The sequence below is a fragment of the Thamnophis elegans genome, chromosome 14 (assembly GCF_009769535.1).
Source record: "Thamnophis elegans isolate rThaEle1 chromosome 14, rThaEle1.pri, whole genome shotgun sequence".
Classification (NCBI taxonomy): domain Eukaryota; kingdom Metazoa; phylum Chordata; class Lepidosauria; order Squamata; family Colubridae; genus Thamnophis; species Thamnophis elegans.
This window is the reverse complement of record NC_045554.1, coordinates 40,944,525-41,005,472: the sequence shown is the minus strand read 5'-3', so window position 1 is coordinate 41,005,472 and position 60,948 is coordinate 40,944,525. Positions and strand designations below refer to the sequence as shown.

Genomic DNA, 60,948 nt, shown 5'->3' with positions numbered 1-60,948 from the left:
TATTCCCACCCCACTCCAAGGGGAAGGATGCTGCAAAATCCTCATTTCCACCCCACTCGGGGGCCAGCCAGAGGTGGCATTTGCCGGTTCTCCAAACAACTCAAAATTAATTTTCCGCTACCGGTTCTCCAGAAACTGTTGAATTTCACCCCTGGCCCAAGGCAAAAGCAAGGGTGTTCCTGGGGAGGGGGGGACGTGACCCCCTTTGCGCCTTCTCCAACGGGGCAGACCGGACCAGGCTTGGCAAGGGGGCTGGTTGGCAGGCGCGTGTCTGGAGTGGGTGTGGGGTATGTGTGGTTGGGGGGGGGGGTTTACCCAGGCTGTGGGAGGAGGGGAGAGAGCTGAGGGGCACATGCGTACAAGACTCTCCCTCCTCCTCCCTCCCTCCCTTCCTTCCTTCTCCCCCTCCCTCCTCCTTCCCGCCCCTCCGCGCCCCTTCGCCCGCTCGCCCAGTCGGGGCTGTGCCGGCTGCGGACCGGGCGCGCAAGGAGGAGGAGGAGGAAGGCGAGGAAGAAGAAGAGGAGGATGGAGCTGCCCGCCTTTCTTCCGTAACTGCCCGCCGGCATGAAGGGGCGGCCGCGGCGGGCGGAGGCAACGGGAGCGAACCGGGGCCGCCGCCGCCGGAGGGGCGAGCAGGGGAAGGAGCAGCGGCGTCGGGAAGAAGAGGAGGAGGAGGAGGAGGATGCGCCCCTCCGGCTGAGCCGCGCCGGCTTCCCATCACCAGACGGTCTCCGCGCCCTGCGCGCCGGGCAGGCGAGGGAAGATGGCTCTGGACCAGCTCTACCCGGTGCTGGAAGGTAGGGCTAGAGAGTGGGGGGGGGGGTCTTCCTTGCCCCTCCATATCAAGCCAGGACTACAACCCCCATCCTCCCCGGCGGGCAAGAAAGGCGAGAGGGAGGGAGCGTGCGGGCGACCCTTCCTCCGGGGTCTGGGCGCGCGTTTCCCCCTCTTCCCCCGGTGGAATCCGGGTTAGGGTCCCCCCCGCCCCTCCGCTCGCAGCCCACCCAGGAGTTGCCAACCCGGTCGGCGGGTTGTGTTTTTGGTTCCCCTTTTCGTCCGCGGGAAGCTTTGCCCCGGGTGCGGGCAGCGCGATCGGAGTCGCGCGTGGCTGGCTAGCTAGATCTCTCTTCCTTCCCCCCCCCCCACGCACGAAGGTCGGCTTCCAATTGCCTGGATTCCGTTTTCGGGGGGTCAGACGAGCCTTCGGGGTGGGGTGGGGGGAGACCCTGCCGGAGGGGGGGGGTCTTGAAAGAGCCCAAAGGGAGAGCTGCCTCAGGATGCGGTGTTGGAGGGGGGAGTTGGGGGGGGGTTTCTTGGGGGGGTGGGGTGTCCCCCAGCCGCGCTTCCTCCAGGGACCATCCAGATGTTGTTTTTGCGCTGGGGGAAATCCGACAATTGGGGAGGGGGGGAGAAAAGCCAGAGGTTAGGGTTTGCTGCTGCCCCATAGGAACCAAGCAGGGGCTGGGGGGGGGGGGGACACACACACCCTTCACCAAAGTCCTTTGTATAGAGAGGAAACGGCACAGGGAGTGGGATTATTTCTATTATTCATTCATTCATTAATCCCACTGAATGCAGCAACCCACACCGGTTAGCATCTTCCTCATTTCAGCCAAAATTCAGGAAAGGATTGCAACCCCTTTTTCTCCTTCTTCCCTCTCTCGAGCCACATTGATCTCTTCGGCTTATCTTACTGGTATTTGGGGGGGGGGGTGTCGAAGGGGCACATCCCTCCTCCTGTGTCCGCCCCCCTCCCCGGCCGCGGCAGCAACCCTATGAAGTGGGTATAGGTAGGTTGAGATGAGAGAAAGGGACTGGCCCCCGAGTCACCCAGCCGGCTTCAGTGCGTAAAATGGGAACTAAAATCCATCATCTCCCGGTTTTCTGGTCAGGGCGCTTTTTCTGCAAATACTGGTGATAACGCACCGAAGAGGCTGAAGTTTCCCTCCTTCTTCTAGATCAAAACTCTTGATTCCTTAAAGCTTCTCCAAGGCTTGTTGGCTCTAGATCCGTGGTCACCAACTGGTGGTCCGTGGACCACTGGTGGTCTGTGAGAAAATTTTGGTGGTCCGGAGAAAAATTGTTTGCATTTGTTTTAAATATTGCACTAAATACTGTTTATCTGTTGTTGTTGTTGTTTTTAAAAAAATCATATTAGTAGTCCGCGGGATTTTAAATTATGAATTTAGTTCGGACCTGAGATCCGAAAGGTTGGTGACACCTGCTCTAGACTACTTGGCCAACGGAGTGGGGGGGGGGATTTAAATCTGGCAGTTTCCATCCAACAATTTGGCATCCTTCTTCCTTACCAAGGAAGGATTCCGGATTTCCTTGAGGTTCTTGAAACTCCCTGGGTACCAGTTGGAGAAAGCAGGCAGGCTTTGTGGTGCAAGAAAGAATCTGGGATTCCCTGATTGGTGTGCAGTTTCCTCCCCCCCTCCAACACACACAGACACACACACACACACACACACACACACACGCACACTGCTTTCCCTTATCCCCACACATGTGGGAAGGGAATCACACTGTGTTCCCAACCCACTTCAATCTCCACTCCCATGCATGCAGTCAGTTCTTCCTTAGGATTTGACAAAAGCCAGAAAAAGGAACTACAACATGTTGTCCTCTGAACTTGGGATTGCTAGTACCTAGGTGTTTTGGTGAGCCATCAAAGATGCTCTCCTGCTTTGCCTTTCTTTGCCTTAGGGGGGTCACTTCTTTGCCTTGGGGAGGGGAGATATGATAGCAGTGTTCCAATATCTGAAGGGTTGCCACAAAGAATAGAATAGAATTAGAATTAGAATTAGAATTGATTTTATTTGTAGGCCGCCCTTTTCCCTGAGGGGACTCAGGGCGGCTCACAGAAACCAGGGAGAGGGGAATACAAAACAATACAATACTAAAACAACAACACATAATAAAATAATACACAACATGCATACAACATTCGGGCGGGGCAATGGTCCTTATCCCCAGGCCTGACGGGCGAGCCAGTTCTTCAAGGCTATGCGGAAGGCCTGGACGGTGGAGAGGGTGCGGATCTCTACGGGGAGCTCGTTCCAAAGGGTCGGGGCCGCTACTGAGAAGGCCCTCCTCCTTGTGGTTGCCAGCCGGCATTGGCTGGCCGATGGGATGCGGAGGAGGCCTAACCTATGAGATCTTATAGGCCGTAGGGAGGTAATTGGCAGAAGGCGGTCTCTCAAGTATCCAGATCCACTGCCATGTAGGGCTTTATGGGTGGTCAATAGCACCTTGAAGCGCATCCGGAGATCGACAGGTAGCCAACGCAGCTCGCGGAGGATAGGTGTAATGCGGGTGAATCGAGGTGCACCCGCGATCACTCGCGCGGCTGCGTTTTGTACTAGCTGAAGTCGCCGGATGCTCTTCAAGGGCAGCCCCATGTAGAGCACATTGCAGTATTCCAGCCTAGAAATCACGAGGGCCCGAGTGACAGTTGTGAGCGCCTCCCGGTTCAGGTAGGGTCGCAACTGGCGCACCAGGCGTACCTGGGCGAATGCCCCCCTGGTCACAGCCGCTATATGATGGTCGAATGACAGCTGTGGATCCAGGAGGACTCCCAGGTTGCGAACCCTCTCTGAGGGGTGTAGAATTTGACCCCCCAGCCTGAGTGTTGGATTAATGGCCGAATTTTTGGGAGGAAAACACAACAGCCACTCGGTCTTTTCTGGGTTGAGCACAAGCTTGTTAATCCTCATCCAGTCCATGACGGCTTCGAGCCCCCGGTCCATTACGTCAACCGCTTCATTGATTTGGCACGGGGCGGACAGATACAATTGAGTATCGTCCGCATATTGATGGTATCTAATCCCGTGCCTACGGATGATCTCTCCCAGCGGTTTCATGTAAATGTTAAATAGTAGGGGGGATAAGACCGAACCCTGCGGCACCCCATATTTTAGGGGCCTTGGGGACGATCTCTGCCCTCCCACTAACACCGACTGCGACCTGTCCGAGAGGTAGGAGGAGAACCACCGTAACACGGTGCCTCCCACTCCCACCTCCCGCAGTCTTCGCAGAAGGATACCATGGTCGATGGTATCGAAAGCCGCTGAGAGGTCAAGGAGGACCAGGATGGAGGGATGTCCTTCATCTCTGGCTCTCCAGAGATCATCCATCAATGCGACCAAGGCGGTTTCAGTGCTGTAACCGGGTCTGAAGCCTGACTGGAAGGGGTCTAGATAGTCTGCTTCCTCCAAGGACCGTTGGAGCTGGAAGGCCACCACCTTCTCAACAACCTTCCCCAAAAAGGGGAGGTTGGAGACCGGGTGGTAGTTATTAAGGACAGCTGGATCTAGGGATGGCTTCTTCAGGAGGGGTCTCACCACCGCCGCCTTCAGTGCGGCGGGGAAGTTCCCCTCCCGAAGGGAGGCGGTTACAACCGCCTGGATCCAGCCTCGTGTCACCTCACTGCTGTTAGAAACCAGCCATGAGGGACACGGATCCAAAGCACAGGTGGAGGAACTCACAGCTCTCATGGCCTTGTCCACATCCCCGGGGGTAACCTCTTGAAACTCAACCCAGAGCTGTTGTACTTGGTCCCCCTGAGTCTCGGCTGGAACTGCAGATGTGGAGTCCAAGTCCGTCCGAAACCGAGCAATTTTGTCCGCTAGAACAGAATATATAGAGTAGAGTAGAGTAGAGTAGAGTAGAGTAGAGTGTAGAGTAGAATAGAATAGAATGTAGACAAGAGTAGAGTAGAATGTAGAATAGAATAGAATAGAATATAGAGTAGAATAGAATGTAGAGTAGAGTAGAGTAAATAGAATAGAATGTAGAGTACAGTAGAGTAGAATGTAGAGTACAATAGAATAGAATAGAATATAGAATAGAATAGAATAGAATAGAATGTAGAGTAGAGTAGAATGTAGAGTAGAATAGAATAGAATGTAGAATAGAATAGAATAGAATAGAATAGAATAGAATAGAATATAGACAAGAGTAGAGTAGAATGTAGAGTAGAATAGAATAGAATAGAATGTAGAATAGAATAGAATGTAGAGTAGAGTAGAGTAGAATAGAATAGAATGTAGAGTAGAATAGAATAAAATGTAGACAAGAATAGAGTAGAATGTGGAGTAGAATAGAATAGAATAGAATGTAGAATAGAATAGAATGTAGAGTAGAATAGAATAAAATGTAGACAAGAGTAGAGTAGAATGTAGAGTAGAATAGAATAGAATAGAATGTAGAATAGAATAGAATGTAGAGTAGAATAGAATAGAATGTAGAGTAGAATAGAATAAAATGTAGACAAGAATAGAGTAGAATGTGGAGTAGAATAGAATAGAATAGAATGTAGAATAGAATAGAATGTAGAGTAGAATAGAATAAAATGTAGACAAGAGTAGAGTAGAATGTAGAGTAGAATAGAATAGAATAGAATGTAGAATAGAATAGAATGTAGAGTAGAGTAGAGTAGAATAGAATAGAATGTAGAATAGAATAGAATAAAATGTAGACAAGAATAGAGTAGAATGTGGAGTAGAATAGAATAGAATAAAATAGACTAGAATATAGAGTAGAATAGAATAGAATAGAATGTAGAATAGAATAGAATGCTCTCAGCCTACATAAAAAGAAAAGATACATTCATCATGAATCAAAAGGTACAGCACTTAATGATAGTCATAGGGTAGAAATAAGCAATCGAATCATACTAGGAAACAATCAAAATAAACCGTAAGCAAAAAAGTTGGTCATACAGTAGTAAGTGGGAAGAGATGGGTGATAGGAAGAAGAGCGGGGGATCAAGTTATTCTCCAAAGCACAACCAGAAGCAACAGATGGAAACTAATCAAGGAGAGAAGCAACCTAGAATTAAGGAGAAATTTCTTGAGAACGATTAATCAGTGGAAGGCTTTCCCCTGGAAGTTATGGGTCTTCCATCACTGGAGGTTTTCAAGAAGCGTCTGAACAGCCTTTGTCCGGAATGATGTAGGGTTTGCTACTCGAGCAGCAAATTAGAGTAGAAGACCTCCAAGGTGCCTTCCAACTCTGTTATTCAAAGCGCCAGAAGGCAGGACAAGAAGCAATGGATGGGAACTAACTAAGAGAAGCTTAAACTCAGGAGAAATTTCCCGACAGTGAGAAGAATTCATCAGCAGAACAAATTGCCTCCAGAAACTCTGATGCTCCAACCCTGGAAGTTTTTAAAGAAGAGATTGGATAAGAGATTTGTCTGAAATGCTGTAAGGTTTCCTGCCTCAGCAGTGGGTTGGACTAGAAGACTTCCAAGGTCCCTTCCAACCCCTGCTACTCCTTTCTGTTCTGCAAATTGGCTCGGATTTGTGTCCCCTGCTCCTTGTGAAAATTGAATGGCCTGGATCTAGTCATGGGGGTGGTGGTGTGGGGTGCTGGGAGTTGTTCTGACGGCTATTAGTGATGAGGATTCATATCTACTCAGGAGGCCTGGGGCTAAAGAGCTTTTGCCCCCCTCCTCGAATGGTATGGTTGTTGTGTGTTTTTAAATTGTGTATTGTTATGTTCGTCTTTTTATCCCCTGTCTGTACCCCCTTCCCGACTTGAATTGTGAGCCGCCCTGAGTCCCCTTCGGGGAAAAGGGCGGCATATAAATGTAATAAATATAATCTAATCTAATCTAAATTGAGCTAAGTAGAATGACGTTTATTTTACAGGAAAGATCCTTATCCCAGTGTACTGTAATATTACACATCCAAATATGGGGTAATCCTTGGCTTACAACCAAAAGGAAACCCAAATTCTCCGTTGCTAAGCAAGGCAGTTGTTAAATGAATTTTACCCTGTTTTATGACCCTTGTTTGGCCACCGTTGGCCACCGAATCGCTCCCATTGTTAAGTGAATTGTGCGGTATTTTAAGCAAATCTGGCTTCCCCCATTGAATTTGCTTGTTGGGAAGGTGGTGATCACATAACCTTGGGACCATGCAACTGTCATAAGTACCTGCCAGTTGCCCAAGCGCCCGAACTCTGATCACGTGACCATCGGAAGGCTGCAAACGGTCAAATAATGTGAAAAAACATTAGAAGTCACTTTTTTTCAGTCATTTCGGTCACTAATGGATTGTTGTAAATTGAGGACTACCTTTAAAAGAGCTGCAGTAATGATATTCCAGATAGCATGTAGCAACCTTCTCCTCCCCCGCCTCCAATTTTTCTTTCCCCTTTCAATCACAGAAAAATTGTAGCTCTATCATGCCTCTCTCTTTCTCAATAGTCTTAATGTAGACAGTCGATTCTGTCACATCAAATAGCTTTTTTTCAAAACCCGGTCTTGATATACAGCCATTCTTTTATTTTGCATTTAATATCGGAAAGCTGGCTTTTTTCGAACACACACACACACACACACATACACACACAATTTCTTTTCTACCCATCTGAGTGTCTTTTTTCCAGTCTGGCTGCAAAGCTGAACTCCACAGGGTCTGGAAAAGGATTTTAAGCCTAACCCCTGGAAATCCTGAAACACTTTTTTGCGGTTTGTTTGTGGTTTTTTAGTGCAAAATTTGACTACTGTCAGATGTAATTCAGGGAGCCCTGTAGCTTCTTTCTGGCTACCGATGGCTGCACGAATCCGTCTTGTTTCTTTTCCAATTGGCAGCTCCGTTTGATTTTAGGGGATGCCTTTAGCTTACAATTCCTACAGCATCCCAGGGGGGAAAAAAAGAAAGAAAGAAATTAGGCTTGGGGAAGAGAAAGAGGAGAGGGCTGCAAATCCTAATTTTAAAAAAGCTTGTGAGCCTACAAGATTTCCTGGGCTGTTGTTGTTTTTTTCTTTCTTTCTTTCTCGTGTTTGCAAAAGAATGAACTAGTGTTTTCAGGTTTGCTCCAAAGAGCTGAGCTTTCAAAAGGCACGGCTTCCCAGCCATTTATCACCTTTTGTCAATGAAAGCAAACTCTTGGACTCGCTTACAAACACAAAAACTGCAAAGCGATGAATTGTGATGAATTGTGCTGCGTTTCCAAACGTTCCCCCTTGAACAATTCCTGTTTGTTTCTTTATTTTGTGTGTGTTTCACTATTGCCATAGATCTCAAATTATTTTAAAACCTTCTTTATCTGGAATTTTGTCCCCGTGTGATCAACATTGGTCTCCTCTGCTTCTATAGCAAAAAATGCAAAGAGAGGGGGAAAAAATAGGCATCTATGGAAAAACAGTTGTACCCAGAACATTTGTGGTCCCCATATATTGTTCTCCGCTGGAGATTTGGATATCATATAGACATTGGGAATTCTGGCATTATTTTGTCCAATGTTGAATTAAGAAAGAGAAGGCAGTTTGAAATATTGATTCCTTAATTTAAAAGGCAGACAAATTGCTGCTGCCAGAATTTATATTTTGAGTTAGGCTGACCTCTTATGGTATTCAAGTAAAGTGGTCTCATACATTTGAGGATCAAGATAAAGCAACGTTATCATATAGCGTCTTTAGAGATGATGAGCTTAATTATTATTTAGATTTAGCAATATCACTTGGTCAAGGATGTAAGTGTGAATATCAAATGCTCAAGGAAGTTGCAGCCTTTTGATAACTTTTAAGCTGACAGTTTCCTTTTCAGAAATGCAGAGAATGTAGGGGCATGTAGTTTGACTTAATTTTATGTTTTCAAAACCTATTTTTAAATGAGCACGCATGAAATGTTGAATTCCAGAATAATGATAACAAAATTACTAAACAAAACATGATAGCGCTGTAAACGGGGGAAAAAGCCACTGAAATTGAAGAAGATATCTAAAAGTCATGATTATTGTGGCATGTAATAAATTGACTGCTATAGGAAATGTAAGTGAGCTACAGCCATATAGATCATTATTTCAAGTTATGATTACGTTTCAGGTAAATTAGTTACTTCTAATACAATACATGAGCTGACTTACTGCCTGAAGAAAATAACTTGCTAAAGAAGGGAAAACCGCTTCTTTATAAACCAAGAATAACAGCTGAGCCAAACCATTATAACTCAAGAGAAATTACAAATTTGAGTCAGCTTTAAGGAACCCTATAGGTTTGTGAAGTAATCTTAAAATGAGGTTGAAACAAGCCATTTTGATCATTCTGATGGTCTGTTTTGGGGATGAAAACAAATGAAAAATCCCAAGTTTTGAAAAAAAAAAAATCAATCCTCAAAAGATTTTGCCTTGCAAGCATCTTTCCCTAAATTTGATTGCTGACTAAGAGGGAGGCATGATGATTTTAAGTTATTTTTTGGTCCTCTTTTCTAAAACATAAATGCGACATATATTTCTACTCGGCAAACTTGAGGGTATATTAAGCTTAAAATGATTTTCTTTTGTTTCCACAAATGTCCTAGGATTGCATGCTTCATTTATCCTTTCTAATAACATCCCCAAAGTTATCACTTTGAAATTCTGTGAACTCGAGTGAAGAGGCCCGTACAGTTCTAAAAAAAAAAAAAAACTGAAAAATAATTTCAATCTTTCTGGAACTTTCAAGTTTTCAAAATCCTTTTTTATAAACTTACTACAAAAATCCGGAGTATGATGTTGTTAACCTTCATTTTAAATTTACAAGAATAGTATTTATTGTGTACAACTACTATGTTTCCTCAAAAATAATTTTCTTTTGACCCCCTGAAATAAGCGTTTGGCCTTATTTTCGGAGAGGTCTTATTATTTTTGAGGTGCAGGAAGCGGTGAGTGTGGTCACCTCATGGCTGCTGCTGTGTTGCAATATTTTCAGGGAGGGCTTATTTTAGCGCATGCACTCAAAAGCCCGATTGGCCTTATTATCCGGGGAGGTCTTATTTTCAGGGAAAGAGGGTAGTTCTCGACTTACAACAGTTTGTTCAGTGACCATTCAAAGTTACAATGATCCTGAAAAAAGTGATCATTTTTCACACTTAACGACCATTGCAGCATCGCGATCAAGATGCTTGGCAACTGACTCTTATTTATGACGAGTCAGTGCCCTGGGATCATGTAATTATTATTGTTCCTCAGCCAGATTCCCTTAGCAACCTTGTTACTAACTGAACAATTCTAGCGATTCGCTTAACAACAGTGGTAAGAAAGGTCGTACGAAAAGGCAAAATTCACTTAACCACTTAATTCACTTAGCAACAAAAATTTGGGGTTCAATTGTGGTCGTAAAGTCGAGGACCAGCAGTAGTGCAACATCTTGCCTGTGGTTATCTTAGTACCACTGTAGTAAAATCTGAGAGTATAAGTAAAAATTTATATACTTGGGGGGAGAAAGTTAAGCTCCTCATTAAGGGGAAATTGGCTAAGGAGGTAATAAGAATGTTTTATGGGAATGAGGAATTGAGAGGTTAATCAAAGTCCTCCAAGAGTAATCCTGGTTTAATGAGGTTTTGAAGTCGGATCTCTTTCATTCATCCATCTGTCATATAAAGAGTATCTTTTAAGGTATTTAAGACAGATTAAACTGTCTTAAACTCTAAACCTGAAGCATACACTATTGTGTTGTGCTCAGTCCTATTCATTCTTTCAAGTCATAACCCAAGGCACATAATACGGGTAGTCCTCGGCTTACCACTCCAATTGAGCCCTTAAATTTATGTTGCTAAGCGAGACATCTGTCCAGGGAGTTTTGCCCCATTCTATGATTTTTTTTTTGCCACAGATGTTAAGCGAATCACTGCAATTATTATGTTAGCAACACGGGTGTTAAATCAATCCGGCTTCCTGATTGACATTGTTGGTCTAAAGAGAGATGACATGATTCCAGGATTCTGCAACCATCTGAATTTTGATCCCGTGACCACAGGGATGCTGCAATGGTCGTACGTGTGAAAAACCATCATAAGTCCACCACCCCCACCACCCCCGGTGCCGTTGTAACTTGAAAAGTTCAAAGGACCGTCTGTAGACGTTAATAAAATCCGCTTTGCACCTTTCAGTCTTCTTTCTGTCCTGGAAAATGTCGCTCCGTTGAGTCTCTTGACAATTTTCTTCGAGGCACATAGAACAGTGTTTCTCAACCTTGGCGACTTTAAGACCAGTGGACTTCAACTCCCAGAATCCCCCAGCCAGCACAGCGGATTCTGGGAGTTGAAGTCCACCGGACTTAAAGTCGCCAAGGTTGAGAAACACCGGTTTAAATAATCTTTCCAGATTGAAGTGACCTGTTCAGTATATCCGGTTTCTAGTGCTGTTGTAACTTTGATCAATCACTAGAATAATAGTTGTATGTCAAGGACGACCTGTAGTTCAAAACCACGATTTCAATACTTTACAAAGTATAGGGACGAATTAACATATCTATGGAAGTTTAAGGGTTTGATTCTTTTAGAATAGAATAGAATAGAATAGAACAGAATATAGAGTAGAATAGAATAGAATAGAACAGAATATAGAGTAGAATAGAATAGAATTATATAGAATAGAATAGTAGAGTAGAATAAAATAGAATATAGAGTAGAATAGACTAGAACAGAATATAGAGTAGAATAGAATAGAATAGAATAGAACAGAATAGAATATAGAGTAGAATAGAATAGAACAACACAGAATATAGAATATAGAGTAGTGTAGAGTAGAATGGAACAGAATAGAATATAGAGTAGAATAGAATAGAATATAGAATAGAACAGAACAGAGTATAGAGTATAGAGTAGAATAGAATAGAATATAGAGTAGAATAGAATAACAGAATATAGAGTAGAATAGAATAGAATATGGAGTAGAAGAGAAGAGAACAAAACATAGAATATAGAATATAGAAGGATTGTGGAAGGGAAGCTAAAAGCCGCTTCAAGGGGAATTAATTTCCCAGATTTTCTACTTGCTGAAGTTTTGCAGCATTCCGAGTGCCGCCTAGCAAGGTTGTGAATTTTCAACTGGGTGGGGGAAACCTGGAAGCTTTCAGATTCAGGTTCTTATCAGGGTTCCAAAAAACACCCCCAATGAAATAAAACTCTGAGGCTAGATGTTCCTCAAAGTTCCACTTTATTAGAGATGTTTATGTTGGCACATCTGTCGGAAACCCCAATCCGAAAGCTCCCAGTTTTTCCCCACCCAGTTCAAAGTTCACAACCCTGCCACACACCCACAAGTTCCTCACATGGTCCAATCCACTGGTGGAATTTAATTTTTTTTTACTACTGGTTCTGTGGGTGTGGCTTGGTGGGCGTGGCATGGCTCAGTGGGCGTGGCAGGGGAAGGATATTGTTAAATCTCCATTCCCTCTCCACTCCAGGGGAAGGTTACTACAAAATCCCCATTTCCTCCCGATCAGCTGGGACTTGGGAGGCAGAGAATAGATGGGGGCGGGGCCAGCCAGAGGTGGTATTTGCCGGTTGTCTGAACTACTCAAAATTTCCACTGCCGGTTCTCCAGAACTGGTCAGAACCTGCTGAATACCCCCCTCTGGTCCAATCCATTCTTCAGACTTGACTGGAGAGAATCCCCTGTCACTCCCATCCAGGCGCAGGTAAATATCCTTGATTCCCGAGCAAGGAATGTTGTTATGGCTAAGTTTCCACTGCTTCAACAACAACAACAAAACCCTCCCAATGTCCTAGGCTAAAATATGTGGCAGTCAGGAAGCAAAAAAAGAAAAATGGCTTCCAGAACTTACACCAAGACTGCAGGCAAGGGACACAGTGAGACCCAGGCCTGCCATGCCCCCGAACCGGTTCCCCAGGCAGCGCCAATGGCACCATCGTCTTGTTTTTCAATGCAATTTTAATTGCACTGGGCATGCACACGCAGCACGCGGGCAAAGTGCGCACATGAGCAAACCAGTAGTAGTGCCTGCTAGAACCCAACCCGGAGTGGAGGGGTTTTATCACCATTGTAATGCTTGCCTCAGTGTAGTATGTGAGAAGCACGGGATTAGCGTTCCCTTGTTTGCTTTCAACAACATAACCAGGATTTCCAAAATAGACAGAAATTTTCAGCTATCAAGCTTTGATTTATATCTTGGCTGGTCTGTTTTATTAAAGCTTATTAAATGATCTACTGAAGTTTATGAAGACCTTCTCTGAAAGCCCTTGCAGTGAATTTTGCCCATCAGAACAGTCTTCCCGTTGTCGCTATTACCAAACTCAATCCAAGCGGCTTTACAATGCTGTGTAATAGGGTTCCACCACAAAACCGCGCTCGACTAAACCGCGTCCGACTAAACCGCGTAGCTGACGTCATCAACAGGGCGACAACAGTGCGGAGACAGAAGCACGCTGTAAACCTTAAACCTAAAATTAACCCCTAAACCTAAACCTAACCCCCCTAAACCTAATCCTAAACCTAACCCTAAATCTAACCCTTAACCTAACCCTAAACCTAATCCTAACCCTTAACCTAACCCTAAACCTAACCCTAACCCTTAACCTAAACCTAAACCTAAACCTAACCCTTACCTTAAGTTGAATTGGCTTGCTTTCAAAGCGCTATTTAAAGCGCCCTTCTTTCTCCGTGCTGGCTGTTGTCGCCCTGTTGATGACGTCAGCGACGCGGTTTAATCGGGCACGGCTTAGTCAAGCGCGGTTTTGACGGGTCACGGTGTAATAGGTGCTTAGAGATGTCTACCTTCATAGCAACGCAGACCAAAGGGGGAAATGGAAAGAAGAATACAAGTAGTCCTCGACTTACAACAGTTGATTTAGTGACCATTAAAGTTACGACATTGCTTATGCCCACTCTGGAAATTCCTATCCATGTGTGATGTACCATATTAATTAGGCTAATATCACATCAAAACAATCTCTTATTTGTCATGCCAACCATGAACCTCTGAGTTGGCTTCCGAGGGGAGGGGGTCTCAATTTCCATCCTACTAGCAATTGCACTTAGACTGAAGGAAGGAAGGAAGGAAGGAAGGAAGGAAGGAAGGAAGGAAGGAAGGAAGGAAGGAAGGAAGGAAGGAAGGAAAATAGCAATAGCACTTAGACTTATATACCACTTCACCGTGCTTAACAGCCCTCTCTAAGTGGTTTACAGAGTCAGCATCTTGTCCCCAACAATCTGGGTCCTCATTTTACCCACCTCGGAAGGATGGAAGGTTGAATCAGCCTTGAGCCGGTGAGACTCGAACTGCCGGCAGTTAGAGGAGGAATGTAATCAGGAGTTGCAGGAGGGAGGAGCTCCTTCCCAGCGGGGAAAGGGGCAGTGGAGTTTTGAATGTCTGGTGGGCTGGAAGAGAGCAATGTTGAATCCTCCCTAGTAATTCACAGAATACATCTAATAGTTATACAGATGGATGCTTTAACCTGGCAAGATTCTGTCTGCAGTCAGACAAAAATCTATCCAGAAGTAACTCCACCATTGTTCTTGTTTCATGGTCCTGATAAGAGAGGTTTTATTCTGGACTTACCACATTTAATATCGGCTCTAGTCATCGGAAGTTTAAAGATAAGCATCAGTGACAAACATAATAGCGTAATGTAGTTTCTATGTAATCTAGTGTTGAATCAGATTTCAAAGAGGCTGTTTAAAATAGAGCTGGGCCATTGATGCTCATTTAAATACTGCTGAACTACACGTGATAGGATCTTTTTACCACTGGCTGTGCTGGCCTGTATTGTTAGTAATTGTATTCTGTCAACATCTTGGGTGGTCCTCAGAGGTGGGTTCCTATCGTTCCTTCCTAACAGTTTTCAGTCAACTGCGCATGTGCAGCAATGCGTGCGAGAGAGAGCAGAATAAACATTGGGCGTGCAAAATGCCCTCTCAGCAAACCGGTAGTAAACCGGTGAGGAACCCACCACTGGTGGTCCCCCAAACCTTATCCTAACCTGAAGTTAAAATTAAGTATTTAGTTCTTAGAGTGGCATGTAAGTTTAATTATTTTTCTAACCACTTTTGAAATTAAATAGATCATGCAATATGCTGGATAGGTAGCTAGGACCTATTTTTAAGCACTTCTGCCTATTCGCAGGTCTACCGAATCCAATTAAATTACTTACATCTCTACATCACTCATGCTTCTCTCCTTATCTGTCAAACCCTGAAGCTAACCTGACCGAAGCCATTTTTGACCGCTTCAGTGTTGCCACATTGGAGCCGAGGGATAAGGAGGAGGGATTTGAGATAGAGGGGATTCTCTAGCCAAAGCAAAAATATGTTCTCTTGGGAACCAAGGTCATTCTCACACCTGGTCGGAGAAAGGCGGAGTGATGCAACCGGGCTGCCAGTCCGCACTGTGATTGGACCATGTGACTGATTGTTTTGAGAAAGTAGAAAAACCTTTACTTTTCATTGGGTGAAAACCGTGGGAGACTTCAGAGTCGGTTTTCAACCAGATATGCGCCAATATGATATTTCCAATAAAGTTATTCTTTGAGGGATCTACTTGCCTCACAATTTTGCTTGCTATGAGCTCAATATGATATTTCCAATAAAGTTATTCTTTGAGGGATCTACCTGCCTCACAATTTTGCTTGTTATGAGCTCTATTACTTGGAACCCTGACACTGCCTCTGGCAAGCAAAGCTTTCACAGGTGACAGGATGACTTTAGCGCTAAAGCGATCGCCACATCGCGTTTATCGGACTAGGAATAGAAGCTGTAGAAGAAAATATAGCACATCTTTACAGCTGTCGTAATTTCGAGCTTGGCAAATGGGACGACGTTGTGAACCGGTTGTCAAGAAGGAAAAGTGACTTGAGTTGTCCAAAGACACACCTGGGTACCTGCAATCCAAGGCATCTTTCGCTAGAATTGCGCAGCGCAAAGAAAAAAGGAAGACACCAAAAGTATTTTTTTAGAGGTGTTGACGGATACGACAAGTGTGCTCTTCCGCTATCTGAACCAGCTTCTCCTGTCTGAATTCAGATCACTCTGCAGCCACTCTATCATCGAGCAAGAGAACAGGGAGTTCTTGACTTACAACAGTTCACTTAGGGGCCATTCAAAGTTAACATCGGTGCTGAAAAAAACTGAAAAAGCAACAGTTTCTTTACAATGGGAGTTATGACCGTTTTTCACATTTACGACTGTTGCAGCAGCGTCATCGAGCATCAGGATTCAACACTTGGGAATTGATTCACATTTATGACGGTTGCAGCGTTCCCGGGGCCCTTTTGCAACCTTCTGATGAGGAAAGTCAATGGGGAAGCCAGATTCATTTAAAGATCCTTTTACTAATTTAACAATGGCAGTGATTCACTGAACCACTACGGTGGTAAAATGAGGTGAAATGATCTTATCAACAGTCTCAATTAGCAACAAAAATGTTGGGCTCAATTGTTGTCGTAAGTCGAGGACTAGGTGTATTGCTAAAGAAGAACGAGAGGGACAGACATTCAGTTTCGAACCAACCTCTTAAGGAGTGGAGTGGAATTTGGACTGGGAATAAACCACTTTCTCAAAAGACGACATCTTTGTCGAGGTTTTTTGTGTTAATTCATCGTTAACACAACTATGGCTTGTTGAACAACTCAGAGAAGTGGCTATCGTGTCTGCTGAATAGCACAGGCAGTCCTCGACGTACAACAGTGCTTTCAATGACCTTTCAAAGTTACAACGGTACCGAAAAAAAGTGACTTACGACCGTTTTTCACACTTACAACTGTTGTGGCATCCCCATGATCGTGTGATTTACATTCGGACGCTTGACAACCGATTCACATTTATGACCGTTGCCGTGTCCTTCTTGTGACCTTCTGACAAGCAAAGTCAATGGGGGGGGGGAAGCCAGATTCACTTAACGACCGGGTTACTAATTCAACACCTGCTGCAATTCACTTAACAAAGGGCAAGGAAAGTCATAACACAGGACAAATTTATCAAATTTCTCACTTAAAGAACATACATGTTGGGTTCCATTGTGGCCGTAACTTGAAAACTACCTGTACTTGTCCCTGGGGTGCTACTACATGACTTCTAGAATTTATGTAGCGAGGAAAAATGCCACACGTTCTCTGTGTTACACATCCTTTGGCTTCCCCAATCACGAGAACAGCCTCAACACACAACCAAGAACCACTGCATGGTTCACTTAACAACTGCCGTGATTCATTGATCAACCGTGGCCAAAAAAAGGTCATAAAATTGGGCACTACTCCCTTAACAATCTCCTTGTTTAGCCATAAAAATTCTGTTCCTTAGGATGGTCGCAAGACAAGGGTTATCTGTTGCTTACCATGTGGCTTGTATCTTTCAATTTATATTATTTTTATTTGTTCCCTAGTACGATTTGATAGCTTATTAGTAACCTTGACTATCGCTAAGTGTTGTATCTTTTTATTCTTGATGAATGTATTTTATTCTCTTTGTGTAGCCTGAGAGCATAGGCACCAGAGACGAATTCCTTGTGTGTCCAATCACACTTGGCCCATAAAGAATTCTCTTTCTCTCTCTCTCTCTCTCTCTCTCTCTCTCTCTTCTCTTATCTTCTCTTCTCTTCTCTTCTCTTCTCTTCTTTTTCTTTTTGACCCATGATAGAAAACTCATTTAATGTTGTGTCTGAACCTTCTCCTTCCTCCCTTCAGTTGTTCCAAATAAGAGAATCTGAGTTTCAAGAAGTCGGCATGGTATATATATATATATTTTCCCCCCAGCAATGACCTACTAGAATAGCAGAGAAAGAATAAAAGGGAGGATGCGGGAGAGTTTGGGGAATGAAAAGGGAGAGGGAGGTAGAAAAGCAAGCCGGCATTCAGAGGTTTTCACCCAAAAAAAGTGAATGGGGTGAAAATTGGTTTAGAAGAAAGGAGCGTCTGACGTCTCCCCCCCCCCCCGAACTGTAATTGCCTGCTTTATCTGCTACTTAGCCATGCTGTTCCTGTGCCCCGCTCATCTTCCGCACATATATACACTGCTGAACTATTTATAGAATCAGCGGGCGCTTCGGTGAAAGCCAATCAGGTTTTTTTTTTATATATGATGTGGAGGTTGGGTCTCTAGCTGCAGCCGTGTGAGGAAGGGGGCTTGGTAGTAGCACTGAAAATCCTTCTTTGCCTTTGGTGCCTGTGGTGGAGTTCTCTCCTTCGCTCACAACATCAAAAGGCTGGTTTTGCAAAAGCAGAGACTGGCATCCAAATCCTCCCTCCCTCCCTGCCCCTCTCCATTCCTGCCTTCCTTCTGCATTTTTGGTTTTCTTTCTTTCCTTCCTTACTTTCCTTCTGCATTTTGATATTCTTTCTTTTCCTTCCTCCCTTCTTTCCTCCCTCCTCTCCTTCCTTCTTTCCTCCCTCCTCTCCTTCCTTCTGCATGTTTTGTTTTCTTTCTTTCCTTCCTTCTGAATTTTCTTTCTTTTGTTCTTTCTTTTATTCCTTTTTCCTCCCTCCCTCCTCCTTCTGCATTTTTTATTTTATTTTATTTTCTCCCTCCCTTCCTTCCCTCCCCTCCCTCCTTCCTTGCTCCCTCTCTTCCATCCCTTGCTTGCTCCCTCCCTCCCTCCCCCCTCCCTTCCTTCCTCCCCTCCCTCCCTCCATTCCTTCCTCTTCTCCCTTCCTTCCTCCCTCCCTTCCTTTTTTGACTTGGCCGTGGAGAGTTGGCCACATCCTCTTCCGCATCCACTCCCCCTTCTTCCTTCCTTCCTTCCTCCCTTCCTTCCTCCCCTCCCTCCCTCCTTCCATTCCTCCCTTCGTTCCCTCCTTCCTCCCTCCCTTCCTTTTTTGACTTGGCCATGGAGAATTGGCCACAGCGAGATGTCCAAGATCCTCTTCCACATCCACTCCCCCTTCTTCCTCCCTCCCTCCCTTCCCTCCTCCCCTCCCTCCCTCCTTCCATTCCCCCCTTCCTCTCCTCCCTTCCCTCCTTCCACCCTCCTTTCCTTTTTTGACTTGGCCGTGGAGAGTTGGCCACAGCGAGATATCCAAGTCCCTCTTCCACATCCATTCCCCCTTCCCTTGTTGATCTCTCGAATCATCCCCCTCCAATAGACTCTCTGTGGGCCGATGTTAGAATTTTTGCACGACAAGACAATTTGCTTAGACAACAGCTACCTCATTAATAAAGCGAAATCACGTTTGTCGCTGGTTAACACGATGCAAGTTCTGGAAGCAGAGGAAGAAAGTGGGGGGGGGGAGAAGCTAACCTTGTAGCAACTGAATATAGCAACCGAGGGACTGATTTAAAACACAGCTCCCTTTTCTTGGTGGCAACTAATTAATAGTGCAGCAACACCCGGGAGACGCATAATAGAAAATAGGATTTTCTCTTTTATGATGTCTGTTCTCTGACTTGAGCAGGTCAGTAACGATGAAGCCCAGTTAGCCATCTGTAGCAGCTGCAGTGCCGTCTGTTGGGAAGTTACATTCTGCCGTAGATCAGGATTAACGAAATCAGGGACCAGGGTGGGGGAGGGAGGTGTATTTGGGAGTGTGGACAATTTTTAATGGAATATAGGAACGATATTTGAAAGATAGAAGAACTTGCAGAAGAAAAGAGTTGATCATAAGCGAAGGTCATTCTGTTATGGATTATTGCCTTGCAACCACACGTCTCATCCAGAATCCAGAATATAAGCGTGCTTTGATTCTATGATTTCTTACTAAAGTCTTACAGACTTCAGAGGATAATTAGAACTGCAAAAAAGGAACAATTGCTACCAATCTGCCTTCCATTGAGGGCATGTATATTGCATGAGTCAAAAAGAGGGCTGTGAAAATATCTACAGACCCCCCCACATCCTGGACATAAATTGTTTCAACTCTTACCCTCAAAACGCTATGGAGCACTGCACATCAGAACAACTAGACACAAGAACAGTTTTTCCCCCAAACGCCATCACTCTGCTAGACAAATAATTCCCTCACCACTGACATTTACTAAGGGTGCATTACTCTTAGTCTTCTCATTGTTCCTATCACCCATCTCCTCCCACTTATGACTGCTGGACTGTAACTTTGTTACTTGTATCCTTATGATTGATATTATTGATTTTTTTTTTTCCTGATTGCTGATTTGAGCCCTATGACTATTATTAAGTGTTGTACCTTATGATTTGTGGCGAATATATCTTGTCTTTTTATGTACACTGAGAGCATCTGCACCAAAGACAAATTTCTTGTGTGTCCAATCACACTTGGCCAATAAAGAATTCTACTCTACACTACTCTACTCTACTCTACTCCACTCCACTCCACTCCACTCCACTCCACTCCACTCCACTCCACTCCACTCTACTCTACTCTATATTCTATGTTTTGTTCTCTTCTCTTCTACTCTCTATTCTATTCTATTCTATTCTACTCTATATTCTGTTATATTCTATTCTACTCTATATTCTATTCTATTCTATTCTACTCTATACTCTGTTCTGTTCTATTCTATATTCTATTCTACTCTATATTCTATTCTGTTCTACTCTACACTACTCTATATTCTATATTGTTTTGTTCTATTCTATTCTACTCTATATTCTGTTATATTCTATTCTACTCTATATTCTATTCTATTCTACTCTATATTCTATTCTATTCTACTCTATAATTCTATTCTATTCTACTCTATATTCTATTTTATTTTACTCTATATTCTATTCTATTCTACTCTATATTCTGTTCTATTCTATTCTACTCTATAATTCTATTCTATTCTACTCTATATTCTATTTTATTCTACTCTATATTCTATTCTATTCTACTCTATAATTCTATTCTATTCTACTCTATATTCTGTTCTATTCTATTCTACTCTATAATTCTATTCTATTCTACTCTATATTCTATTCTATTCTACTCTATATTCTATTCTATTCTACTCTATAATTCTATTCTATTCTACTCTATATTCTATTCTATTCTACTCTATAATTCTATTCTATTCTACTCTATATTCTGTTCTATTCTATTCTACTCTACTCTTCTATTCTCTTCTATTTTATTCTATTCTATTCTAAAAGACTCAAACCTTTAAACTTCCCTATATATGTTAACTCGGCCCTATACTTTGTAAAGTATTGAAATCGTGGTTTTGAACTACAGGTCCTCCTTGACATACAACTATTATTCTAATGACCGATCAAAGTTACAACAGCTTTAGAAAAGTGACTTAGGAGCATTTTTCGCACTTATGACCTCTGCAGCCTCCCCACGTGGGTCACGTGATCCAAATCCAAATTCAAAAAAAGGCAGGGGGCGGAGATAAATAGATGTGGCAGACAACGGACAGACTTGTTAGCCTGTGTTAAGAGAGAAACGTTTTGCTGGGGCTGCTGGGGCTCCTAATAAAGGAATTTATTTCAGTTCAGAGCGTTTGTTCTGTTTATGGATCTGGGACAGAACCGGATATACTGAACAGGTCACTTCAATCTGGAAAGATTATTTAAACCAGTGTTTCTCAACCTTGGCGACTTTAAGTCCGGTGGACTTCAACTCTCAGAATTCTCCAGCCAGCTCTGCTGGCTGGGGGATTCTGGGAGTTGAAGTCCACCGGACTTAAAGTCGCCAAGGTTGAGAAACACTGATTTAAACAAACATCATGTGTACCTTTAAAAAAAATCAACAGGTGAAACATTCAAATCCAGGGTGTTCCGTGCTATAATAAAATATTTCCTTCATTGAAAATATGTAACTGAGCATTACAAATTGTGGTATTCCCCTTTCATTCTTTGTATTCTGTTGTCTCACCTCAGAAAGATATTAGCATCCTTTGCCACCAGGGTTCAGAAGAACTGTTGAAAAAGTTGTTAAAAAGATGAATATAGAAAATGAAGTGGCTTTTAGAGAGAGTTCTTTTGAGAGAGTAGCATTTATCCTGTCCTTTTAAATGCCCTTTCATTTTCAAGGTGTCAGGCTCTGGATATTGGGCAAACATGTTAAGTTGATTTTCCTCTCCCTTGTTTTAGATAAAGGCTGCAAATATTGTTGGTGACACTTGACGCAAAATGTTCAGTGTCAATTTTGTGATTCCTTTCGAATCAAGCAGCATAATAGCCTGCACATAATGTTTCCCTTTTGACATATAAAGCCAAATATCCCTTTTGTTCTATTTATACATTTCTTCTCTGGTTATTTCTCCGCAGTGTTCTTGATAACCATCTTGGTGGTGGAAGGCATCGCTGTGGCTCAAAAAACACAAGGTACACTCTGAGAAATTCTATGAGGGAAAATGCGCAATCCCATTTTCTGCGCTGAACATTAGTTAAAGGTAAAGGTTTCCCTCGCACATATGTGCTAGTCATTCCCGACTCTAGGGGGCAGTGCTCATCTCCATTTCAAAGCCAAACAGCTAGCGTTATCTGAAGATGTCTCCGTGGTCATGTGGCCAGCATGACTAAATGCTGAAGGCACATAGAACACTGTTAACTTCCCCCCAAAGGTGGTTCCTATTTTTCTACTTGCATTTTTACGTGATTTCGACCAGCTAGGTTGGCAGAAGCTGGGACAAGTAATGGGATTTCACTCCATTACGCGGTGCTAGGGATTCGAACCGCCAAACAGCCAACCTCTCTGATCGACAAGCTCAGCATCTTACCCACTGAGCCACCGTGGCTCGACAAAACCATGCTCGTCAAAATAGCGGTGATAAAACCGCGTCGCTAAAGCCACGACGTCATCACCGCGGCGACAACAGCGCGGTGACAGAAGGGCGCTTTAAAACAGCGCGGCGGCAGAAAGCCGATTTAAATTAAGGTAAGGGTTAGGATTAGGTTTAGGGGTTTGGTTTAGGGTTAGGTTTAGAGTTAGGTTAGGGTTAGGTTTAGGGTTAGGGTTAGGGTTAGGGTGCTGAGTGCTTCGGAAGGCGCGGATTTGCCCTCCGCGGTTATGTCATCGCGGTAGGGTCGCCTTTTTCCTTAGCGCTTCGGACGGCGCGGATTTGCCCTCCGCACTTATGTCGGCGTGGATAAGGGCTTCGCGGTTTGGTTGGTGAACCCTGAGCCACCGCATCCCTTGAACATTCTAACATTAGTTAGAAATAACAAAATAAGACATTATCAAAAGACATTTCATTTGATCAATTTTGTTTGATAAATTCGGAAAGGTATAATAGAATGGTAAAGTCTGTAAAATCGGGTGGATTAAAACACAGAGTATTTCAACGCGTTGTCCAAATAGCAGTGAATAAAAAAAGAAGAAGAAAAAGAAATAAGCACATTTACTATGATTTTCCCTTGCTTAACCAGCACATAATGGGAAATAGGCAGAAACAAGGGAGAATGTGTGGCCCCAGTCTTCGTCTTCGGCTCTCTTATCTGTAGGATAGCTAATTCTGTGAATCATAATTTAATAGTAAAATCTCTTAATTCAACAGGTTTTCATAGAACGCAGACATGAGAGGCTAATTAACTTTTCACAAAGCAAGAACAGCACATTAATGGATCTCTGGAAAAAGAAACAGCCGGGGCAGGGGGGGATGGGGGAAAGAAACCCATGTTGAGTAATTAATTTTTAGAAGGCTTCCATGTAAACCGGCTTGACATTTTAATATATCGTACAATGTTTCTACGCAAGGGTTTTGATATCCATTGTGATTTAAATGTCCATCCCTTAAAGCAGATGCAGGCAAAATATGTTCCATCTGAGACAATGCCACATTCTTTGGGGTAGTTTCAGAGGTGGAGGAGAGGAGCAAGTAGGAATGTTGTGTGGCAAGAAAGAAAGAGAGAGGGAGGGGAGAGAGAAAGAGAGAAAGAGAGAGAAGGGACGTGGTTGCTCAGTGGCTAAGACGCTGAGCTTGTCGATCAGGAGGTCGGCAGTTCGAATCCCTAGTGCCGCATTACGGAATGAGTTCCTATTGCTTGTCCCAGCTTCTGCTAGCCCTAGCAGTTTGAAAGCATGTAAAAATGCAAGTAGAAAAATAGGCACTCCCTTTGGTGGGAAGGTAACAGTGTTCCATGCTCTTTCAGCATTGAAACATGACCACGGAGAAATCTTCGGGCAGCGCTGGCTCTTCAGCTTTGAAACGGAGATGAGCACTGCCCCCTAGAGTCGGGAACGGCCAGCACATATGTGCAAGGGGAACCTTTACCTTATATTAAAATTATGTATATATAATTTATTTACAAATATTTTGAAAACAGTGTATTGTCCAGGCACTTTATTTTACCGAAAAAAACAATAGATATACTAGTAGTAATAATAATATGCATATTAATTATAGCAATAATTATAGTTATATTAACTTATTTGTAATCATATTAGTTATACTAGCATGCTGATAAGTCATAAATAACATTCATCGTTTACATACACATCATAATCATCTCTCTTCTAACTTCTACCTCTTATATCTAACCCAGGGGTAGTCAACCTTTTTATACCTACCGCCCACTTTTGTATCTCTGTTAGTAGTAAAATTTTCTAATCGCCCACCGGTTCCACAGTAAAGGTGATTTATAAAGTAGGGAAGAAACTTTACTTTATAAAATTTATAAAGCAGAATTACCGCAAACCCCTACCGCCCACCATGAAAGCTGGAACGCCCCCTAGTGGGCAGTAGGGACCACTGATAAAAACCTATCCCGTGTTGAATAATACTCTCTATCTCCTTTATCCTTTATTTTTAATGCCAAATCTATCCATCTCTGTACAGTCCAATATTTTCCGAATTATGTTTCCCTCTGGTGAGGTGTTTACAGTTTTGGCATTTCTTAATGCTCTCTTTTTCATGTATACCATTTCAATGCACTATCAGATCCTTTCATGTGTATACTATCCGTTCTGTCCCCATTTAATTTCCCAAGGTCAAAATCAGCTAGATGCTGCCATCTGCTTGTGGTCTATGAAGAGATTGTTTATTCACAACTCGGAGGGTGGCGGAAAGGCTTTTACCAGCCTGGAATGTGCATCAATAGATTGTCCTCTTCTGTTTGATGTTGCCAACCCACACAGTTCATTATGCTGAAGTGGGTTGATGTTTGTGGAGAATTGCGAGAGCGACGGTGAATCGTGTTTTTCTCTTTCCTTCCAAAAGTTGGGCGGGATCTTGGAAGTAACCGCATGGCATCTACTCAGTGTAGCGACTGGGTTCGAACAAGCAACGGAGGCCACTTTGCTTCATTCAACTTTCCTAACTTCTACCCACCCAATCAGGAATGTGTCTATATTTTAGAAGGTAAAATATCTTCGTTGTTGTTTTTTCATGCCCCATGACTGAAAGTGTGAATAAATTACATGTAGACCATATGGAACAGGGCAGGGGTGGGTTGAAGCAAAAAACAAAATGGCGGCACCAATGGCGGCGGCGATAAAATTGGTTCGGAGGCGTGGCCGGCCGAGTTATTACCTACTCAGCCAAACTGGTAGGAACCCACCTCTGGAACAGGGGTGTCAAACTGGTGGCGTGCGGGCTGGATGCATCATTGAAAAGAGCCGAAGTGGCGCAGTGGTTAGAGTGCAGCACTGCAGGCTACTTCAGCTGACTGTTAGTTGCAGTTCGACAGTTCAAATCTCACCGGCTCAGGGTTGACTCAGCCTTCCATCCTTCCGAGGTGGGTAAAATGAGGACCCAGATTGTTGGGGACGATATGCTGACTCTGTAAACCGCTTAGAGAGGGCTGAAAGCCCTATGAAGCAGTATATAAGTCTAACTGCTATTGCTATGCACAGGCCACTGCCACCCAATTCCATGAAGGGAAAAAATATCGCTAAACGTCACGTGACAGCAATGGGATGCCACAAATTTGACACCCGTGATGTGGAGTAACTAAACAAAATGCACAGACTCGGGGATCTTGAACGTATGTTCATTGCAACAGTCGGTTATGAATTTCAGTTAGCCTCAATGACAAACATTGTACCTGTATCTTTCCATGCGACAAGCAAAAAAACCAGAAGTAAATATTGTATTAGTTTTAAATCTTAAGTAGTTCGAAAAGAACTTGGTTTTTGGGATCAACTTGAACAATGCTCAGCAGATGCTCCTGTCATTGGAAGCTGCAAATTCTATTAGAGGGCAAAGAAAACTACACCCACTTCAAAAGTCTTGCCTTTAAGCTCACCTTTAAATTAGTGATGCAGTTGTGTAGCCTTTTGGCTAAGAATATGCAAAAAGTGACAGGACAGAAGTGAGCTGATTTCTCAGCCTTGGCATCTTTAAATGGTGTGGACTTCAGCTCCCAGAATTCTCCAGTCAGATGTGGAGTTGAAGTCTACACAACTCCAGGCTGATAAACATCGCTCTATAGAATATTTAAACTATGTGTAAGCTGCACTTAAGTTGGGAGGAAATAACTCCAGGTTGTTAACTCCATCACAGAATCATTAAACTGAAAGGAACATAAGAGATACTGTAGTTCTCAACTTATGACCTCAAGTTGGGCACCCCTGGTCTATCATGCATCTATTTCTATCTTCTATTTATTTACAATATCTATCACTGTCTATCTGTCTATATTCTCAGTCTCATTCTCTCTCCATCAACTATCTATCTATCTATCTATCTATCTATCTATCTATCTATCTATCTATCTATCTATCTATCATATATATATATATATATATATATATATATATATATATATATATATATATATATATATATATATATATATATATATATATATATATATATATATATATATATCAATCTATCCAAATCTCTATCTATCTATCTATCTATCTATCTATCTATCTATCTATCTATCTATCTATCTATCTATCTATCTATCTATCTATCTATCTATCTATCTATCTATCTATCTATCTATCTATCTATCTATCTATCTATCTATCTATCTATCTATCTATCATCTATCACTCTGGTGCAGTGATTAGCATGCAGTATTGCAGGCTGACTCTGCCCATTGCCAGCAGTTCGATCCTGACCAGCTCAAGGTTGGCTCAACCTTCCATCCTTCCTAGGTCGGTAAAATGAGAACCCAGATTGTTGGAGGCAATAGGCTGACTCTGTAAACCATTTACAGAAGGTTGTAAAAGTACTGTGGAATGGTATTTAAGTTGAAGTGCCACTGTGGTCCTCCCAAAATAAGAGGGTATTATTTTCTTTTGACCCCCCCACCCAAAAAACCCTTGGCCTTATTTTCGGGGAGGTCTTATTATTTTTTAGATGCAGGAGGTGGTGAGTGTGGTCACTTCATGGCTGCTGCTGTGTTGTAATTGGGGTGGGGTATTTTCAAGGGCTTATTTTAGCGCATGCGCTCAAAAGCCCGATTGGGCTTATTATCCAGGAGGTCTTATTTTCAGGGGAAGAGGGTATCCCTTTTGCTATTAATATATCTTTCAGCAAATGGCTTTCATTCGTTGCGAGTGACATTGGTCCGTACTCTGCTTTCTGCTTTCCTCCAGCTGCCCCGCGGCAAAGGATAGAGTTGACATTCGACGAGCCGTTCTTTGTCGAGCCTTCCTTCGAATGCCGGTTCGATCACCTGGAAGTTCGAGACGGTCCTTTTGGGTTCTCCCCGGTCATCGATCGCTATTGCGGCTTGAAAAGCCCCGGACCGATTAGGTCAACAGGAAGATTTATGTGGATCAAGTTTACTTCGGATGAAGAATTGGAAGGACGAGGATTTAAAGCCAAGTATTCATTTATCCCAGGTAGACGTCTCCCATTTTTCTTACTTGGTGTTGTAGCGATTCTGCTACAATCCTATTGGGTTTCTTGTTCCGCTTGCCAAAACACAATTTATCCTATTTATTCTACTTAGGGTTGATTTACGCTCATTTTGCTGAGAGATGCAGGTAGATTCCAGAGCCGTGATGGCGAACTCTATGGCATACATACCAGAGGTGGCACGTAGCACCCTCTCTATGGGCATGGAAGCTGTCGCCCCAGTTCAGCTCCGCTGCACATGCGTGCGCACCTCCCACCGGCCAGTTGGTTTTGGGGTCTCTGTCATGCATGTGCAGGTGGTGGGGCCATGCACACATGCATGGAGGAAAGGGTGCGTATGGGGCACGCACACATTGCATTTGGGGGTTCAGGTGTGCACCACTGCATTTGCGCGCATATGCGCATGCACATAGGGCACTCGGTCTGGAAAAGGTTAGCCACCACTGGTCTAGAACAACATTTTACCTGTTAATCTTGTATTGCTCTTGATGTCAGAAAGGCAGCCTTGACATTAAAATATATTATAAGCAAGAATCTCAAATCATGATTCTGAACTTAAGAAGGTTTATTCTGAAAACATATTAATTTTAAGTGGGGGAAAATACACAAATCCCCTCAACCGATATAAATAGGTTTAAAGTCTTAGGAAGGACATGTCAGCTGCCTCATTGCTGAATTTTTCTAGGGATGTACAAGTAGTTATGACCACAATCGAGCCCAAGGTTTGTGTTGTTGCTAAGTGAAACATTCGTCAAATGAGTTTTGCCTCGTTTGATGACTTTTCTTGCCGCCGTTGTTAAGCGAATCGATGCGGTTGTTAAGAGGTTGTTAACTGAATCTGGCTTCCCCATTGACTTTGCTTGTCAGAAGGTCGCAAAAGCGGATCACGTGACCCCGGGACACTGCAACCGTCATAAATATGAGTCCGTTGCCAAGCGTCTGAATTTTTATCAGGTGACCATGAGGATACTACAACGGTCATAACTGTGAAAAAGGGTCAAAAGTCACTTTTTTCAGCGCCGTTGTAACTATTGAACGGTCACTAAGTGAACTTTCGTGAGTCAAAGACTCCCTGTATGTCATGGGGAATAAATCAGGTGTCATTTCTCAGCCCAGCATCCTGGTGTTCTGCATTTTTCCGGTCCCTACATGATCTTGCTTTCTAATTAAATTTTAGACAGAATAACGTTCTTTTTTTTCCCCCTTCCTCTTTCTGCTTTCTAGATCCTGATTTCACCCACCGAGAAGGTATTTTAAAGCCCATCCCAGGTACGGAATTACAGCACTCATCTCTTTTGCTTATTACACTCTAAATCAGGGGTGTCAAACTCAAGGCCCGTGGGCCGCATCCAGCCCACGGAGTGCTTAGATCTGGCCCATGGGGACACCCTGGAAACGGTGAAGGACTGGCCTGCGGTGCCTTGGCCCCAGCCCAGGCCGATCAGGCACTTATCTACAACCTGGTGGCATGCTGCAAGAGACCATGACAGCCTAAAACGGACCTCAGGAGGGTTGTGTGTTCGGAGACTACAATTGGTCCAGAATGCAGCCGCGCGAGCGATATTGCGTGTACCTAGATACACCCATGTTACACCTATCCTCCGTGAGCTGCACTGGCTCCCTATTGGTATCCAAACACGCTTCAAGGTGCTGGTTATCACCTTTAAAGCCCTACATGGCCTAGGACCTGGATATCTCCATGACCGCCTCCTGCCACATACCTCCCAGCGCCCAATAAGATCTCACAGGATGGGCCTTCTCCGGGTGCCATCGACTACACAATGTCGTCTGGCGGCTCCTAGGGGGAGAGTCTCCTCTGTAGCTGCCCCGGCCCTATGGAACGATCTACCCCCTGAGATCCGGAGCCTCCCCACTCTCTCGGCCTTCCGAAAGTCTATTAAGACCTGGCTGTTCTGGCAGGCCTGGGGCTGCTGATCTTGACTGAGCTTCAGCCCCACTAAGATTGAGTGTATGTTGTGCCTTTTTTAATTCGCTTTGTCTTGTATTTTAAATTATTTTAATTTTTTAACTTGTTTTTATGTAAGCCGCCCGGAGTCCTTCGGGATTGGGCGGCATACAAATCCATTAAAACCTTAAACCTTAAACCTCCCGAGTTACTATTTTGCTGGCAGATTGCTGGAGGAAGATGTGGAAGCCAAAAACTGATCTCCCCAGCCCCACCCAGGCCACCACCAACAGGAGGGATATCGAGCTGGCCATGACCACCCTGGCCATGCCCCCCCCCCAGCCCTCCAAGGTCAAACAGAACCCTAATGTGGCCCTCCATGAAATCGAGTTTGACACCCCTGCTCTAAATCACTTTTATCTCCGGTTTGAGCACAAGTTGTGTCTTTCCCATTCTAGACTGCCAATTTGAGCTCTCCGGAGCCGATGGCATAGTGCGCTCGAGCCAGGTAGAGCATGGAGAAAAAGTCAAGCCGGGGGAAGCCGTCGACTGCATATGGACAATTAAGGCGACTCCAAATTCCAAGGTGGGTCTACGGAAGAATTGGAGTCTAATAAGTATCTAACTTCTTATTGGTATCTGAGAACAGCTGGTTGCTAGTAAGAATTGCAAATTGTCATTCCCCATTCGCACTGGCGCTTACCGAAAAACCAATCCGGAGATGGCTTGGTACGCTGCTTCCAGACCAAATTAGCCGGGTAACTATTTGGTATGGCAATCCTCCAGCCTTTAGGTGCTTTAAAACAGAGTTCCCAACTTTTCCAGTTTTGCAGACTGGGAGTGGGAGAGGGGAGGGCAAGCGTGTGCACTGGCGCAGCTCTGTTTGCACAAGCAGCGGGCCTGCCCAGCCGCCGCTCGCACAAATTGAGCACGTGCTCCTGTGCTCTCACAAGCAGGGATTCCATCTGCCAGCCAATGTCGGCTGGCGACTCCCTGGGGGAGAGCCTTCTCTGTTGCAGCTCCAGCCCTCTGGAATGACCTCCCCGTGGAGATCCGGACCCTTACTACTCTCCCGGCCTTCCGCAAAGCCACTAAGTCCTGGCTGCTCCGGCAGGCCGGGGGGCTGTTGAAGTATCCAGACCCACGGTAACTATGAATGTTGTGTATTTTAAATTGTTGTTTTGTCTATTTATCCCCTTCCCCTGTTTATTGTAAGCCGCCCAAAGGAGTCCTTCAGGAGTGGGCGGCATACAAGACCAATAAACTATAACTATCACAGTTTGCAGGCGGAGAAAAATGTCTGAATGAAAGTTTGCCTCCTTATACAGTAGAAACCTACAAAATGCCGGCCTGATTCTTGTCTTCTTTCATCTCACAAAGTTCTTTTTTATGTGTGTGTGTGTTTTCCCTTTTGGAATTCTAGGAATTCTATGTAATGAATAGGGAGTTACATAATGTCTCTTTGCTATTTCAATTATAGCACCTTAGCAATGCAGACTTAATTTCCATAGGAAGGGAAATAAATTGCTTTGCAGTTTAATCAAGCTTGTTTGGGGATGGGAGGAAAGATACGAGGATTTGCGTCTGTTCTTCAAGGAAAGCTCCATTTTCTGTTGCAATCAAATTGATTTTTTTTGTCCCTCTCTGCCCTAGAAAAAAGTATAAAATCTATTTAAGAGGGGAATTGTTTTGGAACATGTGATTATTTTAGCTTTATGCATGAGAGAATGCAGTGATTAGAAATGGCAAGTTGTACACACACACACAAAGGGAGGGAGGGAGGGAGAGGGAGAGTGAGGGAGAGAGAGAGAGAGAGAGAAAGAGAGAGAGAGAAGCTGTGCATCTTATTCCTTATATCTGAACGAAATTTCAGAGTGCAGAGAAGAGCAACAAAGATGACTAGGGGATTGAAGCCCAAAACATATGAAGAACTATTGTGGGTATTGAGTATGTCTAGTCTAATGACTATAACATGGGATGTGGTGACTCAGTGGCTAAGACGCTGAGTTTGTCGATCAGAAAGGTTGGCAGTTTGGCTGTTCGAATCCCTAGTGCCGCGTAACAGAGGGAGCTCCCGTTACATGTTCCAGCTTCTGCCAACCTAGCAGTTTGAAAGTAGGTAAAATGCAAGTAGAAAAATTTGCCTCCAGAAGAGCCGAGGTGGCGCAGTGGTTAAATGCAGCACTGCAGGCTACTTCAGCTGACTGCAGTTCTGCAGTTCGGCTGTTCAAATCTCACCGGCTCAGGGTTGACTCAGCCTTCCATCCTTCCGAAGTCAGTAAAATGAGGACCCAGATTGTTGGGGGCAATATGCTGACTCTGTAAACCGCTTAGAGAGGGCTGAAAGCCCTATGAAGCGGTATATAAGTCTAACTGCTATTGCTATTAAAAATAGGGACCACCTTTGGTGGGAAGGTAACAGCATTCTGTGCACCTTTCGCATTGAGTCATGCCGGCCACATGACCACAGAGACGTCTTCGGACACCGCTGGCTCTTCGGCTTTGAAATGGAGATGAGCAACGCCCCCTAGAGTCGGGAATGACTAGCACATATGTCCGAGGGCAACCTTTACCTTTAGTCTAATGGAAAGAAGGACTAGGGGTGATATGATAGGAATATTCTAATTTCTAAGGGGTTGCCACAGAGAAAGTCAACTTATTCTCCAAAACACCTGAAGCAATGGATGGAAACTAAGCCAGGAAACAGACAATCTAGAATTAAGGATAAATTTCCTGACAGTGAGAACAATAAAGCAGTGGAACAACTTGCCTCCAGAAGTTGCAATTCCTCCAACACTGGAGGTTTTTTATAAAAACACCGGATAGCCATTTGCATGAAATAATATAGGGTTTCCTGCTTGAGCAGGGGGTTGGACTAGAAGACCTCCAAGGCCCCTTCCATCACTCTTATTCTGTTCTATTACTCTTATTTTTTTTCACTCCTAATAAAAATGCCGTGGAACGATTCCTTCGTTTCTTTGAAAATACGTTTTCTTATAACATCCCAATAGATTTATTTGAGATTTCTGGACTATCAGATGGAGCACTCCAATGAATGCAAGAGAAACTTCGTGGCCGTCTACGACGGAAGCAGTTCCATTGAGAACCTGAAAGCCAAGTTTTGCAGCACCGTGGCTAACGACGTGATGCTTCAAACAGGAATCGGGGTGATTCGCATGTGGGCGGACGAAGGGAGTCGGCTAAGCCGTTTTCAGATGCTCTTCACTTCATTTATGGATCGTGAGTATGTTTTATTTATTTAGTTAGTTTGTCAAACACGCAAAAGTGAGCAGGTATAAGTGTAAACATGGACATGAAGTAAGTAAGTAAAATCTTTATTACGGTCAAAGACCAGCAATACACATTAGTTTTTACACTATATTAAAAAATACTAACATTAAAATATAATTAAAAAGTATTGACATTAAAAGTGGATAATAACATAATGGTTCAGAGATTGTTAGAGGTATGTCCAGATAATTGGTACAAGATGGTACTATACTTCTGCAGCCAATTTTTTTCTTATGGACATTGCAGCAGCACAGAACTTTGCCACTGCAGACGTGGTAACCGGGTTAGTGTCCTGGAGGAGAAAGCCTAGATAAAAATGGTCTGCCCTCCCTGTCAATCTCTCTAATAAGGGGAGAATATGTGCAGACCTACAAGCTCTGTATAGCTCGCAGTGAAATAGAACATGTCAATCATCTTCCACTTCTCCTTTACCACATATAGAAACCCGTTCTGCTATAGGTGTTCTCTTATAGGAGTGCGGCGTTGTCGCCACACTGGTGGGCTGCTCATGTGTCCTTGCCTAATCAAAAGAAAAACACCAGACGAAATTCCTTGGGATGAGCAAAAGCTTCAAATGATCATCGAAGGGCTCTTTTATTAGAAAAAGTTAGTTACAGCGTCATCAAAAAGGAGCGTATCAAAAGGCATATATAATCACACATGGCACAAGTAAACTAATGAAAAGTTCACAGCATTCTACAAATAAACCAATAGAAAATCACATCATGGCAAAGGGTGGGCAAAGGGGGAGCAGAAGGTTACAAGTTGCATGGCATTGGGAGGGGGAGAGAGGGAATAGAAAGTTATAGCACAGCATAGGGGGAAGAAAGGGCATGTGTGGGAGTAGCTGGCTCACATAGTTCTTGTTACATGAGGCTGCATAGTGAGTTATGACCGTTAGGCCAGAAAGATGTTTCTGGTGCGATGTTTTTGCATCCCTGTGTATGTGTGTTTCAGACAGCAGAAACTGCCCTGCACGCAAACACCCGGAATGAATTCCAACATAGGAGTGCTGAAGGAAGAATGTTAAATCTGGCTCTGAAGAAAGCTATTCTTTGTTTTGGGGAGATCAAGTCGTTTAGATATCTTGCCGATTCCCACACATCCTGTTTGATTCTGTCCCTACTGTGGAGAGGCAACTTATTTAGTTCTTCTTGGAAATGTCCCTCATTCTATTAATTACTACTTGCTTTGCTTGCTCAAAGCCTAGGGATATTAAGAATAATGGTGAGAGCTCATAAGAGCCCGGCTTCTGATCAATTGCTTGTTTCCAGGGGGAAGGGAAATTGTCAGTCAACCCTAGTGGGGACAGTCCCTCTGGAACAGTGTTTCTCAACCTTGGCAACTTGAAGATGTCCGGACTTCAACTCCCAGAATTCCCCAGCTGGCTGGGGAATTCTGGGAATTGAAGTCCGGACATCTTCAAGTTGCCAAGGTTGGGAAACACTGCTCTGGAAGGACATGAAGAAAGGAAATGAATGCAAGTAAATGGGGACAGCAGGGCAGGGACAGTAAGGCACACTGATGCCCTTATGCACGCCCCTTACAGGCCTCTTAGGAATGGGGTGAGGTCAACGGTAGACAGTCTTATGTTAAAATTATGGCGGCTTGGGGAAGAAACCACAGTGTGCATTCTAGGCGTTGACCACTCTGTTGCTGAAGTTGTATTTTCTGCAATCGGGTTTGAAGCGGTTTACCTTGAGTTTGTATCTATTGTTTGCCCATCTATTATTGCGGTTGAAGTAGTCATTGACAGGTAGGACGTTGTAGCGGACAATTTTGGGTACTATGCTTAGGTGAGACGGACCACAGGCGGCATAGTCAGTGGTGGGTTTCAAATTTTTTTAGAACATCTTCTGTAGGTGTGGCTTGCTTTCTGGGAGTGGCTTGCTGGCCATGTGACCAGGTGGGAGTGGCTTGCTGGCCATGTGACTGGGTGGGTGTGGCCAACTTATAAAATGTGGTGAAACTCACTTAACAACGCTCTTGCTTAGCAACCAGGCTCAGGAGCTCTGGCATTTGAAGCACGCAAGTCTTAAAGCTGTCAAGTTACAAGACCCCTAACCCTTTAGAAAAAAAAACACCAGGGGTGTTCAAACTTGACAGCTTTAAGACTTGTGGACTTCAACTCCCAGAATTCCTCCTCTCGCTCTTCATCTTGATGATGTGCGGACGGGTGGGGGGAGGGAGCAGGAACCGGTTCTAAACCACACTGTAGATTTGTGGAACCTCTTCTATAGAAGAGCTTAGAACTGGCAGGAACCCACCCCTGGGCATAGTTCTAGGTTTTCCAAGCCCAAAATTTCGAGCCTGGTGGCATAAGGGATTCTGTTATGAACAGAGAAGTGGAGGACTCTTCTCGTGAAATATCTCTGGGCTTGTTCAATTGTATTAATATCCGATATATAGTGCAGATTCCAGGCAGATGAGCTGTATTCGAGAATTGGTCTGGCAAAGGTTTTGTATCCTTCAGCCTTCAGTTGGAAAAGACAGCCTGATTGTGTAAAGCTTCCTGGACGGTTTTGTTTTTTCTCCTTCCTGACATACTTTGAGATAATCCTGCTTAGAAGAACCTTCTGTAATATACTAAGCTTTGGAGTCATCGTTGCCCTTAATTAAAATGCTGTACATTAGACTAAGAACAGTAGCAGGGAACAAGAATTATAATTAAATCTGAAACTATATCTGTATCTTTTCTGATAACTTGGGGACATAATCATCTTATGGCTCTACTCGCAATCCATAGATGATGGCTCATAATTAAAAATATAGATTGTGAAAAGCCGGAAACTTGGAAAGAAATGGATACAGGAGAGCAATTTCTCACCAAGTTGATTTACTATATCATGAAAACATATTGTCCCTGTTTTGCTGGGGGGAAATAAATCTGTTGATAGGCTACTTTTAATAGGGTGCGTGGATAGAGATAGCCAAATCTATAAAAAATATTGTCAAGCGCCGGGGGAAATCAGGAGATTCAGACTCAACTGAATATAAAGATTTATTGCAGCTTAAGCGCTGTACAAAAATCTGAGCTACTAACGATCAAGGGAAATGAGCAGGAATTATGGCATTCCATCTTGGCTGGATTTAGATCTTTTGTGGGCCTGCAGGGATTCATGACTGATGACACATTTGACCCTTCCCTCAGGCTCAGCCTGGTCATATCCTACAAATATTCTAAATATGTTACTCTGAAACTCCCTTTTTATGAAGTTGTAATCCCTTAATTATTCAGGGTAGAATTGGGGTAACTGGATGGAGCTGAGCATTTACTGACTGGCTGCCCTTCCTGATGCCCTGAGAAGTTCATAGCAGATTTTTTTTTTCTTGGTGCCCTAGGAGAGAAATATCTGCTGCCTCCTAAGATTGAACTCTCAACCTTTTGAATGGGAGTCGAGTGTCTTCACCACTAGACCACACCCCAACCCCACTAAACATGCTGCTCTATTATACCTAAAAACCTATCCTTAAAAATCTAATGAAACTTTGAAGAAATTTATGTACTGAAAATATATTTTAAGGAACGGCTGAAATTTGTGTAATCTCATTTTTTTTCTCCCCTATTTCTCTCAGCTCCCTGTTTAGGTAATACCTATTTCTGCCATAGCAACATGTGCATCAATAATTCCTTGGTTTGCAATGGCATTCAAAACTGTGCGTATCCCTGGGATGAAAATCATTGCAAAGGTGAGTAGTCACTGAAACATTTGAATCGGTGATAAGTGAGCCTTCCGTTTCCCATTTTAGCACCCTAAAGACAATTGTCATCGAGAGCCATGGTGGCGCAGTGGTTAGAGTGCAGTACTGCTTTTCTTAAGTAGTACGGCTTTTCTTAAGTAATATATATATAAACTAGCCGATAACCTAGCATTGCCCAAGTATTTATTTATAAGGGAAAAATGCCAGGACAAAATGTAATTTCTAATGTTGGATTTTAGCCCTTACCAGAGGGAGCCCTCTTGTGGAGTACTGTGAAGCCGTTAGCATGGCAACTCCACTGCACTGTACAGTAGAAGCCATTTTACGGCAGTACAGTAAAAGTCATTTTAAGGCACAGCAGGCTGTATCTTAACAGAACACACACCCCGAGGGGTGTTAGGGGTGTTTTACCCCCACAGTATTTTTCTCCAGAGGGTAACTCATCTGTGTACCAAGTTTGGTTGAAATTGCTTGAGGCGTTCCAGTTATGCTCTCTCTCTCTCTCTCTCTCTCACACACACACACACACACGTACATTTATATATAGAGAGAGATGAAAATAATATATATAAGATTTTTAAAAGTGAAAGTAAGTCTTCAGATTGTTACTTCAAATCTCGTGCTTATATCACTTCAAAAGAAAGGTCTTCATTCCATATTCAAATTTAAAATAGCAATTGATTTGCAAGAAAGAGCCAATTTTGCAAACTTAATGCAGGTCTGTGAAAGCCATATATCATTCCTGCTACTTTCAGAAGAATTTCAACTGTCTTGGCATGACTACCCACAATGTGTGACATTATTATTTCTCTATTAAGTGTGTTACTGCATTCATCACTAACCTCGCATGGAAAATTACCGCAACGGAGAAGCAGTGGGTCTGTTTATCCATTCCGTTTACCCACATTTGATGAACGTTCATGATATTAAGCGCGTGACGACGATTATTTAAAAATTAAAGCCATTTTAACTGAACTTTTCAAAGAAAACTTCCTCTAGCAAATCTGATGCCATTTGGATACGTTGACCGGGCTCTCTTCCATATCGAGATTCAGCTGAAACATTGCCATCCGCGCCATCTAATTAGAGAATGCCTTCCGCAAAAGTCTAAGCCGAGCTTTTCAATTTAACTAGTGTCCTAATTAGCTTGTACCTCAGACTTCTGCATAACGAGCTTTTACACCGAGATTGTATATATTTAGACATAGCACAGGCCAATGAGCCCTTGACAACCTTTTCAGAGGAATTGTACTTTCCAACTTGGAAGATTCTGTTAAGGTTAGCTTCACAATGGTAGAATTAGTTTATCTGATCAGGCTTGTTTTGACCTAAGCTTCCCAAGATTAAGAAGCTGACTCCTCGTCCCGATAAAACCTCTTGTATTTAGGTTAAAGGGAATTCCTCTCCAGCCAACAGTCTTTCATGCATTTTCACAACTACAGGCCTTTACCAGGCTTGGAGAGCTGCCAGGCCGATATCTTCCAAACGCCAAGCTGTAGCAGCAATTACTTGGCAAGAAGTCAGGAACAGGACTTCACCCTAAGGAATTGAACTAAATGTCTCCTGCAAACTCCACTCCACTTTTGCTCCTCTTTATTCCCTATGGGAGGGGCCATGTAACATCCACCTGTGCCTTTACCTCCGAGTCAGCCCTTGTAGAGAGCCGAGGTGGCGCAGTGGTTAAATGCAGCACTGCAGGCTACTTCAGCTGACTGCAGTTCTGCAGTTCGGTTGTTCAAATCTCACCGGCTCAGGGTTGACTCAGCCTTCCATCCTTCCGAGGTGGGTAAAATGAGGACCCGGATTGTTGTTGGGGGCAATATGCTGACTCTGTAAACCGCTTAGAGAGGGCTGAAAGCCCTATGAAGCGGTATATAAGTCTAACTGCTATTGCTATTGCTATTGTTCTTAACTCTTTCTTTCTCCTGGTATCTCTGTGCATGCACACATTGGGAACAGGCTCCAGCTGTTCTTCTGCACAACTGATAGCCGACTCCGAAGGCAGCTAATAACTGTTGGATGGCCCTGGCCCCATCTCTGCCTCCGACACAGAGCCCTCATCAGAGCCTTCCCCAGACTCCAGGACTGGCCCATGTTCCTCCCCAACCTCCTCACTGTCTGAGTCTGCCAACAGCTCTGCTGGCCACTGGTGGGCCACAACAAGGTTTCCTGTCTACTAGTCTTCCTAGGAAGTCTAAGATTTTGGAACCCTGATTTTCCTGATGTACCGCCATTCATTGGCCCCAAACACCAAGGACAACATGGATAGACTTGTTCTTCAGTAGCATGTTGAAGGCCATGAATTCTTCATTCTCAATCAAAACATCATTCCCCCCTGACCAGCAGAAGATAGAAATATCAGCCCGAAGATAGAAATTAAGAATAAAATAAGTAGCTTAAAACATATTTACGTCCGCTATCGTGCCGCATGACCAAAAGAAATGTTTGACCCCCCCAGCTTTGCAGATTTATTTGTTAAATTCCTACACTACCCATCTCATCTTAAGTGACTCTGGACCGTTCACGACAACACAATTTTGATGCAGTTGAGTTTACACCCCTCTGTGTAACAACAGGGAGTTACTATCTAATAATAATAACACTGTGGGATTCCTCAATCTAATAAGAGAATGTGGTTTATTAAGAAGTGTTCTCTGTGAGAAGAAATGCTTCCCCCCCCCCCCCCGGCTCTTAATTTTATTAGGAGCAAGGCTCCTTTGGTTGAGAATGTGCCCTTACGACGTAGATCAAGGCCCAGTCTTTTTCTACCAGAGGATATAATAGTTCACGTTTCCATATTTGAAGGCATGCATGTTGAGAAAATTTACACCTAGGTAGCATGCAATAGCACTTAGACTTATATACAGCTTCACAGTGCTTTACAGCCCTCTCTAAGCGGTTTACAGAGTCAGCCTCTTGCCCCCAACAGTCTGGGTCCTCATTTGACTGATCTCAGAAGGATGGAAGGCTAAGTCAACTTAGACCCTGGGGAGATTTGAACTGCTGGCAGCGGGCAGAGTTAGCCTGCAATAGCAATAGTACTTAGACTTATATCCTGCTTCACAGTGCTTTACATCCGTTTCTAAGCGGTTTCGAGAGTCAGCCTCTTGCCCCCAACAGTCTGGGTCCTCATTTGACTGATCTCAGAAGGATGGAAGGCTGAGTCAACTTAGACCCTGGGGAGATTTGAACTGCTGGCAGCGGGCAGAGTTAGCCTGCAATAGCAATAGTACTTAGACTTATATCCTGCTTCACAGTGCTTTACATCCGTTTCTAAGCGGTTTCGAGAGTCAGCCTCTTGCCCCCAACAGTCTGGGTCCTCATTTGACTGATCTCAGAAGGATGGAAGGCTGAGTCAACTTAGACCCTGGGGAGATTTGAACTGCTGGCAGCGGGCAGAGTTAGCCTGCAATAGCAATAGTACTTAGACTTATATCCTGCTTCACAGTGCTTTACATCCGTTTCTAAGCGGTTTCGAGAGTCAGCCTCTTGCCCCCAACAGTCTGGGTCCTCATTTGACTGATCTCAGAAGGATGGAAGGCTGAGTCAACTTAGACCCTGGGGAGATTTGAACTGCTGGCAGCGGGCAGAGTTAGCCTGCAATAGCAATAGTACTTAGACTTATATCCTGCTTCACAGTGCTTTACATCCGTTTCTAAGCGGTTTCGAGAGTCAGCCTCTTGCCCCCAACAGTCTGGGTCCTCATTTGACTGATCTCAGAAGGATGGAAGGCTGAGTCAACTTAGACCCTGGGGAGATTTGAACTGCTGGCAGCGGGCAGAGTTAGCCTGCAATAGCAATAGTACTTAGACTTATATCCTGCTTCACAGTGCTTTACATCCGTTTCTAAGCAGTTTCGAGAGTCAGCCTCTTGCCCCCAACAGTCTGGGTCCTCATTTGACTGATCTCAGAAGGATGGAAGGCTGAGTCAACTTAGACCCTGGGGAGATTTGAACTGCTGGCAGCGGGCAGAGTTAGCCTGCAATAGCAATAGTACTTAGACTTATATCCTGCTTCACAGTGCTTTACATCCGTTTCTAAGCGGTTTCGAGAGTCAGCCTCTTGCCCCCAACAGTCTGGGTCCTCATTTGTCTGATCTCAGAAGGATGGAAGGCTGAGTCAACTTAGACCCTGGGGAGATTTGAACTGCTGGCAGCGGGCAGAGTTAGCCTGCAATAGCAATAGTACTTAGACTTATATCCTGCTTCACAGTGCTTTACATCCGTTTCTAAGCAGTTTCGAGAGTCAGCCTCTTGCCCCCAACAGTCTGGGTCCTCATTTGACTGATCTCAGAAGGATGGAAGGCTGAGTCAACTTAGACCCTGGGGAGATTTGAACTGCTGGCAGCGGGCAGAGTTAGCCTGCAATAGCAATAGTACTTAGACTTATATCCTGCTTCACAGTGCTTTACATCCGTTTCTAAGCGGTTTCGAGAGTCAGCCTCTTGCCCCCAACAGTCTGGGTCCTCATTTGTCTGATCTCAGAAGGATGGAAGGCTGAGTCAACTTAGACCCTGGGGAGATTTGAACTGCTGGCAGCGGGCAGAGTTAGCCTGCAATAGCAATAGTACTTAGACTTATATCCTGCTTCACAGTGCTTTACATCCGTTTCTAAGCGGTTTCGAGAGTCAGCCTCTTGCCCCCAACAGTCTGGGTCCTCATTTGACTGATCTCAGAAGGATGGAAGGCTGAGTCAACTTAGACCCTGGGGAGATTTGAACTGCTGGCAGCGGGCAGAGTTAGCCTGCAATAGCAATAGTACTTAGACTTATATCCTGCTTCACAGTGCTTTACATCCGTTTCTAAGCGGTTTCGAGAGTCAGCCTCTTGCCCCCAACAGTCTGGGTCCTCATTTGACTGATCTCAGAAGGATGGAAGGCTGAGTCAACTTAGACCCTGGGGAGATTTGAACTGCTGGCAGCGGGCAGAGTTAGCCTGCAATAGCAATAGTACTTAGACTTATATCCTGCTTCACAGTGCTTTACATCCGTTTCTAAGCGGTTTCGAGAGTCAGCCTCTTGCCCCCAACAGTCTGGGTCCTCATTTGACTGATCTCAGAAGGATGGAAGGCTGAGTCAACTTAGACCCTGGGGAGATTTGAACTGCTGGCAGCGGGCAGAGTTAGCCTGCAATAGCAATAGTACTTAGACTTATATCCTGCTTCACAGTGCTTTACATCCGTTTCTAAGCGGTTTCGAGAGTCAGCCTCTTGCCCCCAACAGTCTGGGTCCTCATTTGACTGATCTCAGAAGGATGGAAGGCTGAGTCAACTTAGACCCTGGGGAGATTTGAACTGCTGGCAGCGGGCAGAGTTAGCCTGCAATAGCAATAGTACTTAGACTTATATCCTGCTTCACAGTGCTTTACATCCGTTTCTAAGTGGTTTCGAGAGTCAGCCTCTTGCCCCCAACAGTCTGGGTCCTCATTTGACTGATCTCAGAAGGATGGAAGGCTGAGTCAACTTAGACCCTGGGGAGATTTGAACTGCTGGCAGCGGGCAGAGTTAGCCTGCAATAGCAATAGTACTTAGACTTATATCCTGCTTCACAGTGCTTTACATCCGTTTCTAAGCGGTTTCGAGAGTCAGCCTCTTGCCCCCAACAGTCTGGGTCCTCATTTGACTGATCTCAGAAGGATGGAAGGCTGAGTCAACTTAGACCCTGGGGAGATTTGAACTGCTGGCAGCGGGCAGAGTTAGCCTGCAATAGCAATAGTACTTAGACTTATATCCTGCTTCACAGTGCTTTACATCCGTTTCTAAGCGGTTTCGAGAGTCAGCCTCTTGCCCCCAACAGTCTGGGTCCTCATTTGACTGATCTCAGAAGGATGGAAGGCTGAGTCAACTTAGACCCTGGGGAGATTTGAACTGCTGGCAGCGGGCAGAGTTAGCCTGCAATAGCAATAGTACTTAGACTTATATCCTGCTTCACAGTGCTTTACATCCGTTTCTAAGCGGTTTCGAGAGTCAGCCTCTTGCCCCCAACAGTCTGGGTCCTCATTTGACTGATCTCAGAAGGATGGAAGGCTGAGTCAACTTAGACCCTGGGGAGATTTGAACTGCTGGCAGCGGGCAGAGTTAGCCTGCAATAGCAATAGTACTTAGACTTATATCCTGCTTCACAGTGCTTTACATCCGTTTCTAAGCGGTTTCGAGAGTCAGCCTCTTGCCCCCAACAGTCTGGGTCCTCATTTGACTGATCTCAGAAGGATGGAAGGCTGAGTCAACTTAGACCCTGGGGAGATTTGAACTGCTGGCAGCGGGCAGAGTTAGCCTGCAATAGCAATAGTACTTAGACTTATATCCTGCTTCACAGTGCTTTACATCCGTTTCTAAGCGGTTTCGAGAGTCAGCCTCTTGCCCCCAACAGTCTGGGTCCTCATTTGTCTGATCTCAGAAGGATGGAAGGCTGAGTCAACTTAGACCCTGGGGAGATTTGAACTGCTGGCAGTGGGCAGAGTTAGCCTGCAATAGCAATAGTACTTAGACTTATATCCTGCTTCACAGTGCTTTACATCCGTTTCTAAGCGGTTTCGAGAGTCAGCCTCTTGCCCTCAACAGTCTGGGTCCTCATTTGTCTGATCTCAGAAGGATGGAAGGCTGAGTCAACTTAGACCCTGGGGAGATTTGAACTGCTGGCAGCGGGCAGAGTTAGCCTGCAATAGCAATAGTACTTAGACTTATATCCTGCTTCACAGTGCTTTACATCCGTTTCTAAGCGGTTTCGAGAGTCAGCCTCTTGTCCCCAGCAATTTGGGTCCTCGTTTTATCAACTTCGGAAGAATGGAAGGCTGAGTCAATCTTGAGCTGGTAAGATTTGGTTCCCCCACAAATGCGCGTACGACAAAAGCGCGTGTGACTAAAGCGCGGTGACAAAACCGCGCCGTCAAAACCGCGGAGACGAATGAGCGCTGAAGCGCGCCAACAACAGCGCGCCGACAGAAGCGCGCTGTAACATAACCCTAAACCTAACCCTAAACCTAACCCTAAACCTAACCCTAAACCTAACCCTAAACCTAACCCTAACCCTAACCCTAAACCTAACCCTAAACCTAACCCTAAACCTAACCCTAAACCTAACCCTAAACCTAACCCTAAACCTAAACCTAACCCTAACCCTAAACCTAAACCTAACCCTAAACCTAACCCTAAACCTAACCCTAAACCTAACCCTAAACCTAACCCTAACCCTAAACCTAACCCTAAACCTTACCTTAACTTAAATCGTGCTTCTGTCGGCGCGCTGTTGTCAGCGTGCTGTTGTCGGCTCGCTTTTGACATTGCGGTTTTAGCACCGTGGTTTTGTCGGCGCGCTTTTGACGTTCGCGGTTATGTCGTGCCACGGTAAGATTCAAACTGCCAAATTGCAGGCAGCCGGCAGGCAGCAGAAGTAGCCTGCAGTACTGCTTTCTAACCACTGCGCCCCCATGGCTTCTGACTTCCTGATTAAAGACTGATGCAAACTTGGGTTAACAATGTTCCTACTCCAGGTAGTCTTCGACTTAACAACAGTTGATTTAGCCACCGTTCAAAGTTACAGCGGCACTGGAAAAAAATGAGTTTTGCCAAATTTACAACCATTGCGCCATCCCCATGGTTACATGATCAAAATTCAAATGCTTGGCAGCCGGATCACATTTATGACGGTTGCAGTATCCCAGGGTCATGTGATCACTTTGGGGGGCCTTCTGAGCAGCAAAGTCAATGGAGAAGCCTGATTCGCTTAGCAACCGTGTTTCTGACTTAAACAGCTGCAGTGATTCACTTAATGACTGTGGTGAGAAAGGTCATAAATTGGGGCACAACTCACTGGAACAACTGTCTCAGTGAGTAGCCCAGTAAATTTTTGGGCCTCCACTGTGGTTGTAAGTCGAGGATGACAACCTGTTGTTTGGATTTGAATCTGGTCGCTGATCATTTTAACGTAATATAGAATAGAATAGAATAACAGAGTTGGAAGGGACATTGAAGGTCTTCTAGTCGAACCCTCTGCTTTGGCAGGAAACCCTACAGCACTTCAGACAAATGGTTATCCAACATCTTCTTAAAAACTTCCAGTGTTGGAGCATTTACAACTTCTGGAGGCAAGTTGTTCCGCTGATTAATTGTTTTCACTATCAGGAAATTTCTGCTCAGTTCTAAGTTGCTTCTCTCCTTGGTTAGTTTCCATCCATTGCTTCTTGTCCTGCCCTCAGGTGCTTTGGAGAATAAGTTGACTCCCTCTTCTTTGTGGCAGCCCCTGAGATATCGCAACACTGCTATCATGTCTCCCCTAGTCCTTCTTTTCATTAAAGTAGCAATAGCAATAGCAGTTAGACTTATATACCGCTTTATAGGGCTTTCAGCCCTCTCTAAGCGGTTTACAGAGTCAGCATTATTGCCTCCACAGTCTGGGTCCTCATTTTACCCACCTCGTAAGGATGGAAGGCTGAGTCAACCCTGAGCCGGTGAGATTTGAACCGCTGAACTGCAGATAGCAGTCAGCTGAAGTGGCCTGCAGTACTGCACCCTAACCACTGCGCCACCTCGGCTCTTTAGACATATCCAGTTCCTGCAACCGTTCATCATATGTTTTAGCTTCCAGTCCCTTAATCCTCTTTGTTGCTTTTCTCTGCACTCTTTCTAGAGTCTTCACTAATCTGTTCATTTGTCGGTCGGTTTGTTTCAGAAAAGAAGAAAACAGGATTATTCGAACAGATCACCAAAACTCACGGGACGGTCATTGGAATTACTTCCGGGATCGTCTTGGTCCTTCTCATAATTTCCATCCTGGTGCAGATTAAGCAACCTCGGAAAAGAGTCATGACCTGTAAGACCACTTTCAACAAGACCGGCTTCCAGGAGGTTTTCGACCCTCCCCACTACGAGCTCTTCTCCCTGAGGGACAAAGAGATTTCGGCCGATTTGGCTGACCTCTCCGAGGAACTGGAAAACTACCAGAAAATGAGGCGCTCCTCCACCGCCTCGCGGTGCATTCACGACCATCACTGCGGCTCGCAAGCCGCCACCGCCAAGCAAAGCAGGACCAACCTCAGTTCCATGGAACTCCCTTTCCACAACGATTTCGCCCCTCCGCAGCCGATGAAAACCTTCAACAGCACCTTCAAGAAAAGCAGCTACACCTTCAAGCAGGCTCACGAATGTCCCGAGCAGGTGATCGAAGACCGGGTGATGGAGGAGATCCCATGCGAAATCTACGTCCGGGGTCGTGAAGAGGCGGCTCAGGGTACCTTATCGATGGATTTTTAACCTCCTCGCAAAGCAGGAACCCGGGAGGCGTGTGAATAGATGTACATATATATATACAGACGAACAAAACACGCCTGTGTACAAAGGTGTACCATAAGGGGGGGGGGATTTGAACGGAGACGTACAAATTCATACTTTTTTAAAAGCTCCTTCGGTTTTGTTTTTGTTTTTTTTCCCAAGCCCGAAAGGATTCTGTAAATCTTTTTTCTCCTTTTCTTTGGAATTGCCCATCTGGTGAAAGGAACAACCAAAGGTTTTGCATGGAGCTCCAGCTAGTTGACATTAAAACACAACCAACTCAGTGTCCTCTGTAATGGCCAACTTCTCTGTATTGCTTCGGTCCCCCCCCCCCCCCCACACCTTCCTTCCTTCAGGTTTGCAACCAGAGGTTTAATTTGTTTTTCTTAAAAAGTGGGTGCCATACCAAGGAGATTAATATTGAAACACAGAGTTAATCTTTTGGCAAATGACGTTTGAGAGTGCTTGTCATAAGTACCCCCTCAGATTCACCTTGGTTCTTGTGAGACACAGGTTGTTGCTGTTGTTAGTTGCGAATTAATCTCATACCATCCCATTCTATTCTTAGCAATAGCAATAGCAGTTAGACTTATATACTGCTTCATAGAGCTTTCAGCCCTCTCTAAGCGGTTTACAGAGTCAGCCTCTTGCCCCCAACAATCCGGGTCCTCATTTTACCCACCTCGGAAGGATGGAAGGCTGAGTCAACCTTGAGCCGGTGAGATTTGAATCGCTGAACTGCAGATAGCAGTCAGCTGAAGTGGCCTGCAGTACTGCACTCTAAGCACTGCGCCACCTCGGCTCTTTAAGGGGGAGACAAAGACATCACCTCTTCTGCCATTATTCCCTTTCATGGGGTGCCCAACACGTTGATTCTCCAAGGCTGAGAGCTCTGGATAGAACCTGCCTTTCATGAATTGATCCAATCTTCTTTTAACAACATCCAAAATTGGGGCCATCGTCATTCCATCCAGAGACACGTTCCTGTCCTATGATGGTGGGTGCAGATCATACTGTAGAATTTGCTTCCATAGATGACCTTAGTCCAGTTGTCTTAAGAGATGGAGGCGAAACCTATTTACTTTCTCCATGCTGTGCATCGTTTTATAAGGTTTGGACCAGTTCCTGGAACTGGTTTTGGGCCCTTAATGGTCTTAACGGTATTGGAACTGCTTCTGAAGGCCTTCGGGCTTCTCGGTGCAGTTGGTGGACCACTGTGAGAACTGCTCAGATAGGCCAGTGGTCCAATCAATGATCCCTACAGGTTGGGGAGGAACATGGGTCAGTCCTGGGGAAGGCTCTGATGAGGGCTCTGTGTCAGAGGCAGAGAGGGGGCCAGAGCCATATGCCAGTTATCAGCTGCCTTCAGAGTCAGACATCAGTGAGGCAGACTAAAAGCTGGGGGCTGTTCCCAGTGTGTGTATGCGTAGAGTTGCCAGACGAAGGGAATAGCAATAGCAATAGCAGTTAGACTTATATACCGCTTCATAGGGCTTTCAGCCCTCTCTAAGCGGTTTACAGAGAGTCAGCATATTGCCCCCAACAATCCGGGTCCTCATTTTACCCACCTCGGAAGGATGGAAGGCTGAGTCAACCCTGAGCCGGTGAGATTTGAACCGCTGAACTGCTGATCTAGCAGTAGCCTGCAGTGCTGCATTTAACCACTGCGCCACCTTGGCTCAACTAAGGAACAGGGGTTGACTTAGGAGTAAGGCCACAGGTGGACGATGAATGGCCCCTCGCAGAGGAAATAAAAGAGGAGCGAAAGGGGACTGGAGTTTGCAGGAAACAATTAGTTCGCTTAATTGGTTCGTGACTCTCCAAGACTCCTTGCCAAGTTTTTCAGAGATCAGCCTGGCAGCTCTCCAAGCCAGAGAAGGTCTGTGACCGTAAATCCTCCCTCGAAAGACTTTGCTGGATGTGAAGGAGCAGAATTCACAGTCAATTAATAAAAGGGTTTTTTGTCGGGACGAGGAGTTTGCTTCGTGTTCTCGGGAAGCCTCGCTCAGAACATAGCGCTTGCTTTCTAGTTATCCGGATGTTTTATTGTTCAGGTCTTCCTCTTCTTGGAGATAAAAAATAAATAAAAACCGGCAGGCAATGTTCAGTGATATTTCACTTGTTGCAAAACATTTTTTGACAGTTAATACCTGGCAACAATATCAGTCCTTTTTCAAAAGGCTTACAAGGTGATTTATGACTGTCCTTCGGCAGCCTTCAGGTTTCCTCAGAAACGTACTTGTTAAATGTCGGAGAAGATTTATAGGCCCGTTTTCCTGCAGGAACTCAAGAGAGCGGATATAGTAGTCTCTCGTTCATGTTTTTCCTACAACATTCCTGTTGGGTAGAGTAAGCCTTTCGGGTTTGGGTATATATATATATATATATATGTTTTTTTATATTTGTGCTGATATCAGCACAAATAAAAAAAAACAAATATAACAAAGGCAACAGTAAAAATATTGGGTTTCTGTCGTGATGGATTCTTGTGACGAGCCGATTGACAGATGATGGAAGCAGTTAGCTTCCTCCCATAATTGGTGCTTACCAGGGGTTGTGACTCTAAATAAATAAATAAATATAAATATAAATATAAATATATATATATATATATATATATATATATATATACACACACACACACACACACACACATACATACATACATATTTAATCCTATGGTTCTGTCAGGCGTGATAAATCAAGACCACGTGCTAAACTCCAATTAATCCAATTTATTGCTCACACCGATACACAAGAATTGAGTCAACGAATGGTCAACCCTAAATTGGCCCTCGATAAGAGTCAATAGAATTGAGTGGTGTGGTGGCCTATAGATGGAACTGCTCTCACCTCACCATCAGGAGGCTGTGAGTTTGATCCTAGGTAGGTAAGGGCATACATTTCTTTCTCTGGGCACATTGAGATCATATCTGCTGAATAAAACTCCACATTGGCAACGGGGAGAGCATCTGGCCAGTAAATGCTCAGTTCCTTTCAGTTGCCCTGATTCCACCCCTCAAGGGATTATGGGGGTCATTAAGAGAAGATGATGATAAAGAGTTAATGAAATTCAAGAGGGGCTGGGTTTAAAGCCTTTGTGAAATGTAATGACTCTCCATTTGACTCCGCCTCCAAGCTCTGACTCCTCCCACATGTTTTGCAGACATTATAGGAAAGTATATACATGGTAGGGGGCAAAGTATGTAGGGGTGGGGTGGCCAAAAAAATCATGGTGCCCACAAACATGGCGGTGAAGCTCTCCCTTCCTCCCTTTTACAAGCATGTGTAAAAAGGAGAAAGGCTTCAAGTTCATCACTATGCAGAATTTATTTTTTTGCACCCTTTAGGTATTTAATTGCTTCTCGGTTCTACTCTGGTTTATACCACTTTATCCCTTAAAATTAAGGATGGAGTAAGAACTTTTGTATAAAGGCTGGATTTTAAAACCTTACGCTATTCTGCTTCTGCTCTCTAACCAGAATTTGCTTTATTTTACTGAGGGCCAGTGGTGGGTTTCAAAAATTGTTCAAACCTACTCTGTGGGCATGGCCCCCTTTGTGGGAGTGGCTTGCCGCCCATGTGACCGGATATGAAGATGCCGATGACACTTGTCAGAACCACCTTAAATCACCTCACACACAGCACTGGCATGCATAAGAATATGATGTCAACTTGTTTTTTAAAAGGCATCTTTGGTTTGCGTTAAAACAACTTCAACACATGCAATGTTCTGATTGCACCACAAACGCAGTAGTCATCCTTACCTTTCACAGAGGCACTGAGTTTTATAAGTATGAGCATGATAGTGTAGAATAATCACATCCAAGGATCAGTGGTGGGTTTCAAAAAAGTTTGGAACCTCTTCTGTAGGTGTGGCCTGCTTTCCGGGTCCACTGGTGGAACCTCTTCTAACCGGTTCGGTAGATTTGACGAACCGGTTCTACCGAATAGGTGTGAACTGGTAGGAACCCACCTCTGGCTGAGGCCAACACTTACCTGGCTAAGAAGACCAAAAGAAAGGCGTCTCATTTCATATTTATAATAGCAACGGCACTTAGACTTATATACTGCTCCATAGTGCTTTTACAGCGCTCTCTAAGCAGTTTACAGAGTCAACCTATTGCCCCAACAATCAGGGTACTCATTTTACTGACTTTGGAAGGGTGGAAGACTGAATCAACCTTGAGCTGATCAGGATCGAACTCCTGGCTGTTGGGAGAGCTCGCCTGCAATATGGCATTCTAACCACTGCACAGCCATGGAAGGAAGGGAAGGGAGGGAAGGAGGGAGGGAGGGAGGAAGGAAAGAAGGAAGGAAGGAAGGAAGGAAGGAAGGAAGGAAGGAAGGAAGGACGGCTGAATCAACCTTAATATTTATTTTAAAAAATAAGATTTTCTCAGTTGCACTGGTATGGCCTCCACTTTCTCAGTTCTACTGGTATGGCCCCCACTTTTTAAACCAACCGTTTAGGAATCAAAGGCTTGGGTGCACCTTAATTTTGTATGACCTATGTGGTATTTCCCCTTCAAGTATTGTGCAACCAAATGGATTATCAGTGTTCATGCCGGCAACTGTAAATCAAAGTGTTGTCACTCGTGAAACACACTTCAGCTTCTTTGCCATTCAGTCTTTAGTCTCCTGTTTCTTTCGACTTCCTTTATTCTGTGTGTCATATTTTTTTCCACTCTGTGATCTTACCACTCTGACGGGCAATGCTTTGTACTGAGAACTGAATATAAACCAGACTTACACCGTGCGTGGATCTGTTTGCAGATTTGTGTTGAACTTTGCCGAAGAATATTATTTTAAGTTTTTGAATGCTTAAAAAAAAAAAAACACCAGCAGGTCCCTTTAATGTAAATCAAACTTCTGGACGAGCTGTATTCAATCAGAAAACCAGTATATCATCTGAATGTTCTGACCCAGCTCCACAAACACAACAAATGCTCTGATGTGAACTCAAAAGATTCCTTTATTAGGAATGCCGGCAGCCCCAGAAAAAAGTTTATTTCACAGGCTAACAAGTCCTTCCGGCCAGAAGATGAAGAGTTGTCTGCCACGCCTATTCATCTCTGCCCACCTTTTATCCCCGAGCTTGGGTGGGGCTTCGCTAGCAGCGGTGGCCCCAATTAACGCAAGGACCAGCCCATAGATTTCCACTGCTCTCCTCTCCTCTGCCTTCTGCACATCCGTGCATCAGCACCTAACCCAACAGTTCCTCTTCTTTTTCTTCTTCATCAACCTCCAGACCTGAGGGCTGTTGACTCTCCATCTGAGGGCTGATAGACGGCCAGGCTCCATCTCGATCTCCCTCCCTCCTCCCCTCTCGCTGACGGCTCCATTCCCTTTTCCCCCTGGGAGCTTTCAGGCTGCCTTGATGCTGACCCTGACACCCACACCACCACCTCCTCCTCTGATTCAACTGCTGGGGGTGGGGGGGACAACAGGCCACAAAACTGAGATCCCAAGATCAAGCAGGCACTCCAAAAAAGGTTCCTATAAACCTCCCCAAACCAGTCCATTCTAATTGCGTGGTGGTAGTTGTGTAGAAAACAGGCCGCACAACTTCTAAAAAAGACATCAATCTGATGGATTAATAAGACCAACAAGGAATAATCAATAGATAAAAAGATAAATGTCCTTTGACAACAACTTGGCTCTGTTTTTCTCGATAGTTACGCCCATGTTGTTTTCTTAAGAAAAATGGAAGTTGAATAAACCTTGCGGCGTCCGATGGCCTCTCTTGACGTTCTCCCCTCCATCAAGAGCCATAATAGTAACGTGTATAATTAATCTGATGTGATACGTCATGTCATCCTCATGGGACTGAAAAGAAGGACTAGGGGTGACATGGTAGGACTATTCCAGTATTTGAGGAGCTGCCACCAAGAGAATGGGGTCAATCTATTTTCCAAAGCACCAGAAGGCAGGGCAAGAAACAATGGAGGGGAACTAATCAAGGAGAGAAGCAACCTGAACCAAGGAGAAACATCCTAACAGCGAGGACAATTAGCCAGTGGAACGGCTTGTCTCCAGATGTTGTGGGTCCTTCATCACTGGAGGTTTTTAAGAAAAGACTGGTGCTTTGCAGCCCTCTCTGAGTGGTTTACAGAGTCAGCCTCTTGCCCCCAACAACCTGGGTCCTCATTTTACCCACTTCAGAAGGATGGAAGACTGAGTCAACCAGTGATGTGCAGTCAGGGGAGGCAGGGGAGGCAGAGCCTCACCACTGTCATCATGAAAAGAAAAGAAAATGTAAAAGGAAAAAGGCTGAGCTAGTTGCTGCCAGAGTCACAGTGGATGACTCTGCTTAGTGCTTAACTGTTTAAAAAAAGCTTCTAAAAAGCGCCCTCTACAGGAGGAGGCGGGAGAACCACGTGCCTCATTTAGTCTGACTTTATGATCACTTGAGCAGAGTTAAGCAAGGGTTAAAAGCCGAAAAATTCCTTATGTAGATGAGGCACGTGGTTCTCTTGCCTCCTCCGGTAGAGGGTGTTTTTTTACAGGCTTTTTTAAACAGTTAAGCAGAGTCATCCATTGGGGACTCTGGCGGCAGCTAACCCAGCCTGACCTCAGCAGCTCTTGCCTTTTTCCTTTTACATTTTTACATTTTCATGATGGCAGGCAAGAGCAGAGTTGAAATCCTCTGTGATTGTGAAACAGCTGGAAAAGGTATGTGGGTCGGAGGGAGGCGGAGGAATCCAAAATTAATGTAAATTGTAAGTAATTGTAAGTAATTTGTGTGTGTGTGTGTGTGTGTGTGTCCGTGTGTTTGTTTCTTCACTCAGAGGGAAGGGGGTAGGAGAAGCAGGGAGGACAGCCTGCCAGCTTTCTTTCTCTGTGTCGGGGCAGCCCGCCAGTAGAGGCGAGTCTTTTACCCGCCTCTGCTGGCGGGCTGGCACTTTCTTTCTTTCTAGAAAGCGGCTTTTGCCCGCTCCGCCTCTATGTCCGACATAGAGGCAGAGCACCTCTATATCAGACGTAGCGACGGGGCAGCCAAAAGCCACTTTTAAGAAAGCGGGCAAAAGCCGCTTTCAAGAAAGCGGCTTTTGGCTGCCCCGCCTCTATGTCCGACATAGCGGCGGGGCGGCCAAAAGCCGCTTTCTTTCTTTTTGCCTCACCAGCCATAAACCTCACCGCACGTCACTGGAGTCAACCTTGAGCCTGGTGAGACCTGAACTGCCAAACTGCTGGCAGCCGGTGATCAGCAGAAGTAGCCTGCAGTACTGCACTCTAACCACTGCGCCACCGCGGCCCTTATAGGGTCTCCTGCTCGAGCAGGGGGTTGGACTAGAAGACCCCCCCAAGGTCCCTTCCAGCTCTAGTCTGAATTTGAATTTGAATCCCCCCCTCTTTTTTTCCCCTGACCCATAAAAGTTGCTACCCATGAAATGTCACCCAAACGCCAATGGTTCCCCCTCAACGCATTCCCTTGCCATTCCTGAAACTGTAGAAATGACTTGCAAGCCAAAATGTCATGTAAAAAGGAAAGGATGTAGAGAGAAAGGATTTGTAAGCAAATGCAAGAGAAACAAGGGCCTTAAGCAAGACAAGGCAAACCCATGGCCAGTTTCTCCACAAAAGAAAAGAAAAAGTAAAACAAAAAAAATGTTCCTCCTGACTCATCCCTAAAAATCTCTGGATTGATCTCATCTTGAAAGGAACTGACAAAATGCGTTCTTTGAAACTTCAAAAGGAAGACATGCGCTTTGATGGACATAAAGCCGAACATTAAAACAGTGGAAGCTGACAGCTTCCCTCTCTCTCTCCCTTCCAATTTAGCTAGAGAAACACAGCCGTGAAAGAAAGAAAGAAAGAAACAAAGAAACAAAGAAAGAAACAAACAAAGAAAGAAAGAAACAAAGAAAGAAAGAAAGAAAGAAAGAGAACAGAAAGAAAGTTGCAGAAATGAACGTTGATGGACTCTGTAATTTGATAGAAGGACAAAGGGGAGAAAGTAGAGAATTATCTTTGCGGCAAATAGGATTCTACCCCGGGGTGAAATTCATCAGGTTCTGAAGAACTGGTAGAAGAAATTTTGAGTAGTTCAGAGAACTGGCAAATACCACCTCTGGCTGGCCCCAAAGTGGGGTCGGAATGGAGATTTTGCAGATTTCTTCCCCTGGAGTGGGGAAGGAATGGGGATTTCGCAGTATCCTTCCCCTGGAGTGGGGAAGGAATGGAGATTTCGCAGTATCCTTCCCCTGGAGTGGGGAAGGAATGGGGATTTTGCAGTGTCCTTCCCTTGGAGTGGGATGGGAATGGGGATTTTGCAGTGTCCTTCCCTTGGAGTGGGGAAGGAATGGAGATTTCGCAGTATCCTTCCCTTGGAGTGGGATGGGAATGGGGATTTTGCAATATCCTTCCTCCTAGGAGTGAGGAAGGAATGGAGATTTCGCAGTATCCTTCGCTTGGAGTGGGATGGGAATGGGGATTTTGCAATATCCTTCCTCCTAGGAGTGAGGAAGGAATGGGGATTTCGCAGTATCCTTCCCCTACCACGCCCACCAAGCCACGCCCACAGAACCGGTAGTAAAAAAAAAATGAATTTCACTACTGACACTAGCTCACCAGGGGCTAGTGTTGTGGCCTGCCAGCGGCCAATGGAGATGGCAGCAGATTTTATCGGGACGAGGAGTCGGCTTCGTGTTCTTGGGAAATCTAGGTCAAAACAAATGGTTGTAATCGAGGACACACTGTATTCAATAAATCATGGTTAACAGTGGTGGGTTTCAAAAATTGTTCGAACCTACTCTGTGGGTGTGGCCTCCTTTTTGGGAGTGGCTTGCTGCCCATGTGACCGGATGGGAGTGGCTTGCCGCCCATGTGACCGGATATGAAGATGCCGGCAACACTTGTCAGAACCACCTTAAATTACCTCACACACAGCACTGGCATGCATAAGAATATGATGTAAACTTGTTTTCTAAAAGGCATCTTTGGTTTGCGTTAAAACAACTTCAACACACGCAATGTTCTGATTGCACCACAAGCGCAGTAGTCATCCTTACCTTTCACAGAGGCACTGAGTTTTGTAAATATGAGCATGATAGTGTAGAATAATCATATCCAAGGACCAGTGGTGGGTTTCAAAAAATTTTGGATCCTCTTCTGTAGGTGTGGCCTGCTTTCTGGGTCCACTGGTGGGACCTCTTCTAACCGGTTCGGTAGATTTGACGAACAGGTTCTACCGAATAGGTGCGAACTGGTAGGAACCCACCTCTGATGGTTAAAGAACGATTATGGAAGGCTCCAGTTAATAGAGATGTCATTGCTTGCTTGAAATCCACATGTTTTAAGAAGGATTTTCATGAACATTACTGAACACTTTGGACAAGCAACATACATATTATTCCATATCGGCTAACCGTCTCTTTTCCTCCACTGCCATTTTCTCACTTGGAGAAGCACCATCCTGCTGTGGACAAATAACACACACACACAAAAAAAAAACCTGAAGTGTTATTTCCCGGCCTGTTAAAAACCTTTGATTCGGCTCCTTTCCCAGTCAATTTAATTAAGGAGAGAGAGACTTAATTGCATATTATTGTGTTTATCCACCGGAGCAGTCTACCGAATAGCCTGCCTTTGCGATCCCCTAATATAATTGTGGGACATTAAGGAAATTAAACTTGCTTGAAAAAACAAACCATTTCTGAGCTGTTTACAAGGCGGTAGTGTAAGCAGTTCACTTACTGACCGTTCAAAGTTACGACGGCGCTGAAAAAAATGTGAATTCTAACCTCTTTTCACGGTGGCGACCTTGGCAGGTCCCCCCCCCCCATGATCATGTGATCAAAATCCAGAGGTTTGGCCATGGGTTCCTATTTATGACCGTTGCAGTGTTCTGGGATCATGTGATCCAGGGGTGGAATTCACTTACCTTCGCTACCAGTTCGCATTTGTGGACACGCTCGCACGCGCCCTCACTTCTCTCGCACATGACGCCTCTGTGCATGGGCAGGACCTTCCCCGCACGTGCCAAGCATCAAAAATGGGTGGCCAACCAGCCTCTCTGCGCCCTACTTGGAGTCAGAACCCTATCCAGGGTCCTCCACATCCTCCAGAGCCAACTCAGAGGGCCCCTCGCTGTCGGAGTCTGGTGGCAGCTCCAGCGGCTCCTGCTTGGCCACAACAGTTATCTGCCACATCTATTCATCTCCACCCCCTTCCTTTTATCCCCAGAGCGTGGGTGGGGCTTTGCTAGCAGCGGTGGCTTTTCCTTCCCAAGGACCAGCCCTTAGATTTCCACTGCCCTCCTCTCCTCTGCCTTCTACGCATTCATGTCTCAGCACTGTTCCTCCTCTTCCTCATCAGCCACCTCCAGACCTGGGGGCTATTGATTCTCCATCTGAGGGCTGACGGATGGCCCAGACTCCATTTCTGTCTCTCTCACTGCCAGCTCCATTCTCTCTTCCCCTTCGGAGTTTTCAGGTTGCCTTGATGCTGACCCTGACTCCCACACTCCCTCCTCCTGCTAGAGTGGCCAACAGCCGGCAAGCCACAACAGAACTTTTAACATGTGTGGATTTCAACTCCACACATTTTGCAGTTGCTGAGGTCGGCAAACCCCGTCCTAACCCGTTTGAGTGTACGCTTTCCAGGCCTGGAAACGCTAATCTCCAAATGAGGCGGAATATTGGAGGGAGGCTGGGTGCAGGATAGACAAGTGGCATTTCACCTCCCATTTAACAATTGCTTGCCTCAGAATCCAATAAACTCAAAATGTCCTTTAAATCAAACCCCGGTGCCTGGTGATGTCAGAGACGGCAAGGCTGCAAATGGAATCATGGGCTGGGAGAAAATGAAGGTGGGTAGGTCAAACTGATGTGATAACGAGGATGGAAAATTGATTTATTAGGAAACCCTTCTGTAAAGATGTTTTATTCCCCAGCTCTGATCTCCCCACCTTTTGAGACAAAGCTAATCCTTTTAGGAGGGATTAGGAGCAGAAAGAGATCCGCTGCAAACTCTTTCGATTAAACTTTTGAGGGTTTATCTGGCAGAGAAATCAACCTTTTCAAAGTCCTGGCGACAGATTTGGTGTCACGATAATGCAAGATTTTTTTTATTTAAAAAAAATGGCTATAAATAGGATAGATAGAGAGTGAGAAATGGGAACGGTTATTGCTATTAAACATTCCTTTAGTAAAGATTCCTCTTGCTATGATTAGTTGGTTTTAATATTTTAAGGCTGACAGTTTGAAATCAGTGGCCTCTGTTGCATAAAATAGCACAAGAGGAAATAGGGAGGGGGGAAATTATATCTCCCAGGGAGGGTTATTGTGATGATGATTTATTAAATGTGCACACCACCTGACTTGCAATGGCTCTAATAACTAGAGGTGAGCATCCTAGAGATTCAGAAACAAGGAAGTCCAGTGGCCTCCAGAAAAAGCACCTTTGGGTTGACAGCAGCAGTGATTCGCTTAACCAAGTGGCCAAAAAAAAAAAAAAAATGTAGCAAAATCAGGAACAACTCCCTTAAACTTGCTTAGTGATGGAAATTGTGCTCCCGATGGTGATTGTAAGTTGAGATCTATCTGTAAGATGATTTTTTCCTTTTGTGAAGATGGAGAATTTCAGTAGCGCTTTGTTTTAAATAAAGAGCTTTACACGGTCGGACCGCTGAGCTTTTTCACTTAATAACAATTCAGAGAGGTGATTAAAATGGTCCAGTTTGTGGCCACAAGGTTGCCATCAAAGTGTTCTGACCTAGGCGTCCCGAGAGCATCCTTGTCCCGACCAAAACCCCTTTTATTAATTGACTTTGAATTCTGCTCATTCACATCCAGTGAAGTCTTTCAAGGGAGGATTTCCAGTCACAGACCTTATCTGGCTTGGAGAGTTGCCAGGCCGATCTCTGCAAAACTTGGCAAGGAGTTTGGGAGAGTCACGAACCGATGAAGCGAATTGTCTCCTGCAAACTCCACTCCCTTTTCGCTCCTCTTTTATTTCCTCTGGGAGGAGCCATTCATCGTCCACCTGTGGCCTTACTCCCAAGCCAACCCCTGTTCTTTAGCTGTTCCCTTCGTCTGGCAACTCTACGCATGCGCACACTGGGAACAGGCTCCAGCTGTTCATCTGCCTCACTGACGTCTGACTCTGAAGGCAGCTGATAACTGGCATACGGCTCTGGCCCCCTCCCTGCCTCTGACACAGAGCCCTCATCAGAGCTTTCCCCAGACTCCAGGACTGGCCCATGTTCCTTCCCAACCTCCTAATTGCGGTCCACAACACAAAGCTCTGAGTCTAATTTTGAGATGCTCCACGTTGGCCAAGCCAGATATGTGGGATTATCAACAGCTGTCATTTGTCACCAGCAATGTCCAAGCCACCCACGCTGCAAATCATAGCTCATTTGAAGATGGCCTTTTTTGAGGATGATTTTCATCCCAAGGTTTGCCCAGGTCTTAACTGAAAATGTCAGGAACTGCATCAAAACGGGCCTTGTGCCTGCAGAAGGTCTTCTTGACATGTCAGCTCTGATCAAGCTGGCGTAGCAAACCTGAAACCGCTTGCAAGGCCGTTGCGATGCACCGATAGCTTAACCGTCATTTCTCTCTTGTTCTGCACAAATCTCCCTGCTTGAGCTTTCTTCCTTTCCCCTTGTGGCATCCCAGATAGCATTTAAAACATTTTGCAAACAAAAGTGCCCCCTGCTGGCTACATGGAGGAAAAGATCCAACCTCCAAGGCTTCCGGCCAAGTTTGCAAGCCCCCCCCCCCAACTCAACAATTATTGTGATACCATGTTTTACAACGCGAATGTTCAAGATTATGGCTAACAACTGGGGGTTTAATGACTTCCCAACAGATCAGCCTTCCTCCTACAAAAGCTATATTGCCACCAATACACCCATTTCATTTTCATGTGGTATTTTAGGTCTTCAAAGCAGATTTTCCAATTTTGGGGTTCCCAGTTAAAATGATCCATGAGAAGCTTGCTTTGTCTGTCTGTCTGTCTGTCTGTCTGTCTGTCTGTCTGTCTGTCTATCTAATTTATCTATGTATCTATTTATCATCTATCATATCTATTTATTTATCTTGTATGTATCTATGTATCTGTGTCTGTCTGTCTGTCTGTCTGTCTGTCTGTCTGTCTGTCTGTCTGTCTATCTATCTATCTATCTATCTATCTATCTATCTATCTATCTATCTATCTATCTATCTATCTATCTATCTATCTATCTATCTATCTATCTATCATGTCTGCCTGCCTGGACACAACTTCCTTGACTTACTTAGCAATGGAAATTCTGCTCCCAATTATGGTTGTTAAGTCAAGGACCTGTATGTTCTAACGGAGGCTTCCCAAGAGCCTGAAACATTTCCTTGTCCCCAACGGAAACCCCTTTTATTAATTGACTGTGAACTCTGCTCCTTCACATCCAGCAAAGTCTTTCAAAGGAGGATTTACAGTCACAGACCTTATCTGGCTTGGAGAGCTGCCAGGCCGATCTCTGCAAAACTTGGCAAGGAGCCTCTGAGAGTCACGATCCAATTAAGCGAACTAATTGCCTCCTGCAAACTCCACTCCCCTTTCGCTCCTCTTTTATTCCCTCTGGGAGGGGCCATTCATCGTCTACCTGTGGCCTTACTCCCAAGCCATCCCCTGTTCACTAGCTCTTCCCTTTGTCTGAAAACTCTGTACATGTGCACACTTCTTCCGCCTCACTGATGTCTGACTCTGAAGGCAGCTGATAACTCTCAGATGGCTCTGGCCCCCTCTCTGCCTCTGACGCAGAGCCCTCATCAGAGCCTTCCCCAGACTCCAGGACTGGCCCATGTTCCTCCCCAACCTCCTCACTGTCCGAATCTGCTGCCAGCTTCACTGGCGGGCCAAAACACTGTATTGCAAGATGCCTTGTGGTGGAGCCCTTCCCATTTCTTGTGGCAGGAAGACACTGCCTTTGGCTTTTCAGTCAATGCCTATTCTAAATGTCACCCTTCATCTGCAACCTTCTCAAAGCATCGACCCCTCCGTGGGCTTTTACCTTTTCTACCTGCCAGCCGCTCAAGTATAAAGGGCACGGGGCCCTGAAAACCAAGTGGTGTTCGTATCCGAAGAGACAAATAGCCAATATGACCTTTTAGCAAAAAGTTTTATTGCATTTCCTCACTGGCCCAATAAAAAAAAAAAAAACAATGGAAGCCCTCTTTGCAGCAAAATAAAACAGCCATTCTCTAGAATCACTAAAAAATGCAGACGAACCATTTTACCTTTCCGAGTAGAGATGAGAACTGATCTGCTTAATAATTGAAAATATTTATGAATGTCTTGACACCTTTTTTTCCTTCTCACTATTTGTCTAACTGCAGGATTTAAAACTCCTTCTATTAAGCTATTTGTAAGCTGCTACCAGGGTTCCACCACAAAACCGCGTTCCACTAAAGCGCGCTCGACGAAACTGCAGCTGACATCATCAACAGGGCGACAACAGCGCGGAGACAGAAGCACGCTGTAAACGCTAAACCTAAAATTAACTCCTAAACCTAAACCTAACCCCCCCTAAACCTAACCCTAAACCTAACCCTTAACCTAACCCTAATCCTAATCCTTAACCTAACCCTAAACCTAATCCTAACCCTTAACCTAACCCTAACCCTAACCCTAACCCTTAACCTAACCCTAAAGCTAACCCTAAACCTAACCCTTACCTTAAGTTGAATCGGCTTGCTTTCAAAGCGCTATTTAAAGCGCCCTTCTTTCTCCGCGCTCGCTGTTGTCGCCCTGTTGATGACGTCAGCGACACAGTTTAATCGGGCGCGGCTTAGTCGAGCGCGGTTTTGTCGTGCCACGGCTACCAGAGCATCTCTAGGGATAGAGTCAGAATTTAAATAAAACAGATTTGTTAGCCAACCGATATGGGTGGATAATATGTCTCACTCAATAGTAGTAACAGTGATAGGGATCTTGGAGTCCTAGTGGACAACCATTTAAATAGGAGCCAGCCGTGTGCAGCAGCTGCCAAAAAAGCCAACACAGTTCTAGGCTGCCTAAACAGGGGGATAGAATTAAGATCACGTGAAGTGTTAATACCACTTTATAAGGCCTTGGTAAGGCCACACTTGGAATACGGCATTCAGTTTTGGTCTCAACGATGTAGAAAAGATGTGGAGACTCTAGAAAGAGTGCAGAGAAGAGCAACAAAAATGATTAAGGGACTGGAGGCCAAAACATATGAAGAACGGTTGCAGGAACTGGGTATGTCTAGTTTAATGAAAAGAAGGGCTAGGGGAGATATGATAGCAGTCGTCCAATATCTCAGGGGTTGCCACAAAGAAGAGAGAGTCAAGCTATTCTCCAAAGCACCTGAGGGTAGGACAAGAAGCAATGGGTGAAAACTAATCAAGGAGAGAAGCAACTTAGAATTAAGGAGAAATTTCCTGATA

The 60,948-nt window shown here is 44.7% G+C and overlaps 1 protein-coding gene across 1 annotated transcript; it reads left to right on the top strand.

Moving 5' to 3' along the window:
• The first annotated feature begins 763 nt into the window (after positions 1 to 763).
• On the top strand, positions 764 to 45,532 carry NETO2 (neuropilin and tolloid like 2). Its single transcript, XM_032231137.1, has 9 exons — positions 764 to 797; positions 21,899 to 21,955; positions 24,790 to 24,930; positions 27,123 to 27,371; positions 28,612 to 28,635; positions 29,752 to 29,879; positions 32,305 to 32,533; positions 36,161 to 36,274; positions 44,952 to 45,532. The coding sequence occupies exons 1-9, from the start codon at positions 764 to 766 to the stop codon at positions 45,530 to 45,532; spliced, it is 1,557 nt and encodes a 518-aa protein (XP_032087028.1).
• Positions 45,533 to 60,948: the final 15,416 nt, after the last annotated feature.

Excerpts from the sequence above, each read along its gene's own strand:
- NETO2 (XM_032231137.1), top strand. The coding sequence starts at position 764 with ATGGCTCTGGACCAGCTCTACCCGGTGCTGGAAG. Across the intron at positions 28,636-29,751 it reads TGATTTCACCCACCGAGAAG|ACTGCCAATTTGAGCTCTCC; the intron begins GTATTTTAAAGC and ends TTCCCATTCTAG. Across the intron at positions 36,275-44,951 it reads GGATGAAAATCATTGCAAAG|AAAAGAAGAAAACAGGATTA; the intron begins GTGAGTAGTCAC and ends GGTTTGTTTCAG.